Source organism: Coregonus clupeaformis, chromosome 24, assembly GCF_020615455.1.
Source record: "Coregonus clupeaformis isolate EN_2021a chromosome 24, ASM2061545v1, whole genome shotgun sequence".
In the NCBI taxonomy this organism is placed as follows: Eukaryota; Metazoa; Chordata; class Actinopteri; order Salmoniformes; family Salmonidae; genus Coregonus; species Coregonus clupeaformis.
The window spans coordinates 11,178,430-11,234,032 of record NC_059215.1 but is presented as its reverse complement, the minus strand read 5'-3'; the positions used below and the strand labels follow the sequence as shown (position 1 = coordinate 11,234,032).

The 55,603-nt window shown below is 40.7% G+C and overlaps 2 protein-coding genes and 1 pseudogene across 3 annotated transcripts; all 3 read right to left on the bottom strand.

Moving 5' to 3' along the window:
• Positions 1 to 5,581: 5,581 nt before the first annotated feature.
• Positions 5,582 to 7,584, bottom strand: LOC121537431 (annotated as a pseudogene).
• A 9,050-nt stretch (positions 7,585 to 16,634) lies between these two features.
• LOC121538047 (solute carrier family 13 member 3) lies at positions 16,635 to 44,492 on the bottom strand. 2 transcript variants are annotated; one of them, XM_041845788.2, is made up of 17 exons: positions 44,396 to 44,492; positions 44,046 to 44,176; positions 43,329 to 43,536; positions 42,922 to 43,085; positions 41,876 to 41,927; positions 25,840 to 26,105; positions 24,178 to 24,341; positions 22,907 to 22,967; positions 22,601 to 22,780; positions 21,299 to 21,424; positions 21,012 to 21,104; positions 20,639 to 20,743; positions 20,407 to 20,504; positions 19,065 to 19,177; positions 18,702 to 18,863; positions 18,030 to 18,167; positions 16,635 to 17,923 (listed from the first exon to the last, which is right to left on the bottom strand). In XM_041845788.2, exons 6-17 carry the CDS (start codon positions 26,073 to 26,075, stop codon positions 17,735 to 17,737), a joined length of 1,665 nt encoding a protein of 554 aa, XP_041701722.1. In that variant the 5' UTR covers positions 26,076 to 26,105; positions 41,876 to 41,927; positions 42,922 to 43,085; positions 43,329 to 43,536; positions 44,046 to 44,176; positions 44,396 to 44,492; the 3' UTR covers positions 16,635 to 17,734. The 2 variants fall into 2 exon arrangements, with proteins under 2 accessions (XP_041701722.1, XP_041701721.1); XM_041845787.2 differs by lacking the exons at positions 41,876 to 41,927; positions 42,922 to 43,085; positions 43,329 to 43,536; positions 44,046 to 44,176; positions 44,396 to 44,492 and adding an exon at positions 26,757 to 28,970.
• A 7,204-nt stretch (positions 44,493 to 51,696) lies between these two features.
• Positions 51,697 to 53,658, bottom strand: LOC121537433 (transcription factor 15). The gene is made up of 2 exons (XM_041845067.2): positions 52,939 to 53,658; positions 51,697 to 52,111 (listed from the first exon to the last, which is right to left on the bottom strand). Exons 1-2 carry the CDS (start codon positions 53,425 to 53,427, stop codon positions 52,055 to 52,057), a joined length of 546 nt encoding a protein of 181 aa, XP_041701001.2. The 5' UTR covers positions 53,428 to 53,658; the 3' UTR covers positions 51,697 to 52,054.
• Positions 53,659 to 55,603: the final 1,945 nt, after the last annotated feature.

Genomic DNA, 55,603 nt, shown 5'->3' with positions numbered 1-55,603 from the left:
TGTCAAGCTAACTGACTCTGGTGAAGGGAAGGAGGGGTATCACGATGCAAACTAAAAGGGAATGTTTATCTGATAAATATATGCTTTTTTAACACCATACCCAGCCATCACCAAACCGTTGTTGTTGTTTTTCCACAATAAATATTGGACAAAATCATGTTGGTTGTTCACCTTTAATTCAGTTAATTACTACAATTAATCACAAAAATCAAGTCTCCAAAGAGCCTTGTTATGGAATTTCTGAACATTGTTACACCCAGTATGAGAAAGTGCTGTATTTGAAAATGCAAAAAGCTATATGCAGTATATTTACAATGCATTGCATCATAAACACTTTCACATTTTACACATGGATTTATATGCTTCAACATATACAGACTAAACCAGATACTGTACAGTGTGATGAGCACAATAGTTTCAGTGGTGTCAAGTGGCCAACAAGCCAATATCAAACAAACCAACGGACCCACAATCTACATTGTTTTGTGACAATATTAGTAATGTGACATTCAAGCTTGCATTTAAGTATTTTCTTTTCAGAAATGACTCTATAATAGCAGTCCATAACACAGAGGCTGCAGTCTCTAGTGTTTCTCCCTAGTTCTTAATTGACCAATTATTGTTATTGTTTGACTAACTAGTCCATCCACCTGCTGCTCTTACACTGTAAAATAAAATTGAGTTGTTTCAACCAATTATTAATAAGTAACTGGTTCCATAGCCCTTTCTACTCAACTTACTCAACTACTCCGAGAGTTACCTGATAAAAAAAAATTAGTTGGCCCAACTTGAGAAAACATATGCAAAAATTCAGTAGATTTAATTTATTCCCAGTACGGGACCTCCTATGTGTGCACGCATCAAATAAATGTATGAGCCTAATCATAGAATTACATATACAGTGCCTTCAGAAATTATTCACACCCCTTGACTTTTTCCACATTTTGTTGTGTTACAGCCTGAATTTAAAATGTATTAAATTGAGATTTTTAGTCACTGGCCTACACACAATCCCCCATAATGTCAAAGTGGAATTATGTTTTTAGAAATGTTTACAAATTAATGAAAAATGAAAAGCTGAAATGTCTTGAGTCAATAAGTATTCAACCCCCTTTGTTATGTCAAGCCTAAATAAGTTCAGGAGTAAAAATGTGCTTAACAAGTCACATAATAAGTTGCATGGACTAACTCTGTGTGCAATAATAGTGCTTTTGTATGACTACCTCATATCTGTACCCCACACATACAATTATCTGTAAGGTCCCTCAGTCAAGCAGTGAATTTCAAACACAGAATCCATCACAAAGATCAGGGAGGTTTTCTAATGCCTCGCAAAGAAGGGCACCTATTGGTAGACGGGTAATGAGCATGGTGAAGTTATTAATTACACTTTGGATGGTGTATCAATACACCCAGTCACTATAAAGATACAGGCGTCCTTCCTAACTCAGTTGCCAGAGAGGAAGGAAACCGCTCAGGGATTTCACCATTAGTCAAATGGTGACTTTAAAACAGTTACAGAGTTTAATGGCTGTAATAGGAGAAAACTGAGGATGGATCAACAACATTGTAGTTACTCCACAATACTAACCTAAATGGCAGAGTGAAAAGAAGGAAGCCTGTACAGAAAAAAATATTCCAAAACATGCATCCTGTTTGCCAAAAATGTGGCAAACAAATTAACTTTATGTCCTGAATACAAAGCATTATGTTTGGGGCAAATCCAACACAACACATCACTGAGTACTATTCTTCATATTTTCTAGCATGGTGGTGGCTGCATCATGTTATGGGCATGCTTGTCATCGGCAAGGACTAGGGAGTTTATTAGGATAAAAATAAATGGAATAGAGCTAAGCACAGGCAAAATCCTAGAGGAAAACCTGGTTCAGTCTGCTTTCCAACAGAGACTGGGAGACAAATTCACCTTTCAGCAGGACAATAACCTAAAACAAAAGGCCAAATATACAATGGAGTCGCTTACCAAGATGACATTAAATGTTCCCGAGTGGCCTAGTTACAGTTTTGACTTAAATTGGATTGAAAATCTATGGCAAGACTTGAAAATGGCTGTCTAGCAATAATCAACAACCACCTTGACAGAGCTTGAAGAATTAAAAAAAGAATAATGTGCAAATATTGTCCAATCCAGGTGCGCAAAGCTCTTAGAGACTTACCCAGAAAGACTCACAGCTGTAATCACTGCCAACGGTGATTCTAACGTGTATTGACTCAGGGTTGTGAATACTTCTGGAAATGAGATATTTCAGTATTTTATTTTCAAGAAATTTGCAGCAATTTCTGAAAACATGTTTTCACTTTGTCATTATGGGGTATAGATTTAATCCATTTTGAATTCAGGCTGTAACACTACAAAATGTGGAATGAGTCAGGGGGTATTAACACTATCTGATGGTACTGTAAAATCCCTATTAATTAAATAGGCTCTGTGTGGGCCTACTCGTAAAGAAGTGTCATTTAACTTTTAAAATGTATTACCTTTTATTGTGGCATAAACACAACCAGTCATAATGTTTTCCTCTGATTCTCAAACAGTCACTTCAAAGGGCTCCTTTACTAGGCTACCCTAGCACGTTCATCCACTCGCAACATATTTCCAGCCTCCAAACAGTGGTGAATGGAAAGAGACATCTGTTACACCAAACACCAAAAAGTGTAATGACATTTGGCGATTGTCATTAGGCCAGAATTGATGTGTCCACTGCTGTCCGCGCGCGACTCAGTTTCGGCCACTCTACTACATCACATTTTGGCGCGTAGGCTGCTTACCACCGGTTTTCAAGTCCATTCGCTCATTTTTCACATCGCATTTTGGAGCGTAGGCTGGTATACCACCAGTTTTCAAGTCCATTCGCTCGGTAAAGATAAATTAAGCTTACAGTTTTCTTGACATTTTATTTTATTTTATTTTTTTTTTTTTATTATTGTGATAGGCACATGTTTTACTGGTAAGGTGTACCCCCACTATTTATTTAGCCGAGACGCTGTACCGGACCGTATCGCCTTACTTTCACCCATGCTCATACTTTCATTACAACTAGAAATTCTCATTTGGGCATCTTACCTAAAAAAGACTGTGGAACTAGTTACACACACAGTGCTTTTAACATACAATGTTTTCAATTTACATATTTGGCACACTTTGACATACATGATGACCTTGTGCATGTTCATTGATACAGTAAATATTATTCAACATGTCCTCACCTGGGATTTGAACTCACAAGCAACCTCTTGGTTCATGGCATTTCCGATCTTCCTCTTATGCCACCAAGTCTGTGCAAATTACGAGTTTATCTGACTATTCTCTCATCATTGGTTTGATTTCATTATTTCAGCAATTTTAGCTTTTTCTTTATAGTTGTCTTATGTTGGTGGGGCATATTACTCTGTTTTAATGTTACTCCTTAATCACTATGATAAATATAATAGTTTTTCTTGGGTGTACTTAAAAGTACACAGAGCTGAAATTGACTTTGAATTGCAAAGTGTAGCAATACAGGTGAAATCAGTAATTGACACACGGACATGGTGGCGACTACATAGCAGGAAGATTGGAATGCTGTGAAGCAAGATGTTATGAGTTCAAATCCCATGTTGAATATAAATTACTGTATAAATGAACATGCACAATGTAATCATTTATATCAAAATGTCAAGTTAAAAATATTGTATGGTAAAAGCATTGTGTGTGTGTCACAACTACACTATCGGTCAAAAGTTTTAGAATACCTACTCATTCAAGGGTTTTTCTTTATTTTTACTATTTTCTACATTGTAGAATAATAGTGAAGACATCAAAACTATGAAATAACACATATGGAATCATGTAGTAACCAAAAAAGTGTTAAACAAATTAAAATATATTTTATGTATGAGATTCTTCAAATAGCCACCCTTTGCCTTGATGACAGCTTTTCACACTCTTGGCATTCTCTCAACCAGCTTCATGAGGTAGTCACCTGGAATGCATTTCAATTATCAGGTGTGCCTTCTTAAAAGTTAATTTGTGGAATTTCTTTACTTCTTAATGAGTTTGAGCCAATCAGTTGTGTTGTGACAAGGCTGTGTAAGGGCTACAGAAGATAGCCCTATTTGGTAAAAGACCAAGTCCATATTATGGCAAGAACAGCTCAAATAAGCAAAGAGAAACGACAGTCCATCATTACTTTAAGACATGAAGGTCAGTCAATATGGAAGATTTCAAGAACTTTCAAAGTTTCTTCAAGTGCAGTCGCAAAAACCATCAAGCGCTATGATGAAACTGGCTCTCATGAGGACCGCCACAGGAATGGAAGACCCAGAGTTACCTCTGCTGCAGAGGATACGTTCATTAGAGTTACCAGCCTCAGAAATTGCAGCCCAAATAAATGCTTCACAGAGTTCAAGTAACAGACACATCTCAACATCAACTGTTCAGAGGAGACTGCGTGAATCAGGCCTTCATGGTCGAATTGCTGCAAAGAAACCTCTACTAAAGGACACCAATAAGAAGAAGAGACTTGCTTGGGCCAAGAAACACGAGCAATTGACATTAGACCGGTGGAAATTTGTCCTTTGGTCTGGAGTCCAAATTTGAGATTTTTGGTTCTAACCGCTGTGTCTTTGTGAGACGCGGTGTGGGTGAATGGATGATCTCCGCATGTGTATTTCCCACCGTAAAGCATGGAGGAGGAAATGTTATGGTGTGGGGGTGCTTTGCTGGTGACACTGTCTGTGATTTATTTAGAATTCAAGGCACACTTAACCAGCATGGCTACCACAGCATTCTGCAGCAATACGCCATCCCATCTGGTTTGGGCTTAGTGGGACTATCATTTGTTTTTCAACAGGACAATGACCCAACACATGTAAGGGCTATTTTACCAAGAAGGAGAGTGATGGAGTGCTGCATCAGATGGCCTGGCCTCCACAATCCCCCGACCTCAACGCAATTGAGATGGTTTGGGATGAGTCGGACCGCAGAGTGAAGGAAAAGCAGCCAACAAGTGCTCAGCATATGTGGGAACTCCTTCAAGACTGTTGGAAAAGCATTCCAGGTGAAGCTGGTTGAGAGAATGCCAAGAGTGTGCAAAGCTGTCATCAAGGCAAAGGGTGGCTATTTGAAGAATCTCAAATATAAAATATATTTTAATTTATTTAACACTTTTTTGGTTACTACATGATTCCATATGTGTTATTTCATAGTTTTGATGTCTTCACTAATATTCTACAATGTAGAAAATAGTAAAAATAAAGAAAAACCCTTGAATGAGTAGGTGTTCTAAAACTTTTGACCGGTAGTGTAGTTCCACAGCGTTTTTAAGGTAAGATGACCATAAAATAATTTATAAATTGAATGAACATATGAGACAATTTAGGCAAACACATCATTTTAAGTTGACAGAAATATTTGACCATGTTTTCTGAAGTTTGAGCCAGCCCATTTTTTAAATAGTAGTTCAGGTAACACTTGCTCCGAAGAGTTGAGTAAACAAAAAAAAAGGTATGTGGAACCAGTTACTGAATAATAATTAGTTGAAACAATGTAGTATTAAAGTGTTTCTGATAAATGCAAAGATTAAACCCAGTATAGTCTCCAAGGAACCCTCAAGGAGTTCTACAGCCAATCTTTTAGATTGTTTGGGTGACTTAATGTCTTTTAACAAGCAGGTAATGGGTTTTTAATGAGAAATTCTGAAGTTTGGGCTGTGCTATAAGATTGTACAATATAGTAGATGGTCAATAAATTCCAACAATAAATACAAGTAAATGACAAAAAAGTATATGTTTTTAAAAAAATGCGCTTGCAGGCTAGTGACTTTTGACACATGGCAAAAAATAATTACATCACATGCACTTTATAAAACCTCATTTTACACAAATAACTTATTTCTATTTTTTCTGTCTATCAGGCAATGCTGAACATAGTGCCGGTGTCCCAACACTTAACTGTGAAGTTGCCCTCTTACCACCAGTGTTCCCATAGCTGCTGACATCCTCCTGCTCTGTCTGCTCAGGGCTCTCATGGGAAGAGTCCTTTATGACACTGTAATACACTGGGACATTGTACTTGGTAACCTTCTCTGGGTCTTGTCCGTTGCACTTGCAAAGCTTTTTGAAGGCTGCCCGGAACTTCTGAGACATCAGGTTGTAGATGATAGGGTTGATGGCACTGTTGGTGTAGATGCATACGCGGCAGAAGAGCAGGAACCATGTGTTTAGGTAGGGTGGGTCCATGAAAGAGTTGACCACCACCAGCGTCCGGTATGGCATCCAGAGCAGGGCAAAAATAATCACCACCACTGCAAGCATCTTTGTAACCTAAATTATGGGGCACAGGGCAAAAAATAAAATAATGCACGGGCGCAATAATTGACTCAAATGTTGCTGGTTGTTTTTTAGTTGATCCTTTTTTGTCTGATGAAAGGCACTTTATGCCTGAAATTCAAACTGCAAAAACAAAACAGTGTTTTTCTGGTGTAGTGTAGAACATTCTAATGATGGTAAACATAGAGGCGACAATTACATGATTCCATGGACTTTGAAACCATTACTATGAGCCTGCAGTGCTGTATCCTCCCTTTCTTGAATTACAATCCAAGTACTCCGCCCACATGACCAGTCCAGTTAGGATTGTTGTAATCCCATACTACATTGATAAACTGTCCAAGTGGACCATTAATGCTGTAGCCTAAATTATTACTGTGAACACATTTTTTACGCTATTGTCAATTTAGAAGCCTTTATGAAGCATTTATTACTATCCTCCTGATCTGAATAGCATACCTGTTTTCTTGACGTCACTGCACCATTGTTTGATTTGCCCAACACCTTGACTGTGCTGGTGGAGCGTCCCTGGTGTATAGAACCTTCACTTCTGCCGTTGAGATTGGTTGGCAAGGGGCTCATGAATAAAATCCTTGCGATGAGACCGTACAGCACAGTAGCCACAATCAGAGGGATGACGTAAAACAAAGAAAAGTCTAGAAAGTAAATTGGCATGTAGAGGTTTCTTGAGACACGATAGCCACAGCTGACCACCACCCCATTGGCGTAGACAGTTTCGTTCGTGTCCACTAAAAATAACCACATTAAGCAGTAAAGCGAGGTGAAAATCCACACAAAGGCAATTATCCTCTTCGCCCGAGACACAGTGCAAATAAATTGCGCCTTGATGGAGTGGCAGATAGCAATGTAGCGCTCAATGGTGAACGCTGTGATGGAGCAGGATGATACATTGATACCCAGGTATTGCAGGTATGTGATGCAAAGGCACCCAGCGTAACCGTATATCCAAGAATCGACTACTTCAGAAATATTGGGTAAACCTGCCGCTAAAAGGACGATAAGGTCCGCAATAGCCAGACTGACAAGATACCAGTTAGTAGGGGTCATCATGTGCTTTGTGCGTAGCACAACCAACACCACCATTATATTACCCGCTATCCCAACTCCGCATATTAGAAGTGCGAGAACAATTGTTATAACTTGTACTTCAATGGAGTTCTGTGGCATATTAGTCAGAACTTCATTCTGTGTGAAATTGATGACATCTTGAGATGTGTCATTAGTATTCTCCATGGTGTTTTACTTGTATTGGCACATTTCTTCTGCTTTAATTTGCCTTGAGGTGGAACAAAATTAAGATACAAATGATTCCAAGATTGCCCAGAATATATCAAGTTCTAGTGAAGCATTTTTTTTTTCACAATAAGATACAAATATCAGCCAATAATCATGTGAGATGACAAAGAAATTTGAAATGAATGAAAGAGCTATTATATAACAATTACAATAATTGAAAATAGGCAGTTTAGCGACCATGGTTAGGAAAGGTCTAAGCTTCATAACTCACCATGTCCAGCGGATATCCACAGAGACAGTAGTAAAAGGACTACTTGGTCTCTCAGTGATGCTGTACTACTCCCTCATCTCTAAACACACGCTCTCTCTCTCTCTCTCTCTCTCTCTCTCTCTCTCTCTCTCTCTCTCTCTCTCTCTCTCTCTCTCTCTCTCTCTCTCTCTCTCTCTCTCTATCTATCTATCTCTATCTCTCTTTCCATCTCCATCTTCAGCCACACTTCAAACGGTGCAGTGTCCTTACTGCTGCTTTGGCCCATCTTATTAGGTTTGGTCCTATGGGACATTATCAAAGTCTATGACTATGACTATAACTGTGACTGTGCGACGTGATGATAAACCCTGCAGTTAACCACAGCAAAATTATAGACTACAACTCAGCCCTGTCTATTACTAGCAATGACAATATGGTGTTAATTACCCAACAATGAAGTGTGTACATAATGGTTGCATAAATGCTGGAAATATGTCACTTGTTTTTATCATGAAGTTAAGCAGGGTTCTTTTTATGTCTACTTTCTGGCAATTGAGACCAGCTAAGATTAGTGTTGTATAGTAACCCCCCCCCAAATACACTGCAGAGGCAGATCACCTTTGACCATGAGTCTCTCATAATCACTCCATTAGACAAAGCTCGACTTACATTTCCCTGATGCTTAATTAATGAAATTTTTCTTGTATGCTAGCTTGGTTTAGAATCTATAGATAAAGTTACAGGCAAGATATTATACCATTTATTAACTTTATTTTTTATTTTGATACAGAACCAAAGATTTATGACAAGATAAATTATATGAATTATTATTTTTTTCCAGGCCTCACAGCAACAAAGCATATTATCTTGACACAATCTTGAATTATGGGGTAAACATGACGAAAAATGAAAGGGGACAAAATGGCTGGATTAAAAATAGATGAACAGACATTATATTAATACACTGGCTAAAATAGCCTTCTGATGCCTCCTGGGAGTTGAAAGTAGTGTGCTGATAAGAATGCAGATGCCGTTTTAATGTATAAATTAAAAACGTTTTTGTATACCAACAAAAGTCCAAGAGGTACAGAAACAGTTTTTGCTCCCAGAGAGACTTTAAATTAGTTTTGTGTCATATGAAAATACGTTTTACACAATCTAATCCATCATTGACCAGAAAGAATAAACAGTAATACCAAAACACTAAAATAATAATCATGCTTGTTATATGTGGATTTTAAAGCATTATTTTATTTATTCATTTGTGGACATGAAATGTCATACTGTAAGACTGTGCCAAAATATTTCCTATTAATTTAATTGCAAAAATGGTTTATTGACACAGATTTTCAATGAGTTTGTTTTATGATCATGTAAAGAGTATAATGAGTGTTTTTCATAGCCTATTTGTGCCATAAAAGCATCTCAAATGTACTTAGTGACACCTAGTGGGGCTATGTAGACATCAAACCAACTGTCATCTCTGTTGATTGTGTAGTTCTTCCTGCAGTAATAAATAAAGTAATAAATGGTCCTGTTCCTCAAGTGGAGTAAAATGTATTTTATCAATGTATTTTAACGCATCAACCTTTTACAATATAAAAGATTGAGTGAAAACGCTTGTGATTGTATGTTAGAGGGTATTTAATTTAGTCTAGAAACATGGTCAAATGAGTGTATTGTTGAGAGGAGGCAGTGTGGGCGTAAAGTGGTGCTCCACGACCAGCAGAAAGGTCATATTACTGTGACTCACTAACAGGATGTCCTGTCCTCAACAGGCCCTTTGAATCAGGCAGGGCAGGATGTTGGCACTGGATTCATCAATTGTATTTTACCACAGGGATAAGTCTGCTTGTGTCACTTCGGAGTTTATGTTTTTATTCCATCTTTTTCCAATCTATTTTGTATATTACAGAATCAGTTGAATTTGGAAATATTGAAAAATGTAATCGACAAATTCTCTAAGCTGACAGCTGTAGAGACTTAGGAGTTTTTTTTCCCAATTCTAAAATAAATCAGAACTATTATAACGGCAAGAAATTAAAACAGGAGCAGGGAAAAGCACTAAAAGCAGTTTTTGAGTTCTACAGCAGAGATCTCCCTAAACTACAAATAATGACAGCAAGTCAAGCTTCAAATCAAATAAATCAAATCAATCACATTTTATTTGTCACATGCTTCGTAAACAATAGGTGTAGACTAACAGAGAAATGCTTACTTACAGGCCCTTCCCAACAATGTAGAGAGAAAAATATAAATAAAATAGAAACAATATAATAACACAAGGAATAAATACACAATGAGTAACGATAACTTGGCTATTTACACAGGGTACCAGTACCGAGTCGATATGCAGGGGTACGAGGTAATTGAGGTAGATATGTACATATAGGTAGGGGTAAAGTGACTAGGCAACAGGATGGATGATAAACAGTAGCATATGTGATGAGTCAAAATAATTAGTCCAAAAAGGTTCAATGCAGATAGTCCGGGTAGCTATTTGGTTAACTATTTAACTAACTATTTAGCAGTCTTATTGCTTGGGGTTAGAAGCTGTTAAGGGTCCTGTTGGTTCCAGACTTGGTGCATCGTTGCCGCTTGCCGTGTACCGCTTGCCGTGCGGTTGCAGAGTGAACAGTCTATGACTTGGGTGGCAGGAGTCTTTGTCAATTTTTAGAGCCTTCCTCTGACACCGCCTGGTATAGAGGTCCTGGATGGCAGGAAGCTTGGCCTCAGTGATGTACTGGGCCGTACGCACTACCTTCTGTAGCGCCATGCGGTCGGATGCCAAGCAGTTACCATACGAAGCAGTGATGCAGCCAGTCAAGATGCTCTCAATGGTGCAGTTGTATAACTTTTTGAGGATCTGAGGGCCAAATCTTTTCAGCCTCCTGAGGGGGAAGAGGCATTGTCGTGCCTTCTTCATAACTGTGTTGATGTGTGTGGACCCCGTCATTCAGGGCAGGTTTTAGCAACAAAACAAAAAAAAGGCTTGCCTGTTTTGCATGTTATTTTGGCATTAATACGTGTCACTTATCAGTTTGCAAACAATGACACAAAAAAAAAGCTTTGAGTTAATATAGCCGCATACAAACATGGTCTATTTTTTGCTTTATTGCGTAAGGCAGCTCCAAAATGCAGGTGTTTCAGCCTAGCTCAGTGCTTTCTGTGGTGGTGGGCAGCCAGCTGAAAATACGGAGCGTAGGTGTTGGTAATGTTCTCTAGTAGCGCCGTGATTGGCTCAGTGTTCTGTCACTCATGGGGACACTACGTCACCGCCAAGTCTAAGGGTAGAGCTCGAAAATTCAAGCCCCTTGGGTGTTGCCATAGAGTTACATTAGAAGTGCCCATCCAAGAAGGCTCAAGGTCATTTGCCACAGATAAAATTATGTCAAATCACGTTATATCTACAGTAGCTTTGATTGGACTGATCATGTCAACATCATACGTTCAAAATCTAGCTAGCAGTCATCATCATGAATCAAGTCGACAATCTACTGGCAAATCCTTTTTAATCCTTGTCATATGAAGAGAAATAATGAAGAGAAATGATAAATAAAACGTTTCGGTGCTCATCGGCCATTGGACATAAACATTACACAACAAGTTGGAAATCGCAAATTCAACAATGAGTGGTTTGGAAGGAATCAATGGCTAACTGCAAGCATTGCAAAGCAATCACTAGCCTGCTATTCAGTGGAGTGGCTGTGTGGTCCAAAGTCTGGGATTAAGGGTCTCTTTTCCAAGCTTAAAATGATAAACATTCAACATTGGCCATGCTGTCAATAAAGCATAATTGTGCCGCGTTCAAAACAACTGTTAACTCAGAACTGCGAAATCTGACTTCAGTGAGTTCAAGACAACTGAGAACTCGGGAAAAACGAGCCCCGACTGGGAAAATACATTTTGAACGGTCGTCCAACTCGGAATTGTAAATTGGGAACTCGGGCCTCTTTCTAGAGCTACGACCTGAAGATCACTGACGTCATCATGATTCGACCTTGTTTTTTTCCGAGTTCCCAGTTGTCTTGAAAGCACCATAAATCCAGAGAATGCCAGACTTTGATGACAAAGTTTAATGACAAAATTAGCCCACGAAGACTGCCGCGCCACCTTCCTGTTTAAGTGAGCACAGCACAACAAGGTGAGTCCAAAAATGTATTGTATGCTGCTGCATAAATGATGTAATATGCCAGGGAGATATGTATACTGTAGCTAAGAAAGTAATATTAAGTGTATGTTGTGTAGTAAGCTGTTAGTAGCCCATGTGCCTCACCCTAATACTTTGGTCTATTTTCCCCTCTTAATTTCGCCTACTGTTCTGACTTGGTGGTGCACATGTAGCCTATAACCTGTGTTAGAGAAATGTAATCATTGAATATTGTAAGAGCATTCATTGTCTGCTTATATGCCCCCTTTATTTATCCTATGGTTCTGACTTGGTGTACAGGGAGAACACTGTAAGAATGTTCTGAATTCTGTCACTGTACATTTCAAAAGTGCTGAACAAATAGTTATATTGACTACGTCTGTCCTAGCTCGCTCATTAATGTCTTAATCAAAATTACGGATTGCCTCTTATCCGCTTGTCGTCCCGTTATGCCATAGTTTGTACATCTCAATTGTCAGTAGAAACCACATTTGTTTAAGCAAGTCAGCCATATCAGCTATGTTTTCTTTAAAAGCAGTAAATGAGGCTGAATGAACTGTTTCGCTGCCAGACAAGGCTCCACTGATAGCCATGTGTAGCAGTGGTAAGGTGTTGGGACTGCTGTTGGGACTCTGCTGTTGGGACAGCTTTATGTTGACCCTAACAGTTTGTGGGCACTGTTTGTCATCGTTATAGTGCAATTCATGTATTGTTTAGTGTTGTGTTCTGTAGTGGCTTTGCTGGCATGCATCCCACTTTTTTTGTTTTGTTTGCCCCACCAAGATTTACATGCTAAAATCGCCACTGCCTGTAGTCCACGATCAGCTCCTTTGTCTTGCTGACGTTGAGGGAGAGAGTTGTCCTGGCACCACTGCCAGGCCATTGACCTCCTCCCTATAGGCTGTGTCATCGTCATCGGTGATCAGGCCTGCCACCTTTGTGTTGTCAGCAAACTTAATGATGGTGTTGGAGTCGTATGCGGCCAAGCAGTCGTGGGTGAACAGAGAGTACAGGAGGGGACTAAGCACGCCCCCCTGGGGGGCACCCGTGTTGAGGGTCAGTGTGGCAGTTGTGTTGTTACCTATCCTCATCACCTGGGAGCGGCCCATCAGGAAGTCCAGGATCCAGTTGCAGAGGGTGTTCAGTCCCAGGGTCCTGAGTTTAGTGATGAGCTTGGAGGGCACTATGGTGTTGAACACTGAGCTGTAGTCGATGAACAGCATTCTCACATAGGTGTTCCTCTTGTCCAGGTGGGAGAGTGCAGTGTGGAGTTCAATAGAGATTGCGTCATCTGTGGATCTGTTGGGGCGGTATGCGAGTTGGAGTGGGTCCATTGTCCATAGAAAGCATAAATTAAAAAGTTTTGTTTAAATGTTTGTCCTGTTTCACATGTATTCTTCAAAATAAATTAATTATATTTTCCTCCTGCTTTTTGAAGAAGGATGCAGACACTTTCCTGAGGATGCTCCTGGTGTAGACCTCCAGAAACACCATGATGTATCCCACCAGACAGAGTAGTGTCAGTAAGACCCTCACTCTCAGGTGTGGTGCCGAGGGCTCTACATCACAGAGTAATGCCTCTGGGCTGAATGTCCAGTCATACTGCTTGTGGAAGTTTGCCAGTTCTGTATCCCCACAGATAGCTGGGATAATACATATGCCTGGGAAGCGCAGCTGAACCTGTCAGAGAAAAGAGACTCCAGTCACCATTTGTCCAATGTGTTATTCAATTTCATATCATCATTGATCTCAAGGCTACACATTATGTAATGTCACATTATGTTCTGGGATGTGCCTGACCTCATATCGAAAAGTATCAATATTGACCTACCTTATATTTTTCACAGCAATGCTGACAGATGTAGCTGGAACATCCAACAGCCAAGGCCCATTCACTGTAACTAGATGGTACACCATTAAACTCTTATAAAAAAAGGTGCTGTCTAGAACCTAAAAGGGTTCTTTGGCTGTCCCCATAGGAGAACCCTTTGAAAACATTTTTTTGTTTCCAGGTAGAACCCTTTTGGTTCCAGGTAGAATCCTTTTGGGTTCCATGTAGAACCCTTTCCACAGAGGGTTCTACAAGGAGCCAGCCGAATAACCTTTTTGGAACCCTTTTTTCTAAGAGTGTAATATTGGAGCAAGACATCTGGTAAATTCCTGTTTTGTTATTTTACAACTTGTGGAATTAACCATATTTTTCAGGTTAGTTGGTTTTATTTGGATTCCATCATCAGATTCCTTTTGCAACAACTGTCTTGTGATGTAAACATTGTCAAACTTAACTGAAATGACATGTGACTTCAGGTATCAGGCTGATTCAACTATTCGATATATTGCAAAGTTGGCCACCAGAATCCTGTTTGACAGAAGTTTATACTCCTCCAACAGTTTCTTGGCATGTAAAAAGTCCCTCTCAATCAGTTTGCTTACTGTAACAAACCTCTTTTTGACCTCTGACACATCAAATTGATCACATTTTCTCTGTCTGGTAATAATATTCAGTTCTTCCTGTTTTACTTTGATAGCCTATCTAACAAGATCTCTCTTTGCTTCTTGAAAAAGCCCAGATGAGTTTAAAAAAGAGCGGGCAAAATCTTCAGTTGCACTTTAAAAAGTGCATCACCACTCCCATGTTAACAGTTATGTCGGGATGACGTTCAACACTAACACCATCACAGAACAGAGGTGGAGATGATCAGCTTGCATCACTGTTTGGTGCCCAGAGTGTGCAGGACCACAACAGAGAGGATGACAGAGGTACGAGACGAAAAGGATGGCCACACTATAGATGCAGGCAGCAGTGCTGGAAGTACCACTGTCATATCTCAGGATCTCTGTCATCCAATGGTAGAGGAGACCACCAGTCACCATGGCGATAATGAAACATAGAAAGGAACTTCACTTTTATAAGCCAGCTTTCCTAAATTCACAAGAAGGACCTAGCACAGTTCACTATGAAAATATTATACATTTGACATGAATAACATGGTTATGAATTCCTTAAATCATCTCATAGCCCACGTAGCTGTCTGTAATACAGTAACCTAATGTCTCTTTCACTCAAGAGACAGAGAAATGCACACCTACCTGAATGAAAAGGCAAAGCCCATGTTCTCCCTCATGAACTTCATTCTCCTTCGTAACAGTGCATGTGAGTTACAAAGTTGTATGATGGGGTAACTTTGAAGTTTGAAAAAGGAGCTTATCAATCTGTCACATAGATATGTGTAAGATGGTTCTCAAAGGGGACAGAAGGGCTCTTGCTCATGCTCACATGCTGACACACTCACTCACATGGACAGGTGTGACAAATCAACACATGAATCAAGTTATTGGGGAAAAGCGTGAGCTGAAAATGATGAAAGTTGTTAAACATTCAATACTTGGTGACTATTAATTTAGGGAAGAATTGGTGATTTGAAAGGTGCTAAAGCATATGAACAGTGTGGTACAGATGTAGAATCTTAATTTGATCACTCTTTTGTTGCTGAGAATTTTCCTGCAAAGCAGGAAATGCAAACTTGTAGTGTATTTGAGTTTTAAAAAGGCTTCTAAAGTTTGTAATTTCCACTTTTAAATGTCAGACTTGGTTTGCCCTAACAAAAAATGTATCAACCCCTACAAACATTTACATTAATTATAATCCACATAATAATTCACATTTCCTGTTGCTGCAGGATTATTTTCCTGCTGTAGCAAACTGGCTCAAATTAAGATCCTACATCTGTATCCTATTTATAGATCTATACATAACCCTGTGGGAAGTCATATATTCTACTACTGACTAATAGGAGGAGGTATTGTTATTATCTGGGAATCAATGAGCATGAACCTTCGACAAGCTGAAAAGGGAAAGGATCTAATCAACCCCTAATCAATTGTATGGGTCAGAGTTTTCCAAATCTAAATGTTCAGCTAGGAATTACATTTCCCTTTGTATTATGGTCAAATAATTTACAGTATATTTGATTGGTTTAGCATCAAGGTCTAGCAATTTCATGTATGGTACGACTTGTCAAACTTCCTTTTCCAACATTTTGTAGTAAGTTCTTCTATTTAATGTGTGTTCTGTGCTGCTGCGTTTCTTGGGTTCTGTTGTAGTTTGTCTTGTTTACTGGGGCCTCCCCCAATGACTGAGTAACTACTTTAGTGTTCTGCGGAGTTAACGATGTGCCAGACCTTGAGATTGCAGACACTTTACAACACCAAACACACACTATAAGGAATGTACAGCCCTGCACCATTCTTTAAATAAATAGGGGGCAAAATACTGTATGTCTGCTTGGTTTCAGACGCATACGTAAAAATGGTGTTCAAACTAAATTTCAATGCAACCTTCTTTCAAATGTGTTGTTCGCCTGTTAGCGCGCCTCATTTGGCTTATTGGGTATCTTGTTTGGTGCTGTCAGACACCGCTGTTAAATGAGACTTGATTGCAAAGGGCAGCCTCCTTCCTACTTATTATACTGTGTCACCTGGGTCAACGATTAAAAATGACTATTGTGGCTTGGCACCCTTCTGAATATTAACCATGGTTTTAGTTGTTCTGTTATATATATTACTGTGTTGCATGTCTGTTGGTGCCTGCTCACTGACATCAGCTAAATATAGCAATTCCATGGCTTGACGAAAAAAGAAACTAACTCATTTGCCGTTCTGTTTTATTTGGTAACAAGATAAGTATTAAGAAAATAACAAATCTACAAAATTTGCATCAATAAAGCTAAATGTATTACACTAAATACAAACTATGGTAGAAAATACTTATTTCGATTTCCACACCACATTTCTAATGATTATTTCAAATAAAATAAGATCAGAAAATCATGATTTCTGGTTTTAAAAGACATGAGAAAAATTAGAAATGACCTTCTGTGTGTCAATTACAAACATATGTTAAAACATGTGCAGCCAGTGACCCCATGGGCTAGGTAAGTATATTTTATGAATAACTCACAAACTCCTGTTGTGCATCAAGACAGTCACAGCTTATACAACTAAAGATCAATGGAGGATTGAGTTAAAGTGTCATTTACCAGTAGGTGGAGGACTTGGAGGATGAGTGTTCATTTTCTTGCTAACACACTAATCAATAAGGATTACCACCACAAACACTATCCAGGGAATGTTACAGTGAGGTACAGTATGAGACACACACAGTGAACAGTGCATAGTGGCACAATGACCAGCAGAGGTCACTAAGATGCAAGCATCGCGACAGATGAGACAGACATCACCGGTGTCTGGACAAAAACTATGTCCGACATGACTTGTTGTATAACTGTGGAAGAGAATGAAACAACAGACAGACCAACACTGTCTATTCTGTCGCCCCCCTGCCCTGCCCAAACAAATGAACTTCCAATGGAAACATGGCATGGAACCTAAAACAAATCAAAGCAAAACACTGGACACATCTGGGGAGAGCAGGTGTTCCTGACAAACAAGAAAATTAGCTGATAGAACTTGGTATAATCTACATGACAGAGTAAGTAGAGCACAATGAGAGCCTGAACAAAATATAAACAGTTTAAAAAAAATCTAAACTCATATACAGTAGACCGATCGAAAAGTACAATACCTTAGCAACATGGTATAGCCATCACACCATAGGCTAAATTACTTAAAGTAACAGCTAATTCTCCCCAAGTCTATAGTTATTGACTTTTGTACATATTCAGAAATTATGATCTCGTATTTACTGTATAATACAGTGTAATAATTGTACCGGATAAGCTTCAGCTCTATGGTAAACTAGTAAGGTTAAAAGGTGAGTCGGAGGGGAACTGTATATCTGTGACAGTACTGGACATGTTGCTTGGATGAGCCCAGTCTGGATAAGTCTCCAAACTGAACATGGCACGACCCCAAGTGTTCATGGCCAGAGAAACCGATAAAATGCCCAAAATGTTCATCACAAAGCCTGTTTTCACCTGTAAATAGAGAAACCAAACAGATGTATCTGCTAGAATACAGTACATGTAATTTTAAGGACAGTCTGATATATGGTCATACAGTATGTCGGCGTAAGGATCTTACCATGTCCTTCACCAAAAGATGGCCAGATGCAAAGGCAATGGAGTTGGGAGGGGTGGAGACTGGCAACATGAAGGCAAATGAACATCCTGTTGTCGCAGGTATCATAAAGTAAAGAGGGTTCACCTTGATAAACATAGCCTGTAGAGAGGAGACAAACACATTTGTTGCTATTCTTTTGACAAAATTGTGTTCATGCAAACTAATAATAAGTGGCAATGATATTCCAAATTGTTAGTAGTAATGTATTTGGCTTAGGAATTTCACTGAAGATAAGTAAGTATGGCGCACTTGTCATGGTGATACTGGATGATACTGGGTGGGTGATACTATTGCTTATATTGAATGATTCTGCAGGACATTGTCACACCCAGCCAAAGACACCTGGTTACTGATAACTGTAGTTAATGTCCAACAGACATACAAATAGACCCAACAGCCATGGTGCTACACTGACGGATCTGTTAACCCCATGGCAAACACTAAAAAGGTAAATTGCAGTGGGAGATTAGAGTAGAGAGCACCTATTTCCCCATTTTCCATATGAATTAGTAATCCAATGTAGTTCAAGGCTTTATGGTAGATAACAAGGGATATTCAAATACTACACACAAAATACATGTCTTGCTGAACTAAACGTTGAATGTTGTGGTCATGTCATAGATGACATCTCACCAGTTCAGCGATGACGGGCAGGAATATGATAATGGTGGCGGTGTTGCTGGCAAACTCTGTGAAACAGGCCAGGAAAGCTGTGATGAACATGACGGCCACAGCAGGGGGGACCTGGGCAATAGGCTGGAGGTAGGCTCCTATCCACGCCGCCAGTCCTGACTCCTATATTATACAACAGGGACAGAGCGTCAACAGACAGCCCCTGTCTCAGTAGTAGCAGAAATAGGTCAAAAAGTATTTAAATCACCACACAACAGATATAAATGTGAGTTAAAGGGATTTCATGTCTATGTGCATCATTAAACATCAACAGGTTTTAACCATAGGGCATAATGATTCTATATGTAAATGCTATGGTTTTACCTCACATCCCTTGGCCATGGCAAAGCCTCCACCCAGCAACAGAATGATATTCCATGGGACACATTCCTGTGCTTTCTTCCATGATAGGAGAGGAACATATGGAGTATTTGATGCTGTGGAAAACATGACAGGGTGTACAATTAACCTCTGCCCACCAGCCGAATCCAGGTCAACCACTGAAATATCAGAATATCTAACCTGCAAGGGGCTTTGAAAAGGGGTAATAAAGAAAAGGCTGAAGGTAGGGGTTAAGGGTCAAAATATGCCCATGGCTGGGGTTTTGTTTTTCTCTCGGGTACCGCTGTGCCAGAAATGTTTAATGTGCCAATAAGTTCAATGTTTTGTGTGGCGACACATTTTTGAGAGATTAATAATAATCACACAAACAGAGGGGTTACAGTCTTACTTACCTCACAGCAGAATGCTGCTCAGACTCATTAATCTACGTCATTAACATTCCTCAGGTGATTTACAGTACCTTAAAACAGAGCCAATACAAGTTCTGCACTTCAGAAATTGACTAATGAAAGAATTCTAAAAACTATTCTGCTTTAATAGTCGTCAATGATACAGATGTCGGATCTTAATTTGAGCCAGTTTGCTACAGCAGGAGAATAATCCTGCAGCAACTGGAAATGTGAGTTATTATGTGGATTATAATTAATTGTCATTTTTTGTAGAGGTTGATACATTTTTCGTTAGGGCAAATCAAGTCTGAAATGTTAAAGAAGGAATTACAAACGTTAAAAGCCTTTTTAAACCTTGAATACACTACAAGTTAGCATTTCCTGATATGCCCGAAAATTCCTGCAACAACAGCATGATCAAATTAGGATACTGCATCTGTACTGTAATTTATTTCTGGTGAGGCATGATGTAAGGGATAATCAGCAAGGGGCTATGCGTTCTATGGAAAATAATGAGGACAATAATGAACGACGTAGGTGTGTTCCACAAAGCGCTAGCAATTTGACTTTTGCTTTCAAAAGCATCTCAAACATAGAACATGTAAGAATGAACTATAGCCATTGAATTCTACAGTGCAAATATACTGTGCGTTATAGGGAAATAATGCACGCTCTAGAATGCCCTTCAAGCCAATCAGAAACAAGTATTCAACAATGCCATGGTATAATGAATAATAATTTGAGTTTAAAACCATTGATCTACAGTATATGTATACAGCTGCTTCACTCCATCTAATATTTTGATTTGAAAACATCTGATGTGTCCTCTATATCAGTACAGAAAGGCGGTATGACTTGAGGCAGTGGTATTTTACATCTACATAATCCGAAAACCTATTTCTTATTATTTGGGGCATGTCCTTTCCAGTACTGACCTCTAGAATCAAACCACCAGCTAAGAGAGGGCTTCTGGGAAGGGAAGAAAAATAGGATTGACACAATGATCACTCCTGTGGTCGCATCTGACACATACCTACAGTAGGAAGAGGATCAGAGAAGAAGAAGTCATGATGCAGCTGGTTTCCTCATGCCTCCAGTGAATTAAACAAACATTTCCTAGGTAACGGGCAGTGGATTGTTAGCTTTTAGTAAGCTTATCTCACTTACCCTTTGTTGAAAAATGTGGACCATCCAGTTACAAATTTGGGATCTCTTGTGAACAGGAGAACGGCAAACAAAATGAAAAAGAATGCGATGGCTCCTTCTGCAAAACTAAAATGGAAGATGGAAATTGTTGTCATTGAGAAATTCTACATTACTACTGACACATAGTACAGAGGGTCTAGAACAGGGGTCATCCTTAGTCCTGGAGGGCTGTAACAGGATTTTGTTCCATCCAACTGATTAAAATAAACAATCTAAAGCATGCGAACAATGTGGCCCTCCTGAACCAGAATTGGCCAACCCTGGTATAGGGTATGATTTAAGATTAGAGCATGTTGCCTGTGATTTAGTCTAGAGATATGCTAGAGTCCCTTACTTTATGGGGCCTAGTTTTCTGTAGTCTTCATCAATAACAGCCTCTGCTTTTTTCTCTGCTTGTGCTCTTTCGTCCTGTTTCTTCACACACAACCTGAACACAACAAATAGTATTAAAATAGTGTGAAAGTATCTGACAGGTAGGAGAATGTATTACTTCATATTATTTTTTAAAGTGTACAGGCAAAAATCCTAGAACTCTAGCACAGACTGCCTATGTGATCATCTATGGTCACGTTTTTATATTACACACTTATGAGGTACTTAGATTTGATTTGACCACCATACCGTGTATTCAAGCCCCCGTAGAGGAAAGAAATCCACAGCCATGCCAAGATGAGGAAGAACACCATGAGAGGAAAGGCAAATGCAAACCAAGAGCCAAAATTTATCAAGTCGCACTCTGGGAAGTAACTAGAACACAAAGAAGCAACTGTCAAAAATGGTACAGCAAACATGAAAAAATTAATATTTTATGGTCTAAAATGTAACATGTTCTTCAAACACAGCTATTTGCCAGTTAAAGCCTAACTCAGGTTGTCAGGTTGGTGTCATATGCCTTTAAAGGTCCTCAATATCAAATCATTTCTGGGTAACAATTAAGTACCTTACTGTAATTTGTTTTTCATTTGTTGGTCTGAGTGGGGAGGGGAAAACTGAAAACTAGCTGTTATTGGCAGAGAGGTTTAGAACTCTCTTTCTTATTGGTCTATTGACTAATTTGTCACCAGGCAGGCCAAAACTCCATCACACCAAAACCGGCTGAAATTTCAGGCGGTCTTTTCAAACAGCTCTTACAGTAAAAGGGCATTATCATCATTTTCACAAGTTCACAGTATTATTCCAACCTCATAGTGTGGAAATACATTGAGTATACAAAACATTAAGAACATCTGCTCTTTCCATGACATAGACTGACCAGTGAATCCAGGTGAAAGCTATGATCCCTTATTGATGTCACTTCAATCAGTGTAGATGAATGGGAGGACAGGTTAAAGAAGGATTTTTAAGCCTTAAGACAATTGAGACATTGATTGTGTATGTGTGCCGTTCACAGGGTGAATGGGCAAGACAAAAAATCTAAGTGCCTTTGAATGGGGTATGGTAGTAGGTGCCAGGCGCACAAGTTTGTGTCAAGAACTAAAAAGCTGCTGGGTATTTCACGCTCAACAGTTTCCCATGTGTAGCAAGAATGGTCCACCATCCAAAGGACATCCAGCCAACTTGACACAACTGTGGGAAGCATTGGAGTCAATAAGGTCCAGCCTCCCTGTGGAACGCTTTCGACACCTTGTAGAGACCATGCCCGACAAATTGAAGCTGTTCTGAGGGCAAAAGGGGGAGGGGGGGGGGGGTGCAACTCAATATTAGGAAGGTGTTCCTAATGTTTGGTATACTCAATGTATATATAAAACACAGGAAAATCACGTTTTTGACTGCACTGGGCCTTTAAGAGAAACTTCTGAATTCTGAAACATAACAGACTTTATTGCTTTATTGCTCTATCTGATGGACCTGTGAGGTCTATGAGAGGGTATGTACAGATGCAGTAGGAGAAAGTGAGATCAGTCAAGTCTTCAACTTGGGTACCTCTTAAGTTGTCCAATGAGGATGAGGTTTGGTGCAGTGCCTGTCAGGGTGGCAGTCCCACCGATACTGGCAGCATACGGGATACAGATCAGGAAGCCTTTCCACACCTTCATCTGGTACTCTGACTCTGTCCTGATCTCCTGTGCAGTCCTCCCATCTGACCGCGCCATCCCATCAGATCTTCAGATATAATATAGGGAAATGTAACCAAACAGATTATAACAATGCTAGTAAATAGCTACATGATAACCATGAATCCAACATGAGAGCTTAAATTGTTCAGTTTGTTTATGCTTGCTTTCTTACCCGTCTATAGACAAGATCTGTTTTTCAGAGGGCAGTGAATGCAGCTTTACTTGTGATTGACCTGATGGATGTTGAAGTAAACAGGTTGTGTTAGAGTTATTCTCTCCATTGTTTGTTTACTCTGTGGTGACAAATGACAAAATGTTTTTAAGGACAGGCTTAGACATAATAATCTCATATTGAAGACCAATTTGAAGGAGATTTAGGGGGTTATCTAAGTGTAACTGCCTCTATGGAGAATCAATGTGTTTCCCATAAACCAACTACTGTGATGCTACAGTATCCATAGCTATAGTATGAATGAGACAAGCTATAATCTCCCGAGTGGCGCAGTGGTCTAAGGCACTGCATCGCAGTGCTAGCTGTGCCACTAGAGATCCTGGTTCGAATCCAGGCTCTGTCGTAGACGGCCGCGACCGGGAGACCCATGGGGCGGCGCACAATTGGCTCAGCGTCGTCCAGGGTAGGGGAGGGAATGACCGGCAGGGATGTAGCTCAATTGGTTTGCAACGCCAGGGTTGTGGGTTCGATTCCCATGGGGGGCCAGTATAAAAAAAAAAGGATGTATGTACTCACTAACTGTAAGTTGCTCTGGATAAGAGCGTCTGCTAAATGACTTAAATGTATAACAGAGATATTTAACAATTTATATGTAATCAAAGCCTGTGAGTTCCAGTTTTCTAAGTAGGTTGTCTGTAGACCTTTGTCATATTTAAAAAATGACTTGAAAGGCGGATACCATAATCAATCAATTACCATTTGAATATTGAATAACTTGACATACCTCTGCTCTGAAGGCAATATGATGGAAGAAGTACAGTAGTTGTACAAAGTTCACACCCCGAGTTACATATTACAGTTTTAATGTGGAAACATCACTCTTAGCTATAGAAAATGGAAGTATAGTCTGTTTGTCTGTGTAAGCCTCGTGTCAAACTCATTCCACGGAGGCCCGAGTGTCTGTGGGTTTTCACTCCTCCCTCCTACTTGATTGATGAATTAAGGTCACTGATCAGTTAGGAACTTCTCTCACCTGGTTGTATAGGTCTTAACTGGACACAAATTGAAAGGAAAAAACAAAAATCAGCAGACACATGGCCCTCCATGGAATGAGTTTGACACCCCTGGGTAAGCACTACAAACAATTAGCATTAATTATCCCCCTTCAGTGTCGATAGAGCAAATTTGTCCTGGTTTAGCTACTATATGGGTCTTAATCTTTTCACTAGATGTGTGTGGGACAGTTGGAGAAACCTTACACAGCAACTCACCCTCTGTCTCCTCTTTCACCTTGCAGTTCTCTTTCAGAGTGGCCAGGTCCCCAAAGAGGCTCTCCAGGATGGCGTTAGCAATGGGAAGCATCATGGCCGTTGTTGCTGTGTTGCTGAGCCACATGGACAGGAAGGCAGAGGTGATCATCATTCCCAAAATCAACCTGTATGGGGAGAGAGATGGGCACATGGACCAGCTGTAAGTGGAGTGGCAAAATAATACAATGATTATCAATAACATTTCTGATAACAAGATTATGTATATTTTGCCATATGCAGTGGATTCATATTAGATAATGGAAACTAATTGCAAAATATCAATGATTATAAATGTATTACTGTTGTATATAGAAAGCAAGGAATTGCTAAAGCTAACTCTCTCTCCTCTGCTCTTGTCCTTCTAGACCTGTCTGCTGCCTTTGATACTGTGAACCATCAGATCCTCCTCTCCACCCTCTCCGAGCTGGGCATCTCCGGCGCGGCTCACTCTTGGATTGCGTCCTACCTGACCGGTCGCTCCTACCAAGTGGCGTGGCGGAAGCTGTCTCCGCACCACGTGCACTCACCACTGGTGTCCCCCCAGGGCTCAGTTCTGGCCCTCTCCTATTCTCGCTATACACCAAGTCACTTGGCTCTGTCATATCCTCACATGGCCTCTCCTATCATTGCTACGCAGACGACACACAACTAATCTTCTCCTTTCCCCCTTCTGATAACCAGGTGGCGAATCGCATCTCTGCATGTCTGGCAGACATATCAGTATGGATGACGGATCACCACCTCAAGCTGAACCTTGGCAAGACAGAGCTGCTCTTCCTCCCGGGGAAGGACTGCCCGTTCCATGATCTCGCCATCACGGTTGACAACTCCGTTGTGTCCTCCTCCCAGAGTGCGAAGAGCCTTGGCGTGACCCTGGACAACACCCTGTCGTTCTCCGCTAATATCAAGGCGGTGACCCGATCCTGTAGGTTCATACTCTACAACATTCGGAGAGTACGACCCTGCCTTACACAGGAAGCGGCACAGGTCCTAATCCAGGCACTTGTCATCTCCCGTCTGGATTACTGCAACTCGCTGTTGGCTGGGCTCCCTGCCTGTGCCATTAAACCCCTACAACTCATCCAGAATGCTGCAGCCCGTCTGGTGTTCAACCTTCCCAAGTTCTCTCACGTCACCCCCCTCCTCCGCACACTACACTGGCTTCCAGTTGAAGCTCGCATCTGCTACAAGACCATGGTGCTTGCCTACGGAGCTGTGAGGGGAACGGCACCTCCGTACCTTCAGGCTCTGATCAGTCCCTACACCCAAACGAGGGCATTGCGTTCATCCACCTCTGGCCTGCTGGCTCCCCTACCTCTGCTGAAGCACAGTTCCCGCTCAGCCCAGTCAAAACTGTTTGCTGCTCTGGCACCACAATGGTGGAACAAGCTCCCTCACGACGCCAGGACAGCGGAGTCACTCACCACCTTCCGGAGACATTTGAAACCCCACCTCTTTAAGGAACACCTGGGATAGGATAAAGTAATCATTCTAACCCCCCCCCTTACCCCACCCCACCACCCCAAAAAAAAAAAAAAAAAAAAAAAAATAATACGGATAAGAGTGTCTGCTAAATGACGTAAATGTAAAATGTAAATGTATATGGCGATATAGACTTCTCACCAGGCTGGTTTGACTCCAACAATCTTAAGAACTTTCAGAGCTATTCTGCGATGCAGACCCCATTCCTCGATAGCTGATGCCATCACAAGACCACTGAGAAAGAGAAAATTGGTATCGAGGAAGTACTGAGGGCAGACTTTTTTAGATGGAAGAATTCCCATTGTTGGAAAGAGGCAAACAGGTAGCATGGCAGTGACAGCTAAGGGAAGAGCCTCTGTGCACCAGAACACAGCCATTAGCAGCACCACGTACAGACATTTCCCCTCCTGCAAAATATAACAGAAACATGTTGGTGAACATTCAGAGTAAAAGCCAAAGGTGATCTATTTCATTAATGTTTGTATCACGCTGTGGAAAGACAAATATACAAGGAATTTACTTTTTTTCTGTGGCTGGAATTGCAAAATTAGGGGGGAATTGTAAATAAATAAGCCTCTGAAGTGATTAATAATTGGGTTAGGGCTCAGATTGGGCTATGGTTATGATTAAGATGGAGGAATGGAGTTAGGGTTCAGTTATTGATGTAAGGATTGCTGTTTTAGTTTTAACTTTATCAACCTAGACCAGATGAAAATGATAGAATAATGCTAGTTGACCAATTTTAGGTTTTAAATCTAATGGGACAAGTCTTATGATCCTGATTCTAATTTCAGTGAAGTCTTATTCCAACAGATGTTGGTTTAAAGGGTGTTCAGATTTAAAGGCAGGTGTGGATATTATTAATCATATCCGTTTTAGGCTATGTGGCAATACTGTATTTAACCAGTGCCTGACTTTCAGTAGTAGGTCATGGCAATTTGATATGGTTCAGCAATTTGGCTTAGTTAAATACAGTTACAAAAACTAATTTTTCTTCTGAGTTAGAGAAATAAATGGTTAGAGTAACAAGATTTGTGTTTCTTCCAATAACCACTTACCTTTTCCGGTAGACCAAAAATTAACGGCAGAAGAATAAGCGGAGTGAGGGAAATAATAAGTTGTTTCTTGATGCACCAAAGCTTCTTAGCGAATATTGTTATTGTTTCCATTTCCATGCCGAATATTCCTTTATCGAAGAGCGCCAAAGCTTGTTATGTGACGCTTGAGTGCAGAACTTTGAAGCCTCAGTTTTATCACTTTGACTCCGTTGTTTTTGCACTCTTGGATAAGATTAACTATTGGTTTACAGGTTAACTCATAACGCATTGTTCAAGTTATTAGGGATGCGCGCGCAAGTTGAGCTTGCTCTGTGGTTGCACCATTGGTAGGTGATTTATTTTATTTTACTGATAATAACCAAAATGTTAAGAATTCCAGTAGTCTTGTCTTTCTGGTTCCTCCCTGCAAAACAGATGCCCGCCATGTCAACAGTCATCAAAAACTGCTTCCATCATCATGGGATCTTATAGCCAACAACCCATCCATGGTTGATCACAAAAGGGATGGGGCCAAATAGGTAAACCATGTAAACTTGAACCAAATAGGTAAACCATGTAAACTTGAACCAGCGATCTTGAAATTATAGGACAAGCTTACCACGGACATGTGCCATAAAGGTCCGAATTGAGCAGAAATCATATGTTTGGAAACAAATGGAGACCAAATACATGGAGATTACAATGGTAATCTGTAACACTTGGCTATACACAGTTTAAATAGGATGCATTTACACCGGCAGGCCAATTCTGATATTTTTCCCACTAATTGGTCTTTTGACCAATCACATCAGATCTTTTCACATCAGATCTTTTTCAGAGCTAAGAATTGGGCTGCCTTTAATTGTTTTAGGTATTTAATTGATAGATAGATTATATTGCCTTTATTGGCTGGTTTAATAAAGAGGTGACTTCAGTTCATTGGTGATTTCATTGGTGGCTCCCACCATTGCGCGCGCAACAACGCAATGTCTACAAATGTTGCTATAAGCGATTGGCCTAACCGTAAATTCTCCATCTACCAAGTGACAAATGTGAAGTGAGGACATTGGCTACTTTAAAAGACATTGTTGTTAAAAGCAGGAGAAAAACTTGGTAGCCAACTGCCTGATTTGGCAATGCTCAATAGAAGTCAATGGCAGGCTCGTTTCTCTCCCACAGGAGTAGCTCCCTCTCTATTCAACTTTCTAAAGCCATTTATAACTACCCTGGCCAGAAACGGTCTCTTCAGTGCTGGCACGACTGACGGCCTCTTAGAGGTCAGAGCCAACCCTCTATTGCTCTTGGTCACAGGAATAAGCAGTGCTTTCCACAGTTGAACTATTCTCTGTGATGCAGAGGTGCCCTCTAGTGTCATAACATGTGTCACACATAACCACTGGTTTGTGGTGAATATGTGTGGAAAATACAGTAAGTGTGGAAACCTATTAGTATTAAAGTTTCTTAAAGGAAGAAAGGTTCCTCAGCAAAGGTAATAAAGAGTTTGTGATCTGCACAAGCAAAGTTTTACTCATATAAATATATTACTAGGTATTCTTCCTGCTATATAACATAATCAGAATAACAGGGTGCATGCAGATTAGTTGAGGAGAAGGTTAGAGACAGACAGTCAGCCATAGCTACAGGCAATGGACTAACCATAACTGTTGTGTATTGGGTTTTTGCCGCAGAGCTTCATAGGAGTTGTGTATGTTGAGATGCCAATAGTTTAACGGATTGCCGTCTCCCATGTCATCATTATTGAATTGTTATAAAGACGTGGTTATGAAAGCCATGAGACATAACAATAACCCTCATCCCCAGGCTAATTGTGATTATACCATGACATTGTGGTTTACGCTTAGCAGACAGTGCAACTAAGCAACTGTGCTCTTAGATGCTAAAAAAAGGGACAGTGTCAACATTTTCCATTCAGTTAATCCAAATAAAATAGCAAGTGCGCTTCAAAGACACATTACAAACCTGGCTAGACTTCGGCCATTCCCAAAGGACAGGTTTCCCCTGTGGGTTTCCCCCTGCACCCTATTTGCTTTTTACCTGCTATGACCCTGAATATTGGCATCTCCAGCTTGGCTGCACATCAACTGTCTTCCCACCTCATTTTTAAAGATCACAACAACAACAAAAATACTTAATCCATGCCAGTTGTTTAATGCTATCTTGGATGAAATGCAAACAGTTCCTGAAGTAAGAAAAGGTTAGGCCCGTACTTATGCCTATACAGTGGGGGGGGGAAAAGTATTTAGTCAGCCACCAATTGTGCAAGTTCTCCCACTTAAAAAGATGAGAGAGGCCTGTAATTTTCATCATAGGTACACGTCAACTATGACAGACAAATCGAGAAATTTTTTTCCAGAAAATCACATTGTAGGATTTTTTATGAATTTATTTGCAAATTATGGTGGAAAATAAGTATTTGGTCACCTACAAACAAGCAAGATTTCTGGCTCTCACAGACCTGTAACTTCTTCTTTAAGAGGCTCCTCTGTCCTCCACTCGTTATCTGTATTAATGGCACCTGTTTGAACTTGTTATCAGTATAAAAGACACCTGTCCACAACTTCAAACAGTCACACTCCAAACTCCACTATGGCCAAGACCAAAGAGCTGTCAAAGGACACCAGAAACAAAATTGTAGACCTGCACCAGGCTGGGAAGACTGAATCTGCAATAGGTAAGCAGCTTGGTTTGAAGAAATCAACTGTGGGAGCAATTATTAGGAAATGGAAGACATACAAGACCACTGATAATCTCCCTCGATCTGGGGCTCCACGCAAGATCTCACCCCGTGGGGTCAAAATGATCACAAGAACGGTGAGCAAAAATCCCAGAACCACACGGGGGGACCTAATGAATGACCTGCAGAGAGCTGGGACCAAAGTAACAAAGTCTACCATCAGTAACACACTACGCCGCCAGGGACTCAAATCCTGCAGTGCCAGACGTGTCCCCCTGCTTAAGCCAGTACATGTCCAGGCCCGTCTGAAGTTTGCTAGATTGCATTTAGATGATCCAGAAGAGGATTGGGAGAATGTCATATGGTCAGATGATATATGGTCAAAATATAACTTTTTGGTAAAAACTCAACTCGTCGTGTTTGGAGGACAAAGAATGCTGAGTTGCATCCAAAGAACACCATACCTACTGTGAAGCATGGGGGTGGAAACATCATGCTTTGGGGTTGTTTTTCTGCAAAGGGACCAGGACGACTGATCCGTGTAAAGGAAAGAATGAATGGGGCCATGTATCGTGAGATTTTGAGTGAAAACCTCCTTCCATCAGCAAGGGCATTGAAGATGAAACGTGGCTGGGTCTTTCAGCATGACAATGATCCCAAACACACCGCCCGGGCAACGAAGGAGTGGCTTCGTAAGAAGCATTTCAAGGTCCTGGAGTGGCCTAGCCAGTCTCCAGATCTCAACCCCATAGAACATCTTTGGAGGGAGTTGAAAGTCTGTGTTGCCCAGCGACAGCCCCAAAACATCACTGCTCTAGAGGAGATCTGCATGGAGGAATGGGCCAAAATACCAGCAACAGTGTGTGAAAACCTTGTGAAGACTTACAGAAAACGTTTGACCTGTGTCATTGCCAACAAAGGGTATATAACAAAGTATTGAGAAACTTTTGTTATTGACCAAATACTTATTTTCCACCATAATTTGCAAATAAATTAAATAAAAATCCTACAATGTGATTTTCTGGATTTTTTTTCTCATTTTGTCTGTCATAGTTGACGTGTACCTATGATGAAAATTACAGGCCTCTCTCATCTTTTTAAGTGGGAGAACTTGCACAATTGGTGGCTGACTAAATACTTTTTTTCCCCACTGTATGTAGTGTTTGTGAAAATGGAGGAGGAAACAGTAAAAAGTGAAGGATTAAACTCCATGTGTGACTTATTTTATGAATTAGAAATATTCATCTTCTCACTTTGACTGCAAGTAAGACACATTAGCAGAATGTGAATATAAATAGATTAAGAAAAAACAAGAAAGAAAAACAATAGGGTGACTTACAGTGCTAAATTAATTCTCCTTGGATTTCTTCACAATTTATTGTATTTCAAGTGGGATTAAAATTGATTTAATTGTTTAAAAAAAATAAATATATATATATATATATATATATATATATATATATATATACAATCTACACAAAATACTCTGTAATGTCAAAGTGGAATAATTTTTTAAAACATTTTTTAAAGATCAATAGAAATTAAATAACTAAAATGGTGTCCTTGCATAAGTATTCAGCTCCCTGAGTCAATCAATACATGTTAGAAACACCTTTGGCACCGATTACAGCTGTGAGTCTTTCTGGGTAAGTCTCTAAGAGCTTTGCACACCTGGATTGTGCAATATTTGCCCATTATTCTTTAAAACATTCTTCAAGCGCTGTCAAGATGTTGGGGATCATGGCTAGACAACAATTTTCAAGTTTTGCTATAGATTTTCAAGCAGATTTAAGTCAAAACTGTAACTTGCCCACTCAGGAACATTCACTGTCTTCTTTGTAAGCAACTCCAGTGTAGATTTGGCCTTGTGTTGGTGTAAAGCAACTGGTTTTCCTCTAGGATTTTGCCTGTGCTTAGCTCCATCCCGTTTCTTTTTATCGTGAAAAACGGCCCAGTATTTGCCTATGTCAAGCATACCCATACAATGATGCAGCCACCACCTTGCTTGAAAATAAGGAGGCAGTTATTCAGTGATGTGTTGTGTTGGATTTTCCCCAAACATAAGGCTTTGCATTTAGGCCAAAAAGTGTATTCCTTTGCTGTGTTTTTTTGCAGTATTACTTCAGTGCCTTGTTGCATACAAGATGCAAGTATTCTGTATATTTGTATTCTTCTTTTCACTCTGTCATTTAGGTCATTATTGTGGAGTCACTACAGTGTTGTTGAGCCATCCTCAGTTTTCTGCCATCACAGACATTGAACTCTGTAGCTGTTTTAAAATCACCAATGGCCTCATGGTTACACCCCTGAGCTGTTCTGCAGCTCAGTTCAGAAGGATGAATGTATCTTTGATGTGTCTGGGTGGTTTAATATGTAATCCACAGCATAAATATTAACTTGACCATACGTAAAGAGATATTCAATATCTGATTTGTTATTGTTACCCATTTACCAATCACTGCCCTTCTTGATGAGGCTTTCAAAAAGCTCCCTGGTCTTTGTGGTTGATTCTGTGCTTGAAATTCAGTACCTGACTAAGGGGCCTTACAGATGTTGTATGTATGGGGGACAGAGGAAGGGTTAGTCATTCAAAAATCATGTCAACCCCTATTATTTCACACAGAGTGAGTCCATGTAACTTATTATGTGATTTGTTAAGCCACATTTTACTCCTGAACTAATTTAGACTTGCCTAAACACTTATGCAACGACAATATGTTAGTTAGGATTTTGAAAAAAATCATTTATTTATCTCCACTTTGACATTACAGAGTATTTTGTGTAGATTGTTGACAGAAAATTACAATTAAATCCATTTTAATCCCACTTTGTAACACAATAAAATGTGAAGAAATCCAAGGGGTCCGAATACTTTTGCACGGCACTGTATATAATCTGGTCTGCTGTAGCCTGTCTGTATCAAATCAGGGATAATGAATCTCATTGCATGTATTTAAAGAAAAACGGAATGCATAAAAGCTCAACATGTGTGTGCACTGCACGATTTGCCATCTACCTAGGAATAGCAATATGAACCTATATGATTTTTCACATGATAAACTGCAGGACATGTCAAATATATATATATATTTTGACTGTATTTCTATTTAAGAAAAATGACTTTTACATAACAATTTGTTATTTATATATTATATTATATATATATTATATAAATGTGATATCCAAATTGTTGCAGCACAGTTCTGGTTGTAAAAATAAAAAATCACCAACAGGTGGAGTTCTGTACAAATTTTTTCACAAAGTCTATTTGTGTAGTCTATGTGCCTAGTCTATTCCAATTGACCCTCAATGAGAAGACACACCTCTGTAAATTTCAAATTGATGCATTTGTGATCCATAGAATATGTTCCGTTAATCTGATGCTACCAGACAGTGTAATCTCCTTAAGTCAAGTCAGGGTTAGCCTCTGTGTGCTCAATAGATGCTGTCAAGCCAATGCACCAGGCAGGACAGCATCCCAACCAGCTGGATTCCTTCACACCCCCCACAGGGTAAGGCCAATACAGGCTGGAGAACAATGAGGGAAGAGTGACTTATAGCTCTTTCATTTGAACTTTAGGTAGGAAAGCAGAAACAGGAACTGAAACAGCAACAGCCTGTTATGGGCAGGAGGAGGATGAAACAAATAATACTTTTCTTAGTTGTTGATTATTCATACATGCCTGATGTTTTTTTTAAATATGGAAACATAGCACAGACAGACAGACAGTTACGACAGAGGTTTAAACGCAAGCTGTACATACTGTATGTAGGATATTAACTGAACACTCTGTTATTGCTAAGAATTTTCCTCCATTGCAGGAATTACATAAATTCACTGAAAACCCGCACTAACATAGGTTATATTAACAGTACTACACTTCTGATGGAGTCTAATTTTGGCCAGCTAATATCCTAACCACCGATTAAGCAACACAACATCGGCGGAAAAGTAGACTAAACGTTCAAATCCTGTTGCTGCAAGATTATTTTGTTGCAACAATAGTGGTCAAATTAAGATCTCACACCTGTGAGTGTGTTATGACATAGTGCCCTCCTACAAGCAGAGGATGTGAGAGACTCTTATGGAGAAATTTAACTTTTCTGAGTCATCTCACTCACTGGGTGTGAACACCTCCCTCTGCAACTGAATCCTGGACTTCCCGACAGGGTAGGCTACAACAACTCCGCCACGCTGACTCTCAACACGGGGCTCCCCCAGGGGTGTGTGCTCAGCCCCCTCCTGTATTTTCTGTTCACCCACGACTGCGTGCTCACGCACGACTCCAACACCATAATTAAGTTTGCTAACGACACAACAGTTGTAGGCCTGATCTTCGACAGCGACGAGACAGCCTTCAGGGAGGAGGTTGGAGCCCTGGCAGAGTGGGGAACCAGCATAACAACCTCTGTCTCAACGTCAGCAAAACCAAGGAGCTGATCATGGACTACATGAAACAGCAGGGGGAGCACGCCCCCATCCACATCGACGGGGCTGCAGTGGAGAGAGTCAAAAGCTTCAAGTTCCTAGGAGTGCACATCACCAAGGACCTGACATGGTGTCACGCTCTGGCTCCGGGACTGTGTATTTTGAGCCAGGGTGTGTTCATTTGGTTGTGTTTGGTATTGGTTGTGTTGTATTTGGTTGTGTTTCCTTGTTTGGTCGTGTGACTCCCAATCAGTGGTAACGAGTGTCAGCTGTCGGCTCGTTATCTCTGATTGGGAGCCATATTTAAACTGTCAGTGTTCACCTTAGTGTTGTGGGTTTTTGTTCCTTGTCAGTCATTGTAACTGAGGACTTCACGATTTGTCATTGTTTGTTGTTTTTTTGTAGTGAGTACTTTAATTTAATAAAGTCATGTTCGCTCAACGCGCTGCGCTTTGGTCTCCCTCATTAGACGATCGTGACAGAAAAACCCACCTTAACCAGATCAAGCAGCATGAAGAAGAGAGAGGATGGACTTGGGAGCAGTTGAGTAGGAGTCTCGACTGGGCCAAGCCAAGAGAAGAGGAGAGAGGTTGGACTTTGGAGCAGTGGGGTGATAGTCTGGCGAGAACGATGGAGGCCTGGTCCACGAAGAGGAGAGAACCCCAGAAAATTTTTAGGGGGGCTCACGACGTCGGACCAGCAGGAGGCCGCGATAGAGCGGTCCAGTGGGTTGCCGGAGGAGGCCGTCGGGTTACGGGGGCCACTGGTCGAAGAGGGGATGGAGGAAGTAGAGGCACGAGCGAGAGGTACTGGCGTGTGTTGCCAGTCCGGTCCGGCCCGTTCCAGATCCCGGTGTAGGGCCAGTGGTGTGTGTCCCCAGTACAGTCCGGCCCATCCAAGCTCCCCGCACCAAGCCAGTGGTGTGCGTCGTCAGCCCTGTCCGGCCCGTTCCTGCTCTCCGCACCAGGTCTGTGGTGCGCGTCGCCAGCCCAGTCCGGCCCATCCAAGCTCCCCGCACCAGGTCAGTGGTGCGCGTCGCCAGCCCTGTCCGGCCCGTGCCTGCTCTCCGCACCAAGTCTATGGTGCGTTTCGTCAGCCCTGTCCGGCCTGTTCCTGCCACTCGCACCAAACCAGGGGTGCGAGTCGCCAGCCTGGTCCAGCCCGTTCCTGCTACTCGCACCAAGCCAAGGGGTGCGAGTCGTCAGCCGGATTCTGCCTGTTCCTGCCACTCGCACCAAGTCAAGGGTGCGAGTCGTCAGCCGGATTCAGCCCATTCCTGCTACTCGCACCAAGCCAAGGGTGCGAGTCGTCAGCCGGATTCAGCCCATTCCTGCTACTCGCGCCAAGCCAAGGGTGCAGTCGTCAGCCGGATTCAGCCCATTCCTGCTACTCGCACCAAGCCAGGGATGCGAGTCTTCAGCCTGGTGAGGCCTGTTCCGGCTCCACGCACCATGCAAAGGGTGCGTATCGTCTGCCAGGTCCGGTCCATTCCTGCCTCACGCGCCAAGCCAGGGGGTGCGCGTCGGCAGTCCTGATCCAGCTAACTGGGTCAGATCGGACTGGGGGCACTACGGGGGATTGTAGTAGGGTGGTGGTCAAGCCCGAAGCCGGAGCCGCCTCCGAGGAGCAATACCCACCCAGCCCTTCCCTACTTGGGGTGTAGGCGCGGTCGGAGTCCGCGCCTTTAAGGGGGGGTACTGTCACGCTCTGGCTCCGGGACTGTGTATTTTGAGCCAGGGTGTGTTCATTTGGTTGTGTTTGGTATTGGTTGTGTTGTATTTGGTTGTGTTTCCTTGTTTGGTCGTGTGACTCCCAATCCCATCTGGTTTGCCTCTATATGCCATATTTTTCTAACTGTGCTCTTTCACAAAAGCTCTCAACCTATAACCTATATACTTATTATGGACACAGTATGCTTTACATTAGTTATCTTGTTGTTATTAGTTGTTGTTATTAGTCCCATCCTTCAGCTCCATTCAACACCTCCCATCTATCTCTTAACACCATCCATATTGGATTTCTATTTGCCATATATTTTTTCAAATGTACTGTGATGTTTTACAAAAGTTCTGAACCTTTCTATTCTCATTGTTTCTACAGTTCGTAAATTGAACATAAACATTTTTGCTAAAAGTATTATTATATTATTGATCGATTGACTATGACTTTTCAGATCACCCAGTAGTGCTATCTGCAGGGTTAGCTCCAGGTAAATATTGCAATCCTTTAGCCATTCCTGGACCTGTGTCCAAAAACAAGCTACAAATGGACAGTACCAAAACAAATTATCTAATGATTCTGTCTCTTCGCAGCAAAATCTTTAGAGCTGGGAAGATTGTATCCCCCATATAAATAACAATCTATTGGTAGCAAGAATTTTATATAATAATTTAAATTGAAAAATTCTAAGTTTTGAATCCGGCGTTGTTTTGCGTATCAATTCATAAACACTATGCCATGGAATCGGTACGTCAAAAATCTCTTCCCAACTATTTTGCAATCTACAGTGGGGAAAAATAGTATTTGTCAGCCACCAATTGTGCAAGTTCTCCCACTTAAAAAGTGCCATTAATACAGGTAACAATTGGAGGACAGAGGAGCCTCTTAAAGAAGAAGTTACAGGTCTGTGAGAGCCAGAAATCTTGCTTGTTTGTAGGTGACCAAATACTTATTTTCCACCATAATTTGCAAATAAATTCATAAAAAATCCTACAATGTGATTTTCTGGAAAAAATATGCTCAATTTGTCTGTCATAGTTGACGTGTACCTATGATGAAAATTACAGGCCTCTCTCATCTTTTTAAGTGGGAGAACTTGCACAATTGGTGGCTGACTAAATACGTTTTTTCCCCACTGTATATGGGACGACTGTCAACCCTTTGGTCCTGAAATGAAACAGGTATACTTTTTTATTTATCACAATTTTCTTTAACCAATTATATTCTTTAATGCAAGGCCGACAGACAAGTTCCTTACTTTTTGCCCCTTCCACTTTCCTTTTCCATTTTTGCGGTAATGCTGCAATTATTTGGTTGTAATTTTGGGTTGAGCAGACATTTCCATATGTTTTTGTTAGCTGCATGTGCGACATAACTCCACCAGTCCTACCGATAATATCATTTACGAAGATAATACCTTTTTTTTTAATTTTGTAAAAAAAAAAGTTTTTTATCAATTAGTATATTTGAGTTTAACCACAATATTTGTTGCATTATTTGTTCTGTCGTTTCTGGAGGATTCAATTGAAATTGAAACCAACTTTCTATGGCTTGTTTTAGAAATAGTGATATTTGGGAGATTATTTCCTTTTCAAATAACTTAAAGTGAGAGGTTGTAATCTGAATAAAGGGAAAAAGGCCATTCTTGAACATTGGGTGAGACAATCTTACTAATTTGCTAGAGAACCAGTTCGGATTTAAGTATAACTTTTGTATGACTGAAGCTTTTAGTGATAGGTCTAATGCGTTAATATTTAATAATTTCTGTCCTCCGAATTCATATTCATTATATAAATAGGCCCGTTTAATTTTGTCTGGCTTGCTGTTCCAAATAAAATGGAATATTTTTTTCTCATATAATTTTAAGAACTGTTCGCTAGGCGTAGGCAAGACCATAAGCAAATAGGTAAACTGGGATATTACTAAAGAGTTAATCAGGGTGATTTTTCCACAAATTGACAGGTATTTACCTTTCCATGGTAGCAAGATCTTATCTATTTTTGCTAACTTTCTATTAAAATTTATTGGAGTGAGATCATTTATTTCATTTGGGATATGTATTCCGAGTATATCCACATCACCATCAGACCATTTTATTGGTAAACTACATGGTAATGTAACATTTTGATTTTTAGTGATCCAATACGTATAGTACATTTATCATAATTTGGTTGTAATCCAGAAAGGTTAGAAAATGTATCTAGATCCTCTACGAGGCTGTGGAGGGATTCAAGTTGTGGATTTAAAAGAAAACATGAATCATCAGCGTACAATGACACCTTTGTTTTTAAGCCCTGGTTTTCTAATCCCTTTTGTAGGTGTTTCTTGTGCGAACAAAAGTGCTGCAAACTGGTAAAACCCCTCCACTTCCTGCATAAGCCTAGATACTAAAATGAGACTTAGAACAAAAAAACCACAGACCCAGTTGTTGGGAGGTAGTCATTTCTGTGAGATACATAAGGGGCAATACAATTGAATACAGAAAAAAATCACACCTGAGCCTTATAACATTTTAGTATTCTGGCCTACATAGTTAATAACAATACAGTACCATAACAATATAAATCCCCACAGCCTGACCCTAAGTCAGTGGTTCTCAAACTAGTGGGGTCGCCTGATATAAAAATGGGGTCGCAGGAGAATTTCCAAAACCCAAATAAATACAAAATATACCCCCCAAAAAATTATATATGCGCTACATGACCAAATGTATGTGGACACCTGCTCGTCAAACATCTAATTCCAAAATCATGGGCATTAATATTGAGTTGGTCCCCCTTTGCTACTATAAAAGCCTCCACTCTTCTGGGAAGGCTTTCCTCTAGATGTTGGAACATTGCTGCGGGGACTTGCTTCCATTCAGCCACAAGAGCATTAGTGAGGTCGGGCACTGATGTTGGGCGGTTAGGCCTGCCAAGCAGGCGGCGTTCCAATTCATCCCAAAGGTGTTCAATGGAGTTGAGGTCAGGGCTTTGTGCTTTCCACACCGATCTCGACAAACCATTTCTGTATGGACCTCCCTTTGTGCACGGGGGCATTGTCATGCTGAAACAGGAACGGGCCTTCCCCAAACTGTTGCCAAAAAGTTGGAAGCACAGAATCGTCTAGAATGTCATTGTATGCTGTAGCGTTAAGATTTCCCTTCACTGGAACTAAGGGGCCTAGCCTAAACCATGAAAAACAGCCCCAGACTACTATATCTCCTCCACCAAACTTTACAGTTGGCACAATGCATTCGGGCAGGTAGCGTTCTCCTGGCAACCGCCAAACCCAGATTTGTCCGTCGGACTGGCAGATGGTGAAGCGTGATTCATAACTCCAGAGAATGTGTTTCCACTGCTCTAGAGTCCAATGGTGGCAAGCTTTACACCACTCCAGCTGACGCTTAGCATTGCGCATGGTGATCTTAGGCTTGTGTGCGGCTTCTCGGCCATGGAAACCCATTTCATGAAGCTCCCGACGAACAGTTATTGTGCTGAAATTGCTTCCAGAGGCAGTTTGTAACTTAGTGTTGCAACAGAGGACAGGCGATTTTTACGCACTACGTGCTTCAGCACTCGGTGGTCTCGTTCTGTGAGCTTGTGTGGCCTACCACTTCGCGGGTGAGCCGTTGTAGCTCCTAGACGTTTCCACTTCACAATAACAGCACTTACAGTTGACCGGGGCAGCTCTAGCAGGGCAGAAATATGATGAAATGACTTGTTGGAAAGGTGGCATCCCATGACGGTGCCACGTTGAAAGTCACAGAGCTCTTCAGTAAGGCCATTCTACTGCCAGTGTTTGTCTATGGAGATTGCATGGCTGTGTGCTCGATTTTATACACCTTTCAGCAACGGGTGTGGCTGAAATAACCGAATCCCCTAATTTGAAGGGGTGTCCACATACTTTTGTATATATAGTGTATATTATAATATCTTCTTTGTATCTCAAAATCATTGTAATGTGGTTAACCTTAAAAATCTAAATGAAAATTATTCAAATCTAAAAGATACAATTCTGCCAGAGAGTGCCTTTAGATCATGGGAAAAGGCCGCACTTGAATCATTCCCACGGTGAATGGCTAGGCCCACTACGCTATGAAACCACACACTGTTGCAGAGACTTTGATATTACCGGCTGCAATTGATATGGTGAAAACAATGTGTGGAGAGGCAAAGGCACAGAAACTCACATCAATACCTTTGTCAGATAACACTGTTAAACAAATAATTTATACTATTGCTAGCAATCAAGAGGAAACTCTGACTGAACGATTTAAAATCTCCCCAGCTTATGCTCTCCAAATGGACGTTAGCTGTGAGGGCCGAGTTGCCCATGCATTGACTTTTGTTCGCCATACATGTCGGGGGATGCTATTCACGAGGACATATTGTTCTGTCTCACGATTCCCAAGCATTAAACGGCATAGAGGATGTTCAGTGTGCTGCATGGCTATACTGATGAAAAACAGATTCCATATGGGATCGAATGGTGGACTTTTGCACAGATGGGTCTCCATCTATGGTGGGACGGCGTGCAAGCCTCTGCACTCTAGTTATGAATGTGCGTCCTTCTGCCATATGGACGCATTGTATGATACACCGAGAGCAACTGGCGGCAAAAGAGCTGAGCACAGAATTTGAAGATATACTGCAGCAGGTAACTTCGATTGTAAACTACATCAAACCACATCCACTTGTGCGCACGCCTGTTGGCAAAATTATGTGGAGATATGGGATCAGAGCATGACAATGTTCTATTTCACACCGAGGCTTGGTGTCTATCGAGGGGGAGTGTTGGAAAGATTTTCCACATAAAGAGAGGAACTGTCATTCACAATGGATGTAAAGAAAACAGACTTGGTTGACTTTCTGTGTAATGAAAATAAAATAACAGAAAACAGCATCAGTAAGTGCTTCGAAGAGCACCTTGGGACCTACTGTACTTCCCAATCAGTTTGACTGTGATCCTGGCTCAGTTGACATGCTGGTAAGTGAAATCGAACAGTTGATCGAGCTGTCATGTGACCGAATGCTGTAGACAATGCATTCAAGTTCACTACGGAGGAGTTTTGGTTCCTGACTCAAAGGGAATACCCTGCCTTCTCCCTCTGAGCATTAATGGTCGTGTTCAAAACAACTGGGAACTCGGAAATCTCTGACTTCTGACTTCAGTGCATTGAAGACAACTGGGAACTTGGAAAGGAAAGTGCTTCAACTGGGTATTTCAACTTTCCGACCTAAAGATCACTGACATCATGATTTGACCTCGTATTTCTCTAAGTTCCCAGTTGTCTTGAAAGCACCATAAAACTCATGGTAGGCTGCTCTTCGCCACCTCATGTGTGTGAAGCTGGTTTCAGTGCTCTCGTCTGCATTAAAACCAAATATCGATCCAGCAGAGATGAGTTGCGCACGTCCCCTGACTTTGAGAAGCTCTGACGCGACATGCATCAAGCCACACCCATCTCATTAATGATGGTAAGATAAGAGACATTATGTCTGACTAATTTGCAATTGACTGTCATAGCCCAAAATTAAAAGTATGTGACGCGAGTTGAGAAGAAAATCAGAAACACTGTTAGAATGTTTTCCAATTGACTGCCATATCCCCAAGTAAAAAAGGTAAACATTGGCTGTTAATTACATCATTTTCTTCACATGGTTGGGGTCGCGAGAATTTTCAGATATCAAAATTAGGTTGTGGGCCAAAAAAGTTTAAGAACCCCTGCCCTAAGTCTTCATCACATCATCCCATTGTTTGAACAGCGTTGAGTTTACTCAATAAGGGCACAATTAGCAGGGGCTACTGGCAATTCTGGACATGATTCATACTTCATCAGCATCAACGTTTTCACAAAGTGGTTGGAAGGAAAATGAAAACAATGCATCTTCTCCCATCACCTCCAGTATTGGCAGAATAAACTTGATACAGTAGTCTGCGATAAGTAGGGTCAACAATAAGTATAGAGAACTGCATTTGGTGGATAACTGCTCAGAGTATTATTGCAAGATTGTGTCTGTCACAAATGTTAACTTTTATCCACGTGACCTAGCGAACTCTCTAGGGCTGCATTTCCACAGGTAGCCCAATTCTGATATTTTTGACCAATCCAATCAGCACTGAAAAATATCTGATGTGAAAATATATATTAAAAGATCTGATGTGATTGGTCAAGAGACCAATTACTGGAAAAAATATCAGAATTGAGCTGCCTGTGTTAACGCACCTTAACAAATGTTTTCATAGACCTAACATCCAGCGGTTCTTGAAACCACTGTGCTCAGAACGTGTGTTTTTGACCAAGATTTGATTTACCACTGCTGTTGATTTTTCATCTGCTATGTCTCCTCTTGATGTTTCGAACAACCTGTTGAGAAAAATAATACATGAATATAATGTCAGCACTTTGGAGAAAAAAATAAGAGGATGTGGTGGCAGCTGCTGAGTGAGAGGTCCCGCTTTCAGAGTAAATGTCACCTCACAGAGTCGATCTACTGTCTATTGAGTCATTACATTTACATTTTAGTAATTTAGCAGACGCTCTTATCCAGAGCGACTTACAGTTAGTGAGTGCATACATTTTCATACTGGCCCCCCATGGGAAACAAACTCACAACCCTGGCGTTGCAAGCGCCATGCTCTACCAACTGAGCTACAGTCATCTCACCTACAATATTAAAGACCTAATACAGAAGTTTTTATATCAATATCAAATTATTTCTGGGTATCAATTAAGTACCTTACTTTCCATTAAAATAGGCAGAAATTTTGTTTTAGCAAAAAATGATTTCTCAAGTAACAATTTTGCTAAGGCTGTCTGGAAGTGGTCTGAGTGGGGAGGGGAACATTTAAAACTAGCTGTTATTGGCAGAGAGGTTTGGAACTCTCTTTGTTATTGGTCTATTAACCAATTTACCGAATGGTGATATCACCATGGAAAGCCAAAACTCCCGCCCATGCAAACCTGCTGATTAGAAGGTCCTGTGTAGATCGTATTTTAAACTAGCAACTATCAGGAAATAATGTTTCCACACTTTTACAGTGTTAGTTTCATCAGCTGTTGTACAATATGATACAAAACACAGAAACAATTAGAATTTTGACTGCACTGGGCCATTAAAATCCCTGCCTTTATGGAGTTTTGATAGTTATCTGTCATGACAACCACTCACATTATTAAAGTAAGAAGCCTCCACACTCACTAGTTTGTGTCATTGTACCTATGGTACATTTGAGGAGGTAATATTTGAGAATATCCAGTAATGTAGCCTAACAGCTACATATTCTACTACCATGACACCAAATAGGGCTAATAAAGGCTATACAGAAAATATATTTGGATGTGAAGAATATTGATTTACCCCCATAGAGATGAGACACAGAGCGATTTTGACAAGGCCCAGTATCAAAAATCCACATGAAGTCCATATGACAGAGACCTCCACCAATTGTATGGGACATAGTGGGGTAGTGTGAGTCACGTTCTGCATAGCTGTCACTGCCACTGTAGTATGGATCACACAATCTGTGGATATATGATGAGTTAATAAGACCAGGAAAGATACAGTATGCTCACTTTCATGAGTTATTCTCTGGCCTGTACTGTACTATGCAACCTGGATTTTTGCCTGGCCCAGTGGCTTGTATGGTGATTAAAGCAATGTATCCAAACAATCAATCAATCAACCCTCATTGTAACCTAGGTTATAGTACTATCAATTTCCATAGCCTACTCTAAGTCAAACCAGAATAGCGAGTAAAGGTTTACCTGTAGATACATTGAGGGTGACCTTTGAATCTCTGATGGTCTGTCCTATGTTGGCCCCTAGGAGACACTGGTAAGTCCCTGCATCCTCAGGCCTGACACTGGGAAGAACTAGACTGTCCATTGGTCCAAACCTAGCAGGTCGGGGAAAGCTAAAGGGATATGGCTTCTCACCGTCACTTCTTCTGATAATACCAGTCTTGTTGTTCAGCTAAACATAGAGAAAAGAAGAATGTATTTATATTGATCCATTCTGTTATTTTATCAGAGGAAGGGATCCAAACTACCCACTGGGCAAAAACTGGTTCTATCAACGTTGTTTCCACGTCATTTCAACAATTTCTTATTTAATTCACGTTAGTTGACAACTCAACCAAATGTAAATCAAAACTAAACGTTGAATTGTCGTCTGTGCCCAGTGGGTAGATTTAATTTCTCATACAGGAGGGAATTATTTAAGCCTTCTCTCAGTGAAAAAAAAAATGCTCTAACTTAATAACAATACCTTATGTAATATGTAATATGTGGCACTAGTTAAAACGAATAAAAAATATATATTTGTCATTACAGTACACAATTATATACATGTTTTTATTTAAAATATTAACCACTAACCTACTCACATCATCAACGAATACCCAAATGAATGTATTTGAAATAAAGATATTCACTGATGATAAGCTAATAATACAGTACCTATCATGGCGTACTGTAGCCTACCTTATACCATGTAACGGATCGATAGCTCTTATCCTGGATAGCTTCACACTTCATAGAGACATCTTCATTGCAGTCCGCTTGGATTATTAGTAGACTATTGGATAGGGCTAAACTGGCCATCACATACAGTGCTGTAACAAACAAATAAAAAATAAACACATAAAAGACAACTTTTAAATCCTAGTGTGAAGCAACTGTAACATTTTTATTTCACAATTGTCCCACTTGTGAAAATTCAATTTAATAGGTACATTCTGACGCAATTAACCTTCCAACCTTCTAGGCCTGTGTTTAATGAGGGAGTTGTGAAAACCATCTATATGATAATAATGTAACAAATTCACACTTACCCCAACCCAAATCAACATAGTGACATCTCTTACGCATCTTCAGTGGAAGTTATGACTTGAAGACCTGCTCTACAGTAGCAGGTAATCATACAGTTATAAAAAGGTTATGTAGTAGGAAGTTGTAAGAGAGGTAGGCTAAGGCTAGGTTATAGCCTATTTTATTTTTCTCCAAAAAAGAGCTGTTTAAATCGAAAGAAGCGCTTCCTCTTCTCTAAAATGTCACACACACACAGACACACACAGACACACACACACACACACACACACACACACACACACACACACACACACACACACACACATACACAAAGACAGAGCCAGAGAGAAAAGTGGCTATATCATGCCATCATGTGGAAATTATGTGGAAAATATGTTTGATTGCCTATGATTCAATTCAATGCTTTTTACAATACTTAAAATACAGACAATGGATTTATTACTTGATATACCAGCAAGAAAGCAAGCTAAGCAACCCAACTCCCTCCGCTCAGGAGTCATCATGATACAGAGCAGTCAACAGGTTCACTTCAAACACATACAGTAAGAGGCTGTCTCATCCTGTTGTTTTCATCCAGAGGACCTCCCCATTGTCTCTCCTTTTTGGTATGTGTTGCTCTTGTTGACAAAAGAGGTAGTCAGATATATGAGTTATTATTAGGAGACTGACTTTATGGAAAAGGGAAGAGTGAGGTCTTTGGATTCCAACCATCTGGATTAAACAATGCCTTCTTCAGGAGATGCTGACACAATGAGCGACAGGGAGGGAGGGAGGTGTAGCAAGCTGCTGCTGAGGACCAAAAAGATCAGCGGAAGCTTGGCCGCTTCCTATTGAAAGCTGGTCATTGCAGCTGTGAGTGTTTACACATTTGTAAGAAGTGGTGATCTTGGAGATGATGGCTTATTGCTGGATAGGTTCATTTTGATTTTTTTGTATTGTCCTGTGGCTCTTACAGCCCGATTCCTACCCGAGTTAAGCATGTGTAAATGGAATGTAATTTATGCGTATTCTGACCTTGAATTTAAGCATGAGAATAGCATGCTATTCACCCGCTATTCGTTTTAGGTGGAGATCGAATAAATGAAGGTGTGGCGGAGGTGTGTCTACAGATACGCCGTATTCCCTAATAATTCCACCACCTTTACATGCGAGGAAACCATGAATAAGGTCTAGCGAACATACCGGTTCCAAGTGGAAAAAGCATGTACTTAAAAACGCCATTCTCCATGCACTGTAATTTACAACTTGATAACAGCTATTGATAAGAGCTAGGTAAATTATTAATCTGTAACAGTTTGAACCCGACGCATGGCGCAATACTTGGTTGTGTCATCACACAGTTCCATGGTTAGTGCAGGCAATAGACGAGGGTATAGCCTACTATTATACACTATTCTCCCTATTATAATTATATGTACACTAATATTCCAACATTACCATGGGTTAAAAAACTGAATGTGGCAATTTTCAGAATGAACCAAACCACTGTTTTCTTTATTTTGTGCATAAAGGCTGTCCAAACAATTTTTTTATGATTCATGAATACTTTCAGAGATCAGAGTATTTCTTTATCTACCAATTGGTGCTGAAACAGATACAATATGCATATATTTAGATGGATTTCTTTCATTGAAACCTAATATTCGGAACCCGTTCTCTCGATAAATTATGTTGAGTCTGTCAACAAAATTCTAAAACTCAAAGTTACACCGTATTTAAAGGGATGGCTTAAGATAAATGTACTGAAAACCCTATTGAATGAAAACTTCACGAGAAAATATGTTGGCCAGCAAGTGGGAGGGTTTTCAGCGGTTGAATTACATTTATTCAGCGCGCACAAGGGAACCACGCCTGCAAAGCCCTTTACCCACCTTCATAATGTAAGTCTGAATACCAACTACTGAGAAGTGCATAGGAAAGGCGTAATTTCCTGCGTCGGAATCGGGCCCTTAGTGATTTAAGTAATTTTAAAGTAATTTAATGTTATAATTGCTTTCATATTGTTCAATGTATTGAGAAAATGTACGGCTATGAAGTGGAATGGAATTTTCCAATCCACTTGGTCTAACAAATATGTTCCCAATTATTTTGATGATGAGGCTTGTAACACAGTCAAAATAATATTTCCCTTGTTGGACCATGCGAACATCCAGGTGTTCCGATGTTATGGTCAGTAAAACACATCTTATTCAAATGCTGTGGAATGTGCTGCAACTGATACAATATTTCAGTGTGTGCAAAACAAAGGACATAATCTCAACTGCTGCTAAGGAGAATTCCCAAAGATTGTACAAATATCGACATAGTAAGTTGCATCCGCATATAGTCTAAAAACAGTCATTGCTACATTTCCAGAAGGAGTGACTGTGTCTGTGTTTTTGGGGGGTGGAAAGTTTGAACCTGATTCTACATATTCTGTACTGTACTACTTCCAGAGTGTAGCAAACTACAGTAAATCCCCAAGGTTGTTAGGGCTCCCAGCTGCAAGTGTAGGGCTCCATGTTTCTGTCAACGAGGTTGTTCATTGCACACTCTCTGGCCCCTGATTGAGGATATCCTCTGAATGTTTGCCTTTGTGCTGAAATGAAATAACCCAATGGTTCCTCTCTAGGTCTCCAGCAGGCCCAGCGTCTAACACAGCTGGGAGACTTTCCCATGTGACACACACACACACACACACACACACACACACACACACACACACACACACACACACACACACACACACACACACACACACACACACACTATCCTGGTCTCACAAGAAATGTAAACATTGTCTGACACACACTTCTTGCAGCTCATGCAAGACTTTTACTACATTTTCACATTAGAAGATACAAATTGTTTTATGAAATACTCTAACCTTGCTTCTTGTGTTGCAGACAATGTGACATCATCATCTTGGTCTAAGCCAAGTTCTACTCCCAACTCACCCACGCATCCTTTCGCTGACATGGAAAAGAAACAGCCCCTTTCATAATAGTTCATAAATTGATGATGATTAAATTGCTTTATATTTTGAACAGGTTAGTGTGAGCACACACAGGCCTGTCTCACATTGTGCGATTGTTTTTTACAAGGAAGCATTGTCTTGGAGTGGCTGTTGCTGACTTCTCACCTCTGCCTCTGGGCCTGGATTCTGAGGGTGGGTCACAGCAGACCGTGCCAGAGTAAACCAACACTAGGATACCCTGTATTGTTCCGCAATTCCTTCTCTGGGAATTCCTCTGCTTTTCGACCGACACACACACACACACACACACACACACACACACACACACACACACACACACTACAACCCCTCCTGCCAAACTCAGCAGCAAATGAAAACAACGGTTCCTGTGTGCATGTGCTCATGGGAGGGTACTGCTACAGACATGACCTGTTATTCAGGCAGCCCATCTCCTGCAAAACCTCATCTGCATGGTCAGATAGACTTCCTCCTTCTCCTCCTTCTTCTGTGGAAAAGTTGGTCGTAAAAGATCGGAAGCGAAGGGGGTACATCCAAGCCTCTGAACGGGAGAGCCAAAATGCGTGTTTCCGACAGCCATTAATATCTCTGACATGCAGGTTGAGCAAAGGGACATCTCCCCTGTCAATGGGTATTTGAAATATGGTGAAATGGTGTTTATTTCACGCTGCGGGCCTGCCTGGACAGGATGTGATTAAAATATTACCCCTGCACACAGTTTTTTCAGCTAGAGCTCTTTAGCAAGGCCCTCTGGGCAACACATGTCTGGAGGTAAGCACATGGCAGGGAATTGGGACAGTGCTCCCTTTTGGTGTTGAAATAACTCTGCATTTCCTACCCTTTTCTGGATCAACTGTTTTAGTTTTTCTTGTGGGGGAGAGATGGGGATATATCAGAGTGGTCCATACACAAAAAGGTTATTTTTGTTTTTAATATACTGGACTCCTACATATGTATGCTCCTGAGTGGCGCAGTGGTCTAAGGCATTGCATCGCAGTGCTAACTGTGCCACTAGAGATCCTGGTTCGAATCCAGGCTCTGTCGCAGCCGGCCGCGACCGGGAGACTCATGGGCGGCGCACAATTGGCCCAGCATCGTCCAGGGTAGGGGAGGGAATGGCCGGCAGGGATGTAGCTCAGTTGATAGAGCATGGCGTTTGCAACGCCAGGGTTGTGTGTTCGATTCCCACGGGGGGCCAGTATAAAAAAAAAAAAAAATATTCACTAACTGTAAGTCGCTCTGGATAAGAGCGTCTGCTAAATGACTAAAATGTAAATGTAATATGTAGGATCTTAATGCAGAGTGGTCCATACACAAAAAGGTTATTTTTGTTTTTAATATACTGGACTCCTACATATGTAGGATCTTAATGCAAGCTCCCTCACGACGCCCGGACAGCGGAGTCACTCACCACCTTCCGGAGACATTTGAAACCCCACCTCTTTAAGGAATACCTGGGATAGGATAAAGTAATCCTTCTACCCCCCCTTACTCCAACCCACCCCCCCCCAAAAAAAAAGGAAAAATAAATAAATTAATAAACTATGAAAAAAATGACAAAAAACCTAACAGAAAATGTATCAACCCCTACAAAAAAATGACCATTAATTATAATCCACATCATAATTCACATTTCCTGTGCAGGATTATTTTACTGCTGTAGAAAACTGGCTCAAATTAAGATCCTACATCTGTATAATGGTATTCACCAGAACTGATAACACTTCATTGTTTGGGGGGTTACTCTCTTTATCCACCTGATTGTGCACCCTTATGATAATAGTACCTGATTGCATGCTCTGTATTCCGATGTCCTCCTCAATTCTCCTTCAGTTCTGAAGTCCTAGTTCATAAGTATGATGAAAATTGCTCTCTTCATGAGTGTTAAGTAAAAGCTCTCCATTCCAGCCCTATGATGTGTTCCACCCATGCAATTGCGACCCTTCTCACTAAACTGCTGCCATATCGACATTCATAGAAAGGTTGATTGACTGACGATCATATGACACGCTTGAACCCAAGCTCCACCAATAAGAGAAAGCTGTGTCTGGTTTTAGTCAAATTTTCTGTGCTCCTTGCTTTTGTGGAGATGTAGGGTTCCACTGTAGTTATGCATGATGAGTAAAGTGTTTGAGTTGACATAAGTTCTATCTATACAAATCAACTGCAAAAATAATCACGTCTTCTTACAGTAAAGTCACTGAAAAAGATGTTGCTGAAAGTGACTGAGTTTGCTTTTCGACAGTTTTTTTCCCTCTTCTCCTTCACAAACAATAGAACACATTATGCAGGCCATTTTTCATCTCAGGTGTCGGAGTGAGAGGAGTTGGATGTGCTGTCTAGCTCCATTTCACCCCTGCTGAAAGTCTTCCTGTAGGAAATATTTTGGGGGGCAGTGGGGAGATACAAGCTTCCGAGGCAGAAAACCCCCTCAATGCAAAAAAAAATAAAAAATCCCCAGTAGGTCCCCAAGGCAGGTACATCCTTGCCCATTTGTCATACAAATTAAACCACATCCACAGTGGCCTTTCTTATTCTGCTGCCTATGCTTTTCTCCTGTTCCCTCTTATGGGTTATCATCAATTTCTCCCTGTCATCCCTGGAAAAGCATGCTGAATTTGTTGGTTTGAAAACACTTTTTCGTTCACTCAGGCATTACCGCAGGGAGCCGTACATCTGGGTCCCACCACCGGATGATGTCAAGACTGCTGCTGACCCAAAGCTTGCCGCACAGAGAGTAGCTCCAAGAGGTCAGCTGTGCGTGTTTATCCTTCCTGTGCCTCTGTGACATCTTCCTACCGGAGGGCGCCTCAGGGGAGCCATTTGGGGAGGCCTGGGCCCAGAGCACGAGGGGCTGAGCACAGCAAATTATAATTAATCACTGACAGGGCAGGTGGGGGGAGGAGGAGATGGACTTGGACCCGGACCCCCAACCTGTCTGAACCGTTTACTGGCTAGAAATGTACTTTCCATATACCCTAACTAACACCAGGGAGCCTTCCTTAGCCATAGGAGGCTCTGCTTCACACTGATCCATCTGCAATCTCATTCAAAGTGATCCTAGACAGGAGCAAGTGTGAGCACTGAGTTTGTGTGTCTATGTGTCTAGTCTCTGCCTGCTGAAACCAACACATGGAACCGTCCCTGGAAATTTCTCTCTTGAAGTTTAGAGCTCATGGAAAGATAGAGAGATGCGGAACAGATTCAAACTTAACCAGGGCACATTAGGGCCCGACATTGGGCACAATATCCCGCCCGATACCACGTGAAAACTATTCCTATATTTCAACAGCATGGCCCGAACTGTGACTTCATATCAACAAGGTCTCCTTCCACTTCTTTAGCCTCTTGCTCCACAAATACCTCCAACCTCTCAACCTCCCTCCTCCTCCATTGGGTTCACTGCAGTGATTTATACCTCTGACATCCCAACAGCTGTGTCAGTGTCTCAGAGCAGAGTGCAGGCTACCATTTGTCGTGACTAATTGATACCAGACTTCAAATAAAGCAACCGTGAGATTTGCAAGACTACACCAGTCAATGACACAAGAAACCCTGATCCTTAGCTAAGGCTCTACAGACTTCACAAACAACTTCTTGGAAAAGCTATTGCAAACAATGGAATGGGAATTACGAGAGCGAGAGCGAGAGAGAAAGAGAGAGAGAGAAAGAGAGAGTTTGAGAGAAAGAAATAATTTTTTGATTGAGTCCCTGATTTTTAAGCTCTGTTTATACTTGACGCTAACATGCGTCCTTAATCCTGATCTTGTCCTGATCTTGTCTGTTTACACTTAAAATATCTGATCAAGAAATGTCCACTTTGAAATTTCAGACTTGATTTTCCCTTATGAAAAATGTATCACCCCTACAAAAATGTCCATTAATTATAATCCACACAATAATTCACATTTCCTGTTGCTGCAGGATTATTGTCCTGCTTTAGCAAACTGGCTCAAATGAAGATGCAACATCTGTACCATCTCCAAAGGTTTTATATGGTAGTTTTACATAGCATTTATTTATTTATTACAATCAATACCCTACCCTACATGCTTTTATTGTAAATATTGTTTTAGTCAAGTAACATTTTCTCATAACATTATAGCATTGTGCCCTGACTGACTGCCTGCCCTCTGCTCTGGCACAGAGGTTGGCCTGAGAAAATCGTTAGCAAAAGAAAAAAGAAAACATCCTCCAATCTGTCTCTAATCTCTAATCCTTTCTTTCTGTGGCCAGGCATGAACTAGACAAGGAATCAACTGATTTGGTATTCCATATGATTGAGTGTCTTTTAATTAACTTTTGATTGAATATATACAAAACTGCAACAATAGAGAAGAAATCGACAGACATGAAGTTCAAAGGAAAGAAAACTATCCCTTAGTAGGGGAAATTTCATTTAGATAAAAAATATATTTTATTTCAAAATGTAATACATGTACAACACAAATATCACACAAATATAAAAATCTATAAATTCTCTATCAATAAATGCACTGCATTTTTTGAAAGGCTTCACATATTAGGCCTTGTTTTGTTCCATGGCCTTTCCCTCAAGTATAAATAGTCTCTCGTTACATATTCTCCAGCATGATGAGTATGGTTCTGTTATGACCTGCTTTTAGTGTTCCCTGAGTTGTGGATGGGGAGTTGTGGTTCTGGTTGCTGTGGTTTATTGTCTGGTCTTCTATCTGCGGCTCACCCTCAGTGAACCAACACCTCGCATCTCTTTGCCATCCTTTATCTGGAAAAAATAAAGAACATTTTATGGGACAACGGATAAGTGAACAATTTCCACTTGGCACTGCATATCAGCACAACCCCAAGCAGCAACCGCAACAACAACAGCAACAACAATAACAACATTATAATGTATAAAGTATATGATAATAATAATAATGATGATGATGATGATGATGATGATGATTATATAGTATAAGCTACAATAACTTCGTTTGTAACTAGTACATTATATAAATGTAATAATAATCTGTAATAAAGGTGTATTGAATATTGCATTAAACATCCATTTAAATCCATTTTAAAACATATACAAACAATGAATGTTTTCTTTTTCAAAATAATAGACCATCCTATATTCTAAATATTTTATTCTTCAAAAATGACATTACTTGAAACATTAGCAGTGGAAGAAACCGGCGTCATCTTAGCGCACTGAATCACACATTTAATTCAGATACATTGTAAAAAGGAAATTACAATAAATTATAAAAGGAACTATAACTCGTGGGCATGTGGCCCCTCAATTTGAAATGCATAAAGGCGCCCCTGAGAAAATTTTCCATAAAAGTTTCCTTTTATTCGAGGGCTGCGAGCACATCTCGAGACAGAATATAGAGCACATAATATTTATTCCTTTGACTTCGGAATGTCATTCAAAACAAATAATTGCAACAATAGAGATCAACAACGCGATAGCCGTGTGCCTAGAGTCACTAATGAATCGCCTATTTGGCTCACTTTTGGTCATGTTTTCAAACTATTATTTTCAACGCTATTCTAAACTTTTTCACTTGTGCAGAATAAGATTTAAGAAACGCATAAAATTACCCCCTTTCTTTGGTTGCTCAAACAGAAGGTACAGATGGTCCGAGGTTGCTTTTGACCGCTCTCTCCTTGCGCGTAAACCGCGCCAAGACAAGGTTGTCCATCTCCATTCCCGTCTCCGAGCAGCAGGGTGTTGGCGAGGTGGGAGATATAGCTGGATGCCAAGCGAAGCGTCTCAATCTTGGAGAGCTTTCTGTCCACCGGCTCAGTGGGTATAAGAGTCCGGAGTGCAGTAAATGCCGTGTTGACGCTTTGTGTACGGTCGCGCTCCCTGGCATTGGCTGCGTTCCGCTGTTTCACTATTACAACACCGCTGCCTCCCGATTTTCTGGAAATCCTCCGGCGTTTGTCAGCAGAGACGCAGCATCCATAGCTCTGATCCGAGCTACCGTCGCTCTCACTACGGTTCTCCTCGTCTTCGGACATCATACCCAGGTCCGGGTAGCTGATCATATGAGTCGCCATTGGCCGCAGCATGGCAAAGGTCATCATCGAAATGTTTTGTGTCTGGGCCTCTAAAACGATGGCCCTAGAAAATATAAGAGGAGAAAATAAAACCCCAAACGAAGGATTGTTCTATGCATGCATTTTGGTGACCTAATGTAGACCAGGCCAATGTCTCTAATGTGTAGGCCTAATTATGGTTCCAAGGAGTTGTTGATTTTGAAATGTCTCGTTTTCCTCGGCCACGTGTTTGTTCAATGTCTTGAACATCTCTCCGTAGTGTACTGGCCCACCGAGCTCTTAAAGCTGGGTGGGAGGAGTTGTTCAAGGCATACAATGTTCAGCCTCCAATCGAGATGTAGGCTCTGTAGCCTAGGCTATACAGTACAAGTGAATATTTCATAATACATTTTTAAATTGCCTGTACTTTTTCCGAGTATTTAATTGTATTTAATGTATTTTAGTTTTATGATAAAATAAAAAATAACAGGCCTAGTAATGGTAATAACGTGAGCCTATTATTATTTATGAAGAATAAAGTATGAACATTATAATATCATAATGCTGTCATGTTAATTATTATTGTCAAATTACTGTCAAATTAATTATTACTAAGCTATTGCATGTTATTATATGCATATGCATATCACATTTTAAAGTCCAAGAGAGATTAATAGACAGTAATGTATAGGCTAAATGTGTGATCATTTTGTTGCTTGCCAAATAGTGAATTAATAATATGGCAGTAGACCTGCTGTGAATAACATAAATCATCTATGATAAATACTTTTTTATTTCTATTTATTGATTCATTGCTTATCTCCAGAATTTATTACAAACATCATTTTTGAGGTTTAGAATTTTGAGAGAGTAGGCCTACTGTTTTCTCTCAGTGGCACAAACCACTTCTGTTAGTCCAGTGGATACTGGAGCTGTAGTCCATGAGGTGGAGAGGTTTTACTAAACACTGGATCGCCTAAATGCCAATGTGCAACCACCCACAGAAACCCTTCAAATTTGAGTAAAATAATTAGCTAACATTGCTGACACACAATAAGCCTATAAGATAATACAAATAATATAGGCTTAACAATAATATAATCTGTAATTAATTAACAATTAATCAATTAATTAATTATTAATTAACATAAATATGAACTGTATAATTTGTCAGAAGAACAATGCCCTAGTATATCAAGGAAAGAAATACATTTGTTATGCTTTTATGATAAAATAAAAATCTTAATGTGACCTATTCATAAACAACATCAGCCCCAGTAGCTAACCTACTCTCGCCCCACGCTGAGAGGGCTTTCTTGGGCAGTGGGAGAAAGTGAAGTGTTGAGTAAATAAACGTTGAGCAGATGTCCGTCCGACCGACCTGGGGTGAACCAGGGACACTCGTCCACTTTCTGGGTCCAGCTTTGACAGTCACCTAAGGGCAGCTTTCACAAACATGTGTCCACCACCCACTGCCTGCCAACCAACACATCAAACCACCACTATGTGCCTCAGCTGCATCAACAATGCTAACCCACCAGACCAGACATCCAAGCCCACTTTATACACTCTTAGGAAAAAAGGTACTATCTAGAACCTAAAATGATTATTCGGCTGTCCCCATAGGATAACCATTTGAATAACCCTTTTTGGTTCCAGGTAGAACCCTTTTGGGTTCCATGAAGTACCCTTTCCACAGAGGTTTCTACATGGAACCCAAAAGGGTTTTACCTGAAACCAAAACGAGTTCTACCTGGAACCAAAAAGGGTTCTCTTATGAGGACAGCCGAAGGACACTTTTGGAACCCTTTTTTCTGAGAGTGTAATGAAGCACTGACTGAGGCCCTTTGAGGACAGGGCCTGACAAGAACAATGACCCAAAATACGTTCTTACTTTACTAAGGCCTTATCGTGCCAAGTGGCGCACAAGGCCTCTACAAAGTCTCTCTGTTGACCCACAATATGTACATTTTATTTTTAAAGTTTATGTACATTATTCCAAAAATGTCATAATATGCTGAATACAAGTCTGTAAATACAGACTCTTCTCCCTAAAAACATTTGAAGCAGGGAACTGTACAGGGAGAACTAATTAATGGAGTAAATTAATCTCTGTGGAAATAATCTGTGGTAATATACAAAAATAGTGATGTGTTTTAAATATGCCGTAATTGTCAGTATGTGCACCCCAACTAGTGTGTCACTAGCGTTACAATCTTGCAGA

Bases quoted from the DNA above. Each gene is read 5' to 3' on its own strand.
- LOC121538047 (XM_041845787.2), bottom strand. From the start codon at position 26,873: ATGGAAATGGAAACAATAACAATATTCGCTAAGAAGCTTTGGTGCATC. The intron at 22,968-24,177 runs GTGAGTTGCTGT...AACATCCATCAG, and splicing joins GGTGAAAGAGGAGACAGAGG to GTCAATCACAAGTAAAGCTG. The intron at 21,425-22,600 runs GTACCCAAGTTG...TTTGTGTTCTAG, and splicing joins CTCATTGGACAACTTAAGAG to TTACTTCCCAGAGTGCGACT.
- LOC121537433 (XM_041845067.2), bottom strand. From the start codon at position 53,427: ATGATGACCTTTGCCATGCTGCGGCCAATGGCGACTCATATGATCAGC. The intron at 52,112-52,938 runs GTAATTTTATGC...TATTTTTTCCAG, and splicing joins TGAGCAACCAAAGAAAGGGG to ATAAAGGATGGCAAAGAGAT.